General features: G+C 51.3%; 2 non-coding genes across 2 annotated transcripts; both read right to left on the reverse strand.

The window, feature by feature from the left end:
• Positions 1 to 2,054: 2,054 nt before the first annotated feature.
• On the reverse strand, positions 2,055 to 2,126 carry TRNAA-UGC (transfer RNA alanine (anticodon UGC)). The gene has a single exon. It is a non-coding gene; the product is annotated as a tRNA-Ala (tRNA).
• Positions 2,127 to 20,944: 18,818 nt separating this feature from the next.
• Positions 20,945 to 21,016, reverse strand: TRNAA-UGC (transfer RNA alanine (anticodon UGC)). Its single transcript has one exon. It is a non-coding gene; the product is annotated as a tRNA-Ala (tRNA).
• Between the last annotated feature and the right edge of the window lie 51,073 nt (positions 21,017 to 72,089).

Genomic DNA, 72,089 nt, shown 5'->3' on the forward strand with positions numbered 1-72,089 from the left:
TGGGATTGGCACTCAAAAACATGAAAAATGTACAGTAACTGCATCCGTGCCAAACATGATACGTGGACACATGCTGCATATTATGCAACACATGCCCTTACCAGCAGCACCATGCACAAAATCTCAATTACACAACCGAAGTAGACAGCAATCCGTCCATGGAGACGTGATCAACGTCAATACATAATAATGGTAATAAGCCAGATAAACCGAAAAGTACCCATTGTACCCATCAAACAGTCAGCTCGGTTGCCCCATGGGGGTATTGACCCATGAGCGGAACTCCCGAAACTGTAGGGGGCGCTACGCAACTGGCCGTGGTCCCGGCAGGTGAAGCTGCCAGCTCAGTCCGCGAAGACTCACTGGAAAGCGACCCCTGCCTACTCGTAAGGTAAAGTTGTTTGGGGACTCCACTAATCGCAGCACGCAGCACCCATTTTTTACATAAATATACGTAATATTACCGTAACTACCATTCGCACACTTGCATACACACCACACTCACACAGCGCAGGGTCTGCGCCCACAGTGCACTGCACCACTGCGGCGCAGACCTTGCCAGACCTATGCTATCACACAGCGCTTACCTTCTGTGTGCTTCTGCTTGTGTTCGGCGGGTGAAACTGCAACACTGTACCTACTGTAGATTTTCCGTTGCGACCATCACTCTGATTATGGTGTTGCGTGAAATTAGTGGAAATGTTGACCGAATAGACGCTCTCTTCCGGCCGTTTATTTATTTTTTTTATCGAATCAAAGTGAGCTTTCGCTCTCTTCCAGCTGTTTTATTTATTTTCATCGAATCAAAGTGAGCTGTGTGGGTTTTGTCCAATCATGGGCCCGTATTTGCATTACACTTTTGGAAAACGTCCAGACACGCACGCAGAAGACCAAATCAGCCTAGTTGTTTAAGAAGATTATGTGAACTCTTATCGACTACAACTTTGATTGTAGTGCTGTTCATTGCTGACCCTATGACATGTTGGTCTTCTGGATCTGTGCTCAGCAACCATAACGAATGAAATCAAGCCACGCATATTCCTTCGAGTAAAATTGTCCACTGACAAAATATCACCTCGTGGAGATGCCGGGGATTGAACCCGAGGCCTCGCACATGCGAAGCGTGCACTCTACCACTGATCTACATCCCTTTGGTGGTTCTATCTGGGCGCAGTTCCACCTTGGTACGGGGTGAAACTTCGTCATCAGCTTCTTCCTCTCCCTTGTCACCCCACTCACTCTCCTGTTGGCCCTGGGCCCTGAACCCATCGATTCTGCACAGAGTCTAAGCAAAATTTATTTTTTTGAAACAAAAAAAAAATAACAAGAAAACATGTGGATGGATCCTATAATGCTTTCCCAATTTATTTATTCTGGGAAATATTACTGGTAGGAACCTCCTGGTTGCACCAGCCCACAGGGGATTATTGTGTCCGTCCGTTCGTCGTGCATCCAAAAATGGGAGGGGTGGGGCTGGGTGGAGAGGGGAGGGTGGGGAGGGGCTGGGTGGGGAGGGTGGGGAGGGGAGGGTGGGCAGGGGCTGGGTGGGGAGGGGCTGGGTGGGGAGGGTGGGGCTAGATGGGGGGTGGGAGGGGTGGGGCTGGGTGGGGAGGGACTGGTCACCCCGTGGTGCACTGATAAAACTCAACGTTTAACCTACTCACGCCGGCTTGTGCCCGCCTTCACAGTCGGCCATATTTGCAGAATACACCACGCCGCTGTTGACCCTGGCCATTGACCGAGCAACCTAACGTTCCAACAGCTCCCTCCGCAGGAATGTGTTAAATTCGGAAATAAAAAAAAGTGTTTTGGATACTTTTAAGCACTTATTTTCATCTCCAATTTTGTTAATAAACCATTTGATAACTGTGTGCATCGCTAGTTATACAAATAGCAAGTTCCTGAAATCACCAGAAATTCATCCGAAGGTATCGTTCATTTAGGGTGATATTAACGAAAGTTAATGTGCACCCCTATTACAGGGACATTGACACAGCCAATTAATTTTGGAAATTAACCTTTGTTGGAAACAAATTAACTAAAAGGTTCCAACATGGAGATGCCAGGGATTGAACCCAGGGCCTCACACATGCAAAGCATGCGCTCTACCACTGAGCTACATCCCCACCACACTGGGTCAGTCTGAACCCAGTAACGTGACCTCGTTGTGTAAGGGGGCTATCGGGGTCATGGCCTGAGTTGAAGACTCTACTCGGGAATCTCGCAGATCTGTTCCTTTTCCCGGTTGTTAGATAGCGGCACTTGGAAGCAAGCATTACCTGGGCTACTTCCGAGGACCATGAAAGTTCAAGTTCAAGTTAATTTATTAGGTATAGCCCTGTGAGCCATTCGGCTCTTGAATCGGGTGCAACCGCAACAAAAAACAAAAACATGAACAAGAATACATTTTATAGTGACTATGTGCAAACAGAAAATCCGAGAAAAGACAGAAAAATATTGCAGAAAAAGCACCGTCCATCAACACTGTGCAAAATACTCTTAGTTCTTTCGGTAAAGTCACGTACTTAAATAAAAATTAATAAAAATAAAGTAATACAATCATGACGTGATTTTATTACTTTATTTTTGTTCATGTTTTTGTTTTTTGTTGCGGTTGCACCCGATTCAAGAGCCGAATGGCTCACAGGGCTATACCTAATACGTGACTTTACCGAAAGAACTAAGAGTATGAATCCTTGCAGTCACGAAAGCTTCAAATCTAGAACTGTGTGCAAAAATCCCAGTGGGATGCAAGTCAAACAACAACAACCACAAGACAACGTAGATTACGGCCATCAGTCTAACTCTGTACTACAACAAAAAACATGGACAAACCAAAAAACGTTTCGAAAATCACCAAAATAAAGCCATGAAAGCAATGAAACAGTGGTCATTGGAACTTTGACCGAATTTTCACAATAAACGACGTCAACAACATGTTCTACCAAACTCTGCAAGCCATATCTGTGTAATGTAGTAACTCCGCGGGAGACGACTTCACGGGTAGCACACTCTTTTATTTCACCAACTATAGTTACACGGGTGACTAACACCAGCTATAGTTACTCGGGTGACCAACACCCACTTAGTTACTCGGGTGACCAACACCCACTTAGTTACTCGGGTGACCAACACCCACTTAGTTACTCGGGTGACCAACACCCACTTAGTTACACGGTCGGCTAACACCAGCCTAACCCACACGGTTCACCTGGCTACACCAACACGGGCTCTTACGCCCCGTAGCCTCTCGGAACACACCCAGCCGGGGTGTCCGTCTCGACTCTGGGTCCCACAGTCCCGACCCACAAGGGCGTCGGACCACGGGTCCCACAGTCTCGCCTCCGAGCCACACAGGGCCCCGGTCCCGACAAGGACAGCGGGACTAGGGGTCTCAGGGCACTACTTCTTCAACTCCATCTTCAGTCTTCAACTGGTTAACCACCCCGAGTGCTCCCGCGCTTCCTCTTTTATATCCACCCTGCGGACGTCGCTGAGAGCACCCATCCCATTTGACCAATCACTGCGCGCTGCCTACGATCCCCTTTTCTCACCCTCGTGTCAGCGCGCACCCATCCCCCACGCTGCGCCGCCCCGTACTCCCTTACTCCCGGCGCGCGCGTGCACACCACGCCCACATGCGTGCCCAACCCCGCACCTCGCGCCGCCCCGTAATCCATCACTGTCGGCGCATGTCAACACCACCACTACATCACCCCCTACCACATAGCTCGCAGCCGACCCGGCTGCTATAAAAATGTATCACTCCCCTTTCCCCCATGTGTGCCCCGTAACACAACAACAAGAACAACAACACAACAAGAACACCCCCATTCGCAAAAATCAGCACATGCCACTGCAACAACAAAAACAATGTGTACAATCCGGCGAGTGACAAGAATAAATGTGTATGCAAGAAAACAAAAATTTCCGATTCGTGCAGCGTCCTCTTCTTTCCGAGCGCCCCTTGAACGGGACATTACCCCGGCAGAGGGGGAGCGCGGCGGCGAGCTCGGGTGTGAATTTTTTTTTTATGTTTTTCACGAAAAGTGTTGTGTCCTAGCACGAGTCCGCCTTGCCGGCCCGTCGTACGGCAACCGACGCGGTTGCCCGTCCGGTGGTGCCGGCAGTCCAGGAAGGCACGGGCCAGGCATCGGAGATCCGTGCGTGCCGCAGGATTCCAGTTCCCGACGGTCAACAGCCGTCAGGTCCGAGATACCTGGGGGTGAGTCAGGTGGAGACACGTGAGGATCAGCCTGCGACACATCCCTCCCCGAGTCGACGGTCACATCACACGCCCGGTCGTCACGGCACAAAGTGGGGTCACGCGGTGCCGCGAAGGGTTTCAGTCGGGAGGGGTACACGTACCAACGGCGTTTTTCCCATTTAATCTGTATACTCTGGGGTCGTGCAACACGCACAATATCCACTGGCCCCCTCCATGGTCTCAACAATTTAGGGGACGTAGCCAATGGTGTATGTGGACAATGCAGCCAGGCCTTATCGCCTGGTTTCCAATCGTGCGTATGCACCCTTCGCCCATGTAATCTTTCGTTCGCAATCTGCCGAGACCGCGAATTCAATCTCGCAGCCTCTCGCGCTTCAGCCAGTTTGGCGATATTAAATTTGATGTGGTCTGCCAATTTAGATTTATCGCGTGGCTGGGAAATCCCCAGTTGGACGTCCATGGCCGGATCGGCCTCCCGCCCATACATGAGAAAAAATGGGGAAAACCCCGTCGCCGCATGAGGGGCCATTCGATAGGCCGCGAGTACCCCAGGTACCTGTAAGTCCCAGTCAACCTGATCGTCGCAGACCTGTTGGCACAGCATAGAGGTAATCGTCCTGTTCAGACGTTCAACCATTCCGTCAGTCTGCAGATGGTACGGGGAGGTCCGCACTTTCTTTGTACCCAACAGGTCGCACACCTCGCGCAACAAAACGCTCGAAAAATTATTTCCCTGGTCCGTCAGCAAGCGCTCGGGGGCGCCTTTGTCCAAAACATAGCCCTGGACAAAGGTGTCCACCACTGCCGCAGCCGACTGGTTGGCGAGTGGCCATGCCATGGGCCAACGGGTGAAGTACTCTACGCCAACCAGCAGGTACTTATTACCCCTAGGTGTAGCGGGAAAAGGCCCCAGGATGTCGAGCGCAACCAATTCGTTTGTGCGTGAAACCTGAATGGATTGCAGCGGTGGATTAGCCGCTATTGGCGGCGGTTTTCTTTGGGCGCACCCTACACATCCCTTACGGATGTTCGCCACGTCATTGCCCATCCCCGGCCAATAATAGTCTCGCTGGATTAGGGCGAGTGTTTTGTGAAAACCCAGATGCATGAGTCGTTCATGAGCAGCCAGAACGACCCTACCCCGCATAGCAAATGGCACAACGAGCGCGTGACGCCGAGACATGTTGTCCCACTTCATCAAGAGGCCCTGTCTGCACACCCAGGAACCGACCCGCGTTTCCCCCCTTTCGGGAGCGTCAACCTTCCGACGTAGCGTGAGTAGGGAGCTGTCGGCCATTTGGAGACGGCCCCACTCGATGAGAGGCAACGCTAGTAACGAGTCCGTCCCCGTAGGAACGTCGACTCCCGTAGTGTCAGAGGCGGCGAGCAAAACTTCCGCGGGGGCGGCGCCAAGGGGTTTACACCGCGCCGATCCCAGCAGACATGTGCATTCCGTGCGCGGCGGCAATCGCGACAAGGCATCCGCATTCGAGTGCCGCAATCCTTTACGGTAAATCGTCGTGAATTGGTAGTCCTGAAGGACCTCCAACCATCGGGACAATTGGCCGGAGGGTTGCGCCACCCGCATAGCGTATTGGAGAGCCGCATGGTCCGTACGAACCACAAAAGGACGGCCGTAAAGATACGGCCTAAATTGCTGTATAAAGAACACAATCGCCAGCAATTCACGACGTGTTACGCAGTAGCGTTGTTCCGCAGGTGACAGGACTCTGCTACCGTAGGCGACCACCCGTTCGACCCCCCCGACCACCTGTGAGAGCACTCCCCCGATACCCGTGTTACTGGCATCCGTGTCAAGCAAAAACGGTTGCGTGAAATCGGGGTAACACAAGGGGGGAGCCCGCACCAAGGCGTCACGAAGGGAGCAGAACGCCACCTCCTCTTCCGGCCCCCAGTGAAACCTCACACCTTTAGCCGTCAGAGCGTGCAGGGGCCTGGCTATGGTGGCAAATTGCTTGACAAAACGACGGTAGTAGGAGGCAAATCCTATGAAGCTGCGGACTTCAGTGACCGAGGTTGGCGTTAGCCATGAGCTGATGCAGTGCGTCTTAGCAGGGTCCGTCGAGATCCCTGAACGGCTAACGATATGGCCCAAGTACCTGACCGATTCCCGAAGCAGGTAACATTTTGCCGGTTTAAATTTAAGTTTAGCGGAACGCATCCTGAGGAACACCGCTCTCAGTCGCTGGAGGTGCTCCTCAAAAGTCCGAGGTAAATCAAACAGGTGTCCCACTGGAGTCCTGACAAAACCAATTCCATGAGTCTCTGGAACGTGGCGGGAGCGGAATGTAAGCCCATGGGCAATCGGTTGAATTCAAATAGGCCTCCCGGTGTCCTGAAAGCGGTTTTTGGTTTCGATTCGTCATCGAGAGGCAATTGCCAAAATCCCGAAAGCAGACCAAGCGTCGAAAAAAACTGTGCTCCCGCCAAGGCGTCCAGTGACTCATCCATCCTGGGGAGCGGATACGCGTCGGCCATTGAGATTTTGTTTAGGCGGCGGAAATCGACACAGAACCGCAAGGACCCGTCCTGTTTTTTAACAAGGACGATGGGAGCACCCCACGGACTGGAAGATGGCGAAATAATGTCGGCCGCCAACATGTCATTAACCGCCGACTGCACATGCTCCTTCTCGGCTGGGCTGAGCCGGAAGGGATTCTGTCGAATAGGGGCCGCGTCCCCCGTCGCTATGTGGTGGCGCAACAGGTCTGTGCAGCCAATATCATACTTGTGTCTACTAAACACGTCAGCGAATTCGAGTAGCAAGCCCCTTCAATGCTCCCAACTGCACACTAGACAAGTTACCAGACCCAGCACACAACGATTCCAACCACTCTGTCCCTTCCTCAATTTGAGGATGTGTATCAACTCTGGAATCCGCGTGAGCAACGAGTTGTTCCTCGACGGGTAGCGGCGCCGCGTGAGCCAGCACCGTTCCCTGTGTAATTCCGGCTGGCCGCGACCCCGTATTCAGGACCATAACGAACGGCTCACTGTCCGCCCGCACCATGGTCTGAGCCACCGCTAAACCGAGGCCCCCAACAGCTTTGTTTGACGGTCCCAACAGAACTCCCTGTCCCCCCGCATCCACCCGAGGGGTTTCCTCAATCGAAGGGGTACCAACATTTGCGATCCCGGGGGTACCCGTACAGTCTGAGTTGCCAGCGCCTGCACCGTTGCACAAACCGTGCGTATTTTAGTAGAATTCGTCAAAAATGCAACCCGCCGTCCCGATGGAAGCTCAATGCAGGCCTGATCTATGAGAATTTTGATGGGCATTTTAGCCAGAAAGTCCGTACCTAGTAAATAAGGAACTGCCAGCGATGATGAGACAAAAATAGGACCCGCCAATTTGATATCGCCAATAGAAATAGTCGCCCGAATCTGGCCGATGATCCCCAAGGATCCCCCGTTCGCCGCGTAAAATGGTACGTCCACCGGCAAAAGGGGTCGACATTGGACGGGAAGGATGTTATAAATAAGGTCCGAAATGATAGTGGCTGACGCACCCGTGTCCACAAGCACCCGGACCTCAACCCCGTCAATAAACCCCGTTACCACGGACGACCCGGCCGACGCGGCCACCATCCTGTGGGCCAGTTCGGACCATTCGACTGCTTTCGGGCCGTGTACGAACCCCCCTCGCCGAACCGAATCCCCGGTACCCATACGCGGTCCCCCCACCGCGAAGCGGCGACCCGAGTGTGCCGTGTATGTAGACCGAGCGTGTGAGGTGCCGCGACTTGCCGGGTTTAGCTGGGACGACTTGTGGCCCAGGTCATCGTCCGGACGTGGTCCCGTGGTGCGCTGACGCGGAGCCCGGCACCCGGACGTGACGTGACCCCGAAGGCCGCAGTTATAGCAGACGACGAGGGACGTCGTAGGTTTCGGTTGCTCCAGCTTGCGGGATGAACGTGTGGGCGAACGACCTCCCGTTCTCCACTCCCCCAGTCTTGATACGGTGAAGGCCTCCTCCCGCACCGCAGCAGGCTGAGGCTAGGCGACCGTGGCGGCAGGTGCCGCGATCCCCGTCGATGCGCAGATGACCGTCCGCTTGCGCTTGAGGACTTCGTATGCGTGAATACTCGTGGCAATCCCCAGGGAGCAGATATCCATTTCGTCCGCCGTATTAATGGGGACTCCCAGGTCGTGAGCCAACGCCAGCAGCTGCTCCGTCACCATGGCGTCCTTCCCCTCCTTATCCATGCGGGGAAAAGCTGCGTCCGCCAGGGCAAGCAGTGCCGTGCGATAGGCGAGCGTCGTTTCTCCAACCACCTTGCGCCGTTCGTAGAAATGGTGGCGACAGGTGGAGGGCGGACCGAACACCTTAGCCATTAGATGTAGCGCGGCCTGGAGCGTTGAGCGAGACGACCTCGGAGCAGATATGAAGGCTGCAAGCGCGTCGTCGTCGAGCGTCGCTGGCAGCGCGCGTAGGGCAGTGGCGTCGGACCACCCCGACATTTCTTGATGTGCGAGGAACCTCCGTTGGAAGGCTCCCCAGTCGCCCCCGTCCGCCTTGAACGCCGTCAGCGCGGGCAATCGTTGCTGGAAGACCCGGTCGTCGTCGTCTGAGGAACGATTTTCCCGCGCGCCGCTGTGGTTATAGAAAATGTCGGCTCCGTCTGCAGGCGCATGATGGAGAGTCCCGGCGCGCGCCGATGACGTGGGCAGCGCTGAGTGGAGATCTCCCCCCACGTGGTGTCCGCGCTTCCCGCCAACCGATGGCGGACCCTCAAAAAAGGCGCCAACTTCCAAACTTTTGGCGCGAAGTGCCTTCTGGCGGGATCCCTCCATCCGCGCTCCCTCCTCCAACCCCGCAGCCGTCCTTCCGCCCGCCAAAACGGTGATGTCCGCCAAGATCGCAGCGGCGGCGAGCAACAACTCCGCCAGGCGGGAGTGTGCGTCCTGTAGGCTGGTGTCGGAGGCGAGCGGAGCGTCGGCCATTTTCGCGAAGTGTGGCATCGGCGGCAACTCCTCGTCCTCTCCTTCCGAGGTTTGTGTCCCCGGTACGCCGTCGTCTTCCCGATCTCGCTCGTGGGTACGGGTAGTCTTCCTAGTATCCATTCTTTTCTTGGAAGACAGGTTTACTTCTGACGCCAGTTGTAATGTAGTAACTCCGCGGGAGACGACTTCACGGGTAGCACACTCTTTTATTTCACCAACTATAGTTACACGGGTGACTAACACCAGCTATAGTTACTCGGGTGACCAACACCCACTTAGTTACTCGGGTGACCAACACCCACTTAGTTACTCGGGTGACCAACACCCACTTAGTTACTCGGGTGACCAACACCCACTTAGTTACACGGTCGGCTAACACCAGCCTAACCCACACGGTTCACCTGGCTACACCAACACGGGCTCTTACGCCCCGTAGCCTCTCGGAACACACCCAGCCGGGGTGTCCGTCTCGACTCTGGGTCCCACAGTCCCGACCCACAAGGGCGTCGGACCACGGGTCCCACAGTCTCGCCTCCGAGCCACACAGGAACCCGGTCCCGACAAGGACAGCGGGACTAGGGGTCTCAGGGCACTACTTCTTCAACTCCGTCTTCAGTCTTCAACTGAAGACGTGCGTCCTCTTTTATATCCACCCTGCGGACGTCGCTGAGAGCACCCATCCCATTTGACCAATCACTGTGCGCTGCCTACGATCCCCTTTTCTCACCCTCGTGTCAGCGCGCACCCATCCCCCACGCTGCGCCGCCCCGTACTCCCTTACTCCCGGCGCGCGCGTGCACACCACGCCCACATGCGTGCCCAACCCCGCACCTCGCGCCGCCCCGTAATCCATCACTGTCGGCGCATGTCAACACCACCACTACATCTGCATGGCTGCATGAGTCACTCCACAACAGTAGGAGCATCAGTCGGAGTATCAACATTTTTCAATGCACCTTTAAGAGCAGCACACTAAATCAAAACACATATCATACTTTGCAGCGATCATCCGGATCAAAACATTGTATTTTAGGCCACTAAATTGCAGTGGCAGCTAGGGGTGTACAACTCCTCTAGAGCAGTTTTGAGTGAAGATCTCATAGGTAGTGATTCAAGTTGCAGTTTATTGGCAACAGCATTCCAGACCCTGGGGGCATCAATAGCAAAGGCCCTTCCTCCAGTATTTGTACAATAGGGAATGTGAAGTAGGTAAATGAGCGAAGACCTTAGGTCAAATTTGTTCTTTGAAACAGGAAGTGACATCTCATCCACATTAGGGGTCATCACAAATAACACACGGCTAGATGAATATGGCCCAGTGGCCTAATGGATAAGTCACCAGCTTCTGGTAGTTGGGGGATTGTGGGTTTGAGTCCCATCTGGGTCTTTAGTGTTTTGTTAAAAATTCAACGATCATATTTCTTCTTCAAATCACAATTTGATTTCCCATTCAATTACCTAGGCATAATTTACCTCGACTCTTTTCAAGAAAATTTCCCAAGTATCCTGATATAATTCAACTCGTTGAGTTCTCCTTCAGCGATGAAGACTCCAGACTGATTTTCGTCTCACCCACTCCGTTCGACCACCACTCGGCAGGTCACAACACTTTTCTATCGGCTTCTTCCACGCACTGCTCGAATTTGGAAGTCCATGCGACGATTTCAAGTCTAATAATCTTTCTAATTTCCATAAATATGTCAACTGTTATCGACTACAACTTTGGTTGTAGTGCTGTTCATTGCTGACCGTATGACATGTTGGTCTTCTGGATCTGTGCTTAGCAACCATAACGAATGAAAACAAGCAGGCGTTTTTTGTCCAGGCCACGCATATTCCTTTGAGTAAAATTGGCCACTGACAAAACATCACCTCGTGGAGATTCCGGGGATTGCAACGGGGGCCTCACACATGCGAAGCGCGCACGCTACCACTGAGCTACATCCCCATTCTGGTTCTACCTGGGTGCAGTTCCACCTCGGTACGGGGTGAAACTTCGTCATCAGCTTCTTCCTCTCCCTTGTCACCCCACTCACTCTGCTGTTGGCCCTGGGCCCTGTACACATCGTGTTTGCACAGAGTCCAAGCAAAATGTATTTCTTTGAAACAAAAAGAACAAGAATACATGTGGATGGATACTATAATGCTTTCCCAATTTATTTATTCTTGGAATTTTTTTATTCGGAAATAAAAAAGTGTATTGGATGTTTCGAAGCACTTGTTTTCATCTCCAAATGTTTAAGTAAACAATTTGATTACTGTGTGCATCGGTAGTTATATAAACAGCAAGTTCCGGAAATCAAGACAAATTCATCCGAAGGTATCGTTCATATCTGGTAATATTACAGGTAGGAACAATGTTCCACACTGCCCACCAGGGATTTATTGTCTGTCTGTCTGTCTGACTGTCTGTCTGTCTGTCGTGCATAAATAAATATATAACATAAACAGCTCTTTGATTGGTGGAGACCTACTGCCGGGTACGGAGAGGGGAGTTGCCTAAGGGAGGAGGGTCAAGGGAGGGGCCTGAGGGGTGGGGGGGGTCAGCGGAGGGGCCTGAGGGAGGGGGGGTCAGGGGAGGGGCCTAAGGATATGGGGGGGGGGTGTTCATGGGAGGGGCCTAAGGGAAGGGGGGTCAGGGGAGGGGCCTAAATATATGGGGGAGGGGTGTTCAGGGGAGGGGCCTAAGGGAGGGGGGGCGATAGTTAAGGGGGCTGTCTGCCTGGCTACCTAAAGTCAAGTTACTTTTTATACATACAGGTAGGAACAACAGGTCCCTCACTGCCCACCAGGGATTATTTGTCTGTCTCTTTGTCGTGCATCTTATTCGCTGCGTTAACTCTCCCATGCACTCGAGGCCATGTTGGTGCCAGTCCTTTCCCACCCCACCACCTCTGTGCTCTCTCCCTCCCCCACCGATGGTGCTTCAAACAATGGCGAATAGGCTTCAACGTAAATATTAATAGTCTTCTATTAAGAGTCTTCAAGGCGGTACATGACTCCACAGATATTTGCTTTATCACTAAAAGCACCATGATTATATTGATAAGCTTTTTTCTCGTATCTCTTGACGCAGAATAAGCTGCATATGCACATATAATATCTTATTGTAAGTTAGAGTACTGGCGAAGCATACTCAGTGTTTTGTATCTCCTGCACTTTTATTATCGATTTGTACCGTTTGCTTATGGAATATTGTATTGATTCCTAAGTCATGGAATCTATAATCTTCTACTTTTTGAGTACTTGATCAAACTGCTTGGCGCATGGCACGCATTTTTACAGACGCATGTTGCAATGTCATTGTTCTGATCATTATAGATACAATATAAACAATATAATAAACGTACACCACTTGGTCAAGCCACTGCTAGATGAAGGCCTAACCACGCCATGTCAGTCATTGAGCTTGTTTTGACCATACTTCACTCCGGTCATTGTGGGTGTGCTGAAGATTGGTAATGGTTTTTTTAATAGGCTTTTGTGCATGCAATTATCGCAACACCCTTAAAAATTCAATGAACATCCCTAACTGGACATGTGTGCATTGTGGCAATGGCTGCCTGTGACCATGTTTACGATTCAACTGGAGTCCCCCCCCACTCCCAGCACACTTTCCAGTTTTTCAATTAATTATGATAGATTTAGTCATTATTTCATTATTTTTATTTCATTTTGACCATCTCTATTTTAATTCATACAGTTATTTTTTGGTTACTTCACTTTCTCCTCAATGCAACATTGCAAAAAATGCAAGTAGAGTTTTAATTAGGCTTGGCCAAGACACATCGTGGCTAAAAGGGATAATAGCAAGTGGACAGAACTTGGGATGGAATGTCAACCGATGGAGAAAACACGTGTGAGAAAATAACCACCACAGAGATGAAGCAATGAGATCATCTCATGCGCATGAGCTGGGTGGATCACAAGATCATGAGGGATGGTGACAATATCGGGGAAAATATTGGGGAACCTTTTCTCCCAGCAGTAGATTGAGCATGGCTGATGATGATGAACATTGGCATGTAATGTACATGCATTGTAAATAATCTAATCTCACGTGACTTGTTTATTTGTCAGGAGCATAATCAATTTCAGTTGATGAATTTATTTTACGTGCCTACTCAACGCTTTGGGTAGTTGCTACATTTGTGGGTAAGACACGAGGTTGCCATTTCTTTATTTGAAAAAAAGAGGTTTGGCATTTCTTATTTATAAATTATTCTGACATGATAGATACATCGTGAGTGTGAAAAAAGATAATTGACAGTATTTTATTATTATACAGCTATTATTGACAGTATTTGAATCTTATACAGGGAGGAACAACAGGTTCCACACTGCCCACCAGGGATTATTTGGTTGTCTGTCGTGCATATTTGTCTGTCGTGCACTCTGCGCAGTTCAGTGACTGTGACTGTCTTGGCATATTGCAGTTTGCTTAACTGCAAAAGTTTTCTGGCGTGATCGCCGACGTTCAGTGAAACCATCGGCAGTGTGGAGAAAGTGGGGACGTTCGCAACCATCGGCGACGTCTGGCCACAGTACGGCGGCGGGCGCACAATAAAGGACGAGATGCCCGAAGAGCGTGCTGCCCGACTGGAGCGCGCGCGTGTCTCGTTGGCTGCCCGACGTGCCGCGCCCCAGATGCCCGAAGAGCGTGCTGCCCGACTGGAGCGCGCGTGCGTCTCGTTGGCTGCCCGACGTGCCGTGCCCCAGACGCCCGAAGAGCGTGCTGCCCGACTGGAGCGCGCGTGCGTCGCGTTGGCTGTCCGACGTGCCGTGCCCCAGACGCCCGAAGAGCGTGCTGCCCGACTGGAGCGCACGCGCGTCGCGAAGGCCGAGAAGCGACGCGTCAGTGTCGATACTGAGGACGCCATGCTGGCGTCTCTGGCCGAGACCGCTCTCGCTGAGCAGGACCCTAGTGAGGAGACCGTCAGGTTCCTGGCGAAGTCGCAAAATTTCGCGAAGGATCCGCGTCTGGCGCTGCTGTATTTCCACCTGTGCGCAAACCATCCCGACGCCTTTGTTTTCAATGATGAGAGCCTGCATGGGCCTAACGGACCCGCGGTCTGCGAGTGGATCCTGCGAGCCATTGGCGGTGCGGTAGGCCACGACGACGCTGTGCACTGTCAGCGCAGTGCGGCTGCCCATGACCCCGGCACGGGGCACATCACGGCGTGCGCATCGTGCAATGAGTTTCTCTTTGAGGCCAATAAGACCATCGTCGACGCCGGCCCCGTCGAACAGCTTCCCATTGTGTTCCGCCTCACCAATGAGCAAGTCGCCGAGCAGTGCACCCTGCCGGAGCATCTCGTTGAACGGCACGTCTCCGTGCTGCGCGTGAACGACGTCCGGTACCATCTCAATCCGGATCTCGTGCCCGACATCAACAACGTCGTCCTGTGCTCGACCTGTGCGAAAAATCCGGCCAATCACGACTTCAGCCTCTACAACGGGCACGACTATGGTCGGCGGGGGTCGCTGCCCAAAGTGAACAGCACGACGCTCAACGCGATTTTACCTGCCCGAGCCTTCAATATTGACATCTTGATAAGGGCCAGCCACTCCACGGGGAACGCCATTTGTTTCATGCAAGACGGTCCTGTCGAGGTGGCCAACGTGCTGCCCCGGGTTTCCCCGGTGCAACACCCGCAGGTGACCTTTCTCGGGCCGCGCGACGCCTGGCGGAAGGTGCAGGCTCGTTTCCGCGACATGTACAACATCGACGTCACCGGAGCGTACCAGTGGCTCGAGTTCTGGACCGGGGTCAAACATCCGCGATTCGACGGCATTACCATCGACAATTCCTCTAAAATGCGCCGACGCCTGGACAAGGAGGGTGCCGCCATCGAGAACGACGCCATCTGCAATGACGATGTTGACGTCGCTGCAATGAATGCGCACGTCGACGATGACGACGTCAACAACGACGTGCCAGAGTCGCCGGCCAGCAACACGGGCTGTGATCTTGTTCACGCGGCGGTCTTGCCCAAACAATCTCTCCTCAGTGGCGGCGTCAACCTGGCGCTGCAGGCGCTGAACTACATCATTCACCCCGACGACAAGAATGCCGGAGATCGTGTTCCCCCTCCTACCGCGGTGGTTTCACGCGGCGAAGACCCAATCGTCGAGTGGGACGAGAACGACGTCCTCATGTCGGCGGTTGTCGCGTCTTTGTTCCTTCTGGGCAAGGGATTGTCTAAGGGCTCTCTCAACAAAAAGTTCCTGCGCCATCTCTTTCTCTACTATGATGGCCGGTTCGAGGACCCGCTCTTCATTGCGACCGCGTTCAATCAGCTGCAGCGGCATACATGCGTCCGGCAGACGGCGCGCATAGGCGCCAAACGGGCTTCGCAACTTCAGAAACTCGGCGAGCTGGCCAATTCGTCGGCGTTCCGACAACGCCTGCTCTGGGCGCACGACAACCTGCTGTCAGATGAGGCCAAGAAGCTGAACGCCAAGGTGTGCCGCATCATGTCCATGGTCGGATCGACTGTCCCGTTTAGCCCGTTTGAGCGCGAGGCCACGCGCCCCAAACTGGCTGCGATGCGTCTCAGGTACGGGATCGGGAGTCATTTTCTGACGGGGTCGCCGCCCGAGTTTGAGGACTTATCCGTCCTGCGCCTGGCCATCATGCGCGATACTCGCCAATGGAAAAATGTCAACTGCCCGCTGCAGCGGACAGGTTTCACGCGCGCCGACCTGCCCGACGATTTCGTTTCCAATGCCGGCGCGAGGATGGCGGTGACGAGTCCCCATCCTGCTCTGGCCACAATGTCTTTCGCCAACCACATGCGCATCCTGCTCGATGACGTCGTACGGTGTCCGATGGCTGCGCATACTCGCGTCTCGTGGGACTACTTGCAGCGGGAGCGCGGCGCGTATCTCAATATTGCCGCCGTCAGCGGCGTGATTGAGTCGCAGAAGGGCGGACGGCTGCATTGGCATCTGAATACATACAGCTCGGTCCTGACGCCATCGCTACTGACGCGGTTGGCTGCCGCGCCAACCGACGTTCAGATCGTCATCGGCAACATTCTCGACAGTACGGCTTGTACACACCTGGCTCCTGCTGTGCGCGAGTGGTGCGACGGGATTGTCGTGCAAGACAGCAACGCCGCGCACCCGCGCGCTGCCGACCTGAATGTGCCGGATGCGATGGCCCACTATGGCGAGTTCGTCGCCGTGGGGCAACGCAAGTCCGCCCTGTCGCAGCACCACAAACATGGATTTTCCTGCGAAAAGCCACCGAAGGGCCTGTATATGTGCCGCTTGTGCATGCCACGTGGCGTTCATGAGGAGCATACCTGTCCTCTCATGATCGCTATGCACAAGCGCCCGGAGCACAAGGACAATCAGCGTGCCATTCTGGTCGGCCTGCCCGTCGATCAAGCAACGCTGGACATGATTGACGGCCCGTACGACCCGTTGGGTGGCCAACTCATCCGCCTGCATCCTGTTGGCCCGATCGTATGGGAAATGCGGCGCCATGCGACCGATGCGATGCTTGTAGAATCGAACCTGATCACGACCAATCTGGTCGGTTGCCACAACAACTCATCCGTCATTAGCGGGCAGGATGCCGGCGATGCCGTCGAGGAGTACGAGGCAGCGTATATGACGAAAGAGGGCGCTCCTTTGCGCCAGGCCGCTGCTGTGCTCCTGTCTGCCCTGGACGACATTGCGCAACACCCAAGCGTGGCCGACGACACAGGCACGGCACACCGCACGGGGAAGCACTTGGCGTCGCGGACGGTCAACGCGTTCACCGGCGCCCACCAATGGTCCATGCCCTTGATGGTACATGCCCTGCTGGGCGCCACGTCAGAAGTCCAGACTGAAACATTCCGCTACGTCTTCCCACACGCAGCTGTCGCCTACGTCGATCGGCAATTGGATCGCGCCATCGACAAGGACGGCAAAAACGATGATCCTCCGGCGCCTGACGTTGACCCGCCTGTCGATGACGACCAGTTCGTCGACGAGGCCCTGGACGCCCTGGTGTTCGTTGTCGATCCTGACGATAAGGGCGATGGCAGCGTCGGCGGCGCGACGTCGTACAAGCTGCCGTCCGGCAAAGTCGTCCTCATGTCGCAGACCGAATCGTATGACAACCGCGGGATTCACTTTGTCGAATACTCGGCGCTCGAGTTCGAGAGCATCGTCGAGCTGGTCCCTAACAAGCAGCGCGTTGCTGCGGCTCAGCCTGCCGGGGCGGGTCAACCTGGTCGGCACGTGTTTGATCTGGGGCTCAAACATCCTCTGTTCGCTGAGTATAATGGTGTCATTTGCCTCAAGATGCGTACCGCTGTACTCGCCGGCCGACTGCCGCCGTCGTTTCCGGGGAACAAACCCGACGATCCCGCTCGAGTCTCTGCATGGAAGCGCGATCTCGAACCGTTCGCCAAATACGTCCTGGATCTGCTCGTACCATGGCAGAGTGCGGACGAGCCACGGTTCGCCCGCAATGGCGACGGTCTCGCCGAGATGATTCATGCATGGAATCGGCGCTCGGAGTCCGTCGTCAATCGACAGCGCTTCCGATCTCTTTTCCACCTGATGTTGAAGTGGCATCGGAGCAGTCGCAACGAGCTGATCACCAGTCTCTGGAGGCAGCGCAATACCGACTACTGGGCCACCGTCCGCATTGGCAAGTCCAGGGGCCCTGGCCTGCGACTTGACAACGCCGACGGGGATGGGGATGCCGAGCACGCGGGTCGTCTCTGTCCGTCGGAGATGTACGAGCTAACCGCAGCAGCAGCCAGCCCCGATGTTCAGCGACGAGCGTCCCATGTGGAGCTGACGGCTTCATGCGATGAGCTCTTCAACGATGCCGTTCTCGTGAGTGCCCACCAACTCGCGGCTAGCCACGGACCAGCGCCATTGGTGCCGGTGTACGCCCCGCCCGACAACTACGATTTGCTGCACGGCGAGGGGGCCGCTGATGATGTCCGACTGTCGCTGAGCGACATGCGCAAACAGATCCATGCCCTCGAACCGCACCAAACCGATCACGGCGACGTTGGCGCCGCCATTGGCCGTGGAAGAAATGGCGGCCCTGTAGATCCGATGTTCCATGACGAGGCCATGGTCAAAATCGGGCCGTGCTTTCTGACCGATGGCCAGTACTGTGTCGCATCGGAAATCGTCGACGTGCCCGGACAGAAGTTGCTCATGATGCACGGCGGTGGTGGCGTCGGGAAGAGCGTCTGCATCCACAAAACCGCCAATGAAATCGCCTCGCGGCGGCACAACGGCCTGCTGCTGCTACACCGGCGTCGGCGCCTGCCCGCTGCCCCAGGGGCAGACTTTTGCTGCCATGTGGAAGTCGTTCGTCAAGGACCTGAACGCCGGCCTGGTGGACTTGATTTTCAACGTCATCGGCGGCGACAGTTTGCGCCTCGTCGTCACCGACAAGGTCAGCATGCTGCCGGCTGCCTTCCTCGAACTGTTGGACCAGCGCCTGCGCTCAATGTACAATCCGCACGTGGTTTTCGGGGGCATCTCCATCCTCCTGGAGGGCGACTTCATACAGCTGCCGGTTACATGCGGCCGTGATTTATATTGCGTCATGTACGGCGCCGTGTCGTCGGAAGACCTGATGGCGCGCTCCCTATTCGAGCGATTCCATGTATTCGAGATGACTGAGCAGCTCCGGGCCGCTGGCTGTCCGGATCATTGCCGGCGCCTCCAGGGGATGTGGGCGCTACCGCGGCGTTACCCGACGGAGACCCGCTGGACGGATGCCGACTGCGCCTTCCGCCCCATCACCGATGACATAATCGATGGCCTGACGGCACCGATTACCAAGACCGAGATCGCCGCAGATCCGGCCTGGCTCACGGAATCCACGTGCCTGACGACAAGCAATCGCGATCATCAATGCTGCACGTGCTGTACACGTCGCGGTCACCACGGGTCGACACGTTCTGCGGTGGCTTCGGCGCCTGAAGCGCGACGTTCCTGTCTCGCTGCAGTCACTGCTCTACGAGGAGAAAGACAATCCCGAGCTGTTCGGGTACTTCGTCGCTGGCTGCCCTGCCCAGATCCTCAACAATGGCAACGGCAACGTCGTCTACAATGTCGCGAATGGCACGCCCTGCACGCTGGTATCCGTCGCGTGGGACAATGCGGACGAACGCCACGCCACCATCGCAGCCATACGTGCTCAAAGCGACAGCGGCGACGATGGCATCCACCGTGTCATTGACGTGCCGATGCCGCCTGACCATATCATCGTCTCCGTGCATGGGGTCGATGTGGCCGCATGGCCGCGTCATCTCAACGTCGCCCCGCGCGATGCTGATGGTGGTGTCGACGCGGTCCACATCCCGATCGGACTGATCAAACGCAAGCCGAAGACAATCCGGATCGGCAAGGTCATGGTCGCCTATGAGATGCACGCGGTCGACCTGTCGTTCGCAATCACCACATGGAAATGCCAGGGCGCGACGTTCGCGTACATCATCGCCCTGCTGGAGCCAAGTCGCGCCAGCCCGAATCTGTCATTCGAGTTGCTGTATGTGATGTTCAGCCGCGTACGGCAGGCGTGTCGATTCCGTTGTTTAACTTTGGCGCTCTCGTTCCGGAAGGTGCACCTCAAGACGTTGCGGCCAAATATACATTCGACGAAATGGCGAATGGACATTGGCAAAAACGGCATGTGGCAACCACGCGCGGGACCACAGGCTCGCAAGCCACTCGTCCCGCGCGGGAAACGGTCGCGGCCGGAGGAGCCAACGCCGCAAGAGTCTGCTGTGGCGGTGAAGCGGCGGAGGTCCAAACCAAGCCCGCCTCCGCCCGATCCGCTCATCCTGCGCGGAAAACGGTCGCGGCCAGAGGTGAAGCGGCGACCAAGCCCGCCTCCGCCCGGCGTCACTCCACGTTGTCCGCCCCCTGTCTCGGTCGAACACGTGGTCTTCGTTCCGGGGTACGGAAGGCTGTTCCCGAACGACTTCCGCTGCTTACAACCTGGCCAGTGGTTGAACGACACCATCATCAACCTGTTCAGGAAGTTCTACGGCCAGCCGCGAGCGGCATACGTCCACCTGTTCAACACGTTCCTGTACACAAAGTTCTTGGCGGGCCATCTCGATGACTTGAATTGCGTCTTCGATGGCGTGTCTTCCAGGCCGGTGTGGATCATACCGATCCACGACTGCCATGCTGTTAGACTCAATGGCTGTGTGCGGGCAGTCGCGCAACACCAAAAACATCGCGGCCTTCGCCAGCACGGTGGTGGACCGGGTCGTGCGCGCCAAATCGGTGAGCACGCCGGTGGCGATCACCACCGTGGCAATCACCACGGTGCTTGTGCCGCAGCAACCGAACGGCTACGACTGCGGTGTCTACGCCCTGCTCAACATCATGCACCTGGTGCGCCATTACGACAACATCGTGGCCGTTCAAGGACCAGGTCAGGTGGATTGGCGTGCGTGGTACACGCAGGAGGCGGCGTCACAGCACAGGCGCGACCTGCTGCAACAGCTACATGAACTTAAAGACTTACACCAATAAATCAACAACCATCATCTGATGCAATAGTAACAGCTACAACTTCCAACACGACTACGGTATCCAACACGGATCGCACGAATGCGCTGTCCAACCAAGTTCCTACCTGCCCACTCCGAAGGAATGTGGTTAAGAGAGTTCACGTGCACCCCGATTACAGGGACATGGACACAGCCAATTAATTTTGAAAATCAACCTTTGTTGAAAACATAAATTAAATAAAAGCTTCCAACATGGAGATGCCAGGGATTGAACCCGGGCCCTCACACATGCAAAGCGTGCGCTCTCCCACTGAGCTACATCCCCACCATGCTGGCAGCCAGGCAGGTAGCCAACCCCCTTAACTATCGGACCCTCCCCTTACCCCCCTCCCTTAGGCCCCTCCCCCCACCCCCATTCTCTTAGGCCCCTCCCCCCCTCCCTTAGGCCCCTCCCCTGACCCCCCCCCCCCATATCCATAGGCCCCTCCCCTGACCCTCCTCCCTTAGGCACCTCCCCTCTCCGTACCCGGCAGTAGGTTTCCACCAATCAAAGAGCTATGTATATTATATATTTATTTATGCACGACAGACAGTCAGACAGACAAAAAATCCCTGGTGGGCAGTGTGGAACATTGTTCCTACCTGTATAATGAGACTAGTGGTGGAGAAGCTACCCTAGTGTATAGTAGTAGATTAGCAGTGGAGAGGCTAGCAGAACGAGAGAGAGCAAGCCAGCAGTGGAGAAGCTAGCGGAGCAAGAGAGAGCAATCCAGCAGTGGAGAGTCCGAGAGCGAGAGAGCAGAGTGAGGGAGCGTGGCGGGCGAGCGTCGCAGAGCTACGTGGTGTTGAACTTAGAGATTTTGATTTAAAGCTTTCGTGACTGCAGGGATTCATCTTCTTGGTTCTGTCGGTAAAGTCACGTAGAAGGGAAATAATAAAATAATACAAATTAAAACATAATAAAATAATTATCACAACGTTTCGGCCACAACACAAGTAGCCGTACTCAGGTGAAGACAGGTCTGTCGAGGTGACAGCGTCTAAAAGAAAACACCACCACGCTTGGAGCGTCTATTTAAGCTGGGTTGGAAGGGGGGGGGGGGGGAAATGCGCATTGACAAAATAATCTGCATATCAAGAGGAATTTAGCATATTTATGGGAAATGCAGGAATGCGATTAGTGCTATTTGTGAAATGCTAATGCTGCATAATGCCCATGCATTATGCAGGATTAGCAGCATCAAAGGGAGGGGGATAGGGGTAGCATTAATAAAGGGAAGGAATGTTAATAGTATGTAGCTGCAGTAACTAAACAACAACGTAAAACGCTAAAGTATAAACTACATAGTATTAAATTGTATTGTATTGTATTACTATACACTACCCTATGTCTTAGAATAATACATAGTGTACTATATATTACCTTATACATTGTATTAAACATTACACTTTAATACTATTTATTATTATACAATATGCTATACACTATACCATTGACCGTCGCGTGAACGGAGCAAAGAATCCATTCCCTGCGGAGAATACAAGATATATAGTCAATGTCAGTGAGTGGAACGCGGTCTGAGAAGTCACCGTAAACGTGGACACAATCAGTTAAGATCCGAAATGGTTAATTACGTCCTTCCAATGATTGCTAAGCCAGAATCCATCTTCTCGGTTGAAATTGTCTCTGTATTTGTTTATATGGATCGCCTCATGAACGAATCTCTCATGGTAGCCAGATGGCTTGCAGAGAACCTCTGTCTTGGAGAAGTCAATATCATGTGAGCCCACTGAATTGTAACAGTGATCTGCCACGGCTGAGGTGTTTGTCCTACCGTGTTTCAAGTCTGCTTTATGTTCACGGATGCGGTCTGAGACGTCGTTTGGTTTCTCCAATGTAACTGCTACCACAGAGGCAACTTAGTTTGTAGACGCCATGGTACTGTATGTCTGGAACCACATATTTTACAGATGGGACCAGATCACGGATTTTATGTACTGTGTTGAATCGGACCTGGATCTTGTGTTTTATCAGGATTTTGGAGATCTTTTTTGTGACCCCAGCAATGTAGGGTAAGGTGATGGTCTTGAAAGGCTCCTCAACAGGGTCCTTCTTGAAGGTTGGAGTGATGGCTTTGCGGATTGTGTAGTCGGAGTAACCATTAGCCTTAATTGTTTGGCGTACGTGTTTGAGTTCACTTGCAATGTGTTCCTGGTCGGAGATGCATTTGGCTCTATGGTATAGAGTCTTGATGAGGGAATTCTTCTGGGATAGATGGTGGTGGGAATCCGGTTTTAGGTAAGCATCCGTATGGGTGGCTTTCCTGTAGACAGAGTGGCTCATTGAACCATCAGGTCTCCTTTTAATTAGGACATCCAAAAAGGGTAGCTTGCCATATTTTTCGACTTCCATGGTGAATCTGATGGCTGGGTGTATGGAATTGATGTGGTCGAGAAATTGGTCTAGAGCAGGCAGGCCATGTGGCCAGATGACAAAAGTGTCATCTACGTACCTCTTCCATAAGGTCGGGCGTAGAGTGGCAGTCTGGATGGCGTCAGTCTCAAATTTCTCCATGAAAACGTTGGCTACAACCGGAGATAGGGGGGAGCCCATTGGAATGCCCTCAGTTTGTTTGTAGAAAGTTCCATTCCAGGTGAAGTATGTGTTGGTTAAGCAGTGTCTCACCAGTGGGGGGTACCCCAGTATTCAGTCCTTGATGAACCAAGTCCTCAATGATTGCGATGGTGTCAGGTACAGGAACTTTGGTGAATAAGGAAACCACATCAAAACTGACAAGCAGGTCGTCTGGGGACAGGGAAATCCCCTTGATTGTCGATACCAGGTCAGTAGAGTTTAGTACCGCAGAGGTGTTTTTTTCAGTGAAAGGCCGTAGGATTTCAGACAAAAAACGAGCCAGTTTGTAGGTGAGGGAGTTGATAGTAGAGACAATGGGACGAAGAGGTGTATCTTCTTTATGTATCTTTGGCAAGCCGTATAATCTTGGTGGCCTGGCTGCAGAAGGTTTCAACGAGAACTGTTTGGTCTGATCAATTAATGCGGTTGAATCAGAAATGATTTTGTTGGTTTTTTCGGCCGTTGCCGATCATTGCTGCAACTCTGTGGGCTCTCATGAAATTGTCTTTTCCGAGACCAAGGTGCTCTGCAAACCTCCTGGCTACCATCAAAGGTTTGTACACGAAGCCATACAAACATACAAACACAGACATAATTTCAACCGTGATGATGGTTACAAACTGAGTAATCATTGGAAAGATGTAATTAACCATGCAAAAAAGATTTAACTACACTTATTTGGACCATCTTATTTGACAGACAACTATTACAGGTTATTGATAGACAGCCAGGGTTGTTTTACCATGTTTAGTTGTTTATTTTTTCACACTATTGTTATGTAGGCCAGGCTTAGTCACAAACCGTACCTCTCCATAACAAAGGCTTAGCCTTTTGTTATGCAGTCTATTCTTAGTCTTAAGCCTCACCTTACCATATTAATAAAAAGTGTGCCGTACTTGGCCCTGCCCCTCTCCAACCATTATATATACGGAGTGGTAGCTCTTGTAATCTCTCATTTACTTGATACAGCTGTCGTGGCTGTGACGGTTCCACCTGAAGACGGAAGCTTGTGTTGCCTCCGAAACGTTGTGATTTTTATTTTATTTTACTTTTATTAATTGTAATGTTTTACCTACGTGACTTTACCGAAAAAACCTAAGAATATGAATCCTTGCAGTCACGAAAGCTTCGAATCTAGAATTGTTGGTTTTAGTGATGAGGCTGTTGGTGGGGTCTCTTTTTATTTTTGTATAGCTGCCATCGTTGAGTAGTTCTTGAATTTTGTTGTTGTATTCTATTTTGTCCATGATGACAGTGGCATTGCCTTTGTCGGCTGAGAGGATGACAATGTCATCCCTCTTTTTTAATTGAGCTAATTCAAAACGCTCATCTTTGCTGATGTTGCTAGCTGGCATCTTAGCGTTTTTGAGGGTTGCAGAGATTTCAGATCTTGCTACGTCTGCAGCGATGTGACTCAGGCCCTTGAGAGCCACATCTACTCGGGCAATTATATCATTAACTCATATGTGTCTAGGTGTGACTGCAACGTTTAGTCCTTTAGCTAAAACGGATTTCAGATCTTCAGAAATAGAAATGTTACTGCGATTAATTACGACTTTGTTAACGTCTAGCTTTTCAATGTATGGGTCCGGTCTCTTATTTGAGAGGCGGTTGAATTTGGAAATCAAGTTGTCCTTACATTTGGTCAACATAGCGGCAGCTGAAGAGGCAGTCATTTTGTCTACCGAAAGAATTAAGAAGATGAATCCCTGCAGTCACGAAAGCTTTACATCGAAATTTAACCACCACTGCGGGGTGGGATTCCATAAAACTTTAAGATCTTTCAACAAGCTCCGGGATAAGAAGGCTCAGCTAATCGAGTCTCTCACCTTTCTGAAGAGATGCTGCGACTTTAAGGTAATATATAGCAGTGTGATATACATTAGGGTGGGTAGAATAATACATAGTGTAATATTACAATGTATAGGGTTTAGGGTGGTTTATAGCAATACAGTATATAATTTAATGTTGGGTTTGTCTATGGCAGTATATCGTACGATGTAGACTCGTGTGATGTAAGAGAATAAGGTTTAGATGGAAGCATATTATATTTTTACGACGTATAATTGTAATGTATTACTTACTGTTAGTAACTCAGCTTATTGTAGAGTATATTTAGTATACTGATAATACTATGTAGTTTATACTTTAGTTGTTTACGTGGTGGTTTTAGTTACTGCAGCTACATACTATTAACACTCCTTCCCTATCCCCTCCCTTTGATGCTGCTAATCCTGCATAATGCACGGGCATAAGTAGTACTAATCACATACCTGCATTTCCCATATCCCCTCCCTTTGATGCTGCTAATCCTGCATAATGCACGGTCAAAAGTAGTTCGAATCACATACCTGCATTTCCCATATCCCCTCCCTTTGATGCTGCTCATCCTGCATAATGCACGGGCATAAGTAGTGTAATAAAGGACTCGACCACTGTGTCTGTCTCCGTGTCCTTTATTCGGGTTCGTATACTTTTCCCACACGGCTCTCCTCCAGTGACTCTCCGCTTGGCAGCCCTAGGCTGCCGTCGCTCCCGTAGCCTCTCTCTGTTCCGTAGCAGTCCCGCTGCTGATATCCTCGTGCAGACCCCCGGCTGCCCTCACTGCAGCCTCACCGCTGCTCCCCGCTTCTCCGGGGTCGGTCACCGCTGGCCGACGGTGCCGAGCCTTACTCCGTGTGTGTGGCGATCTCGCCACCCCTCCAACCTCCGCCCTGCGTGGCCTTACTCTATCCCAATCTCCAACAACTCTCTCCTCTCTTCCGGTTTCTCCCCATTAAGACTTGAACCCTCTCCCCCACGTGACGTAACTCCTCCCCCCGTGACGTCACATCCGGGAGGTCGTTTACGCCCGCATTACACCACCCTCCCCCGTAGAGAAAAATCCAGCCGACCTCGGCTGAACAACAACTCCAACAAGTAATGCGAGCGAACACGACCAAGACACGTTAAAGGACACGAAGCATACAATAAATATAAGAGTAAAGAACAAGAACACAACACTAACAGTCAACGAAATGTAAGGGATTTTGAGCGTGTGTGGGTCGCCGGCCCGTCCCGGACGGTCGGCGGCCCTCCCGCAGAGCGGGAACGTGACGGGGTTTTAGGAGCGACAGGGTGAGGTCCTCCTGTCGCTATTGGAGGCCCACCAACGTCCCGGTCCCGTATCCCCGAAGGCTCAGCCTCGGAGGTGTCCCGCGATTGTGCTCGCAGCGGGGTCGGAAGGGCTGCGGGGCTCGGAGTTCCCGCAGCCCCGGCAGGCACCCCCCGAGCAGAGCCCCTTGTCCCCTGCGGTGTCACGGCCGGTCTGTCTGTAACAGGCACGACAGGCGCTCTTGCACGATCAACGGACACAGGCAAGTGTGAGTCGGCAGCAACAGACCCCGGCAAGGCAACATCAGGAGATGACGCATCAGGTAGAGGGGCAACATATGGCTTTAAGCGCGACGTGTGAACGAACCAACGACGAGATCCAATCCGAACACATGCCGACTGCGGGTTGGGAAACCTCGATGAGGCGAACCAGCCCTTGCCATGGTTTATGTAATTTAGGAGAGGTACCCGGCCGCACCTGCGGGCAATGGAGCCAGGCCAGGTCCCCAACCTTCCAGGGACACTCCCCCTTGGAGCGTCAAGCATACCGCTCGTTCCGGGCCTGGGCTTTGGCCGTAGCCATGCGGGCCCCCTCCCGCGCCTCAGTAACCCGGCGAACGGTGTCCCGAATGTAATCCGGAAGTGGCTTAACAGGTCTCCTCATTCCAGTTCCCAACTGCACATCCATCGGCGGCACGTTTTCACGACCGTACATAAGGAAAAACGGCGAATATCCTGTAGCCGCATGCGGCGTCATCCGGTACGCCGAAAGTACCCCAGGGATGTGCAAATCCCAATCTGATTGTTGTTCACTCACCGTGTGACACAACATGGCGGACAAGGTCCGATTTAGCCGTTCGACCATACCATCCGTTTGCGGGTGGTATGGAGATGTCCGTATTTTCTTAGTCCCAAGAGCCGCGCACACTTCCCCCAACAATTTAAAAGAAAAATTCCGGCCTTGGTCTGTGAGGAGCCTCTCCGGCGCACCCTTGTCCAAAACGTACCCAAATAGAAAGGCATCTGTAATGGACGCGGCCGATTGGTCGGGCAATGGCCAGGCCATCGGCCAGCGGGAGAGGTACTCCACCCCAACCAGCAAGTATTTATTACCCCTCGCAGATGGTGGGAAGGGTCCCAAAATGTCCAGTGCCACCAATTCATTAACTCGAGACACCTGAATAGACTGTATCGGCGGCACATAGGGATGTTTAGGTGGCTTTCGCCGGGCACAATCGGGACACGCGCGAACGTGCCCGACGACATCTGTCGCCATGCCGTGCCAAAAGTAATGTCGCTGCAACGTCAATAGGGTCTTCTGCACCCCCAGATGTAAGAGCGTGTCGCAATGCAGAGTCCTGATCAACTCGTACCGCAAGGATGCCGGCACAACCAGACGCCAGCGTTCCTGTAAACCTTCCCTCCACATGAACAGACCATCCCGGAGAGTGGTTTCCGGCACACCGCCCGTACCCGGACCCCCACTCTCCTTCGCAGACCGCTTTCGTAGAGACAACAATGACTCATCCAACATTTGTTCCCGAATCCACACAGACCTTGGAAGATTCAAAACCCCATCAGCCGGTCCCATCTCCATTGGAGCATCAGGCACCTCGACGGCCAACGCAACCGGCTGAGGGGGAGACTGAATCGGCCCACACCTATGCGTCCCCGACGCGCACGCGCAAGGGGATCGCTGCGGCAATCTAGAAAGCGCGTCTGCATTCGCATGACGCACCCCCTTCCGGTGGTGAATTTGGAAGGAAAATTCTTGCAGCGTGTCCAACCAACGCGCCAACTGGCCGGATGGTTGGTCCATCTTGAGAGCATACTGCAAGGCCGCATGATCCGTGCGCACAATAAACGAACGACCGTAGAGGTACGGTCGAAATTGGCGTAGAAAAAAAACAACAGCCAAAAGTTCCCTGCGAGTGACGCAGTAGCGGGTTTCTGCAGGAGACAAAACCCGGCTACCGTACGCCACCACGCGCTCCACACCCCCTTTGGACTGAGACAACACCGCGCCAATGCCCGTGTCACTCGCGTCCGTATCCAGAATGAAGGGGTGATCGAAATCCGGATAATCCAACGTCGGCGCCGTAGCCAATAGATCGCGCAGGCCCTGAAAAGCCACCTCTTCTGGCGGTCCCCAACCAAATTTTCGTCCTTTACCCGTAAGGAGGTGCAAGGGCCTCGCGATCGTCGCAAAATTCGGAACAAATCTCCGATAATATGAGGCAAACCCCAAAAAACGACGCACATCCCCCACGGTGGCCGGGGTTGGCCAATCCCGGACGCACGCTGTTTTGTCCGGATCCGTGGCCACCCCGTCAGCACTCACGATATGCCCCAAGTAACGGAAGGACCGTTGCAGTAGGTGACATTTCTTAGGCTTAAATTTCAAATTCGCGGAACGCATCCTCGTGAACACAGCCTCCAACCGCCGTAAATGTTCATCAAATGTGCGGCTGAAGACGATAATATCGTCAAAATATATCAGACATGTCTCCCACTGCAACCCCGTTAATACCAGCTCCATCAACCTTTGAAATGTGGCAGGGGCAGCATTCAACCCCATCGGAAGACAATTGAATTGAAATAACCCCTGCGGCGTACGAAATGCAGTTTTCTCCCGCGAGGGCTCGTCAAGGGGAAGCTGCCAGAATCCCGAAGAGAGATCTAGCGTAGAAAAGAATTTGGCCCCCGACAAGGCATCGAGGGAGTCGTCCATACGCGGCAGGGGATGCGCATCTGCCACAGATATTTTATTTAATTTCCGGAAATCTACACAAAATCGCAATTTGCCGTCCTTCTTCTTGACCAAAACAACAGGCGCGCCCCATGGGCTGTTAGATGGGGATATTATGTCCGCAGCCAACATGTCATCCACTGCCCCTCGAACGTGTTCTCGCTCGGCTGGACTCATCCGATGTGAATTTAACCGAATAGGGGCAGCGTCCCCTGTGTGAATATGATGGTAAAGCAACGAGGTGCGTCCCAAATCCAAATCGTCGGAGCTAAACACATCCAAATAACTCAATAACAATTTACGAATTGCACAACGTTGTTCCCCGGACAGGAAAGGATTTTCCCCACATAAATCGGCAATCCAGCGATTATCCGAAGCTCCCGGCCCTGAAACCCCAGCAACCACGCCCTGGCTGTCCAGATAATCCTGTGCCGTAAACGCCGTAGTGGCATGTGCCACAACCGTACCAGCCGGAACACATACATTCTCGGTACTCGCATTAAGCACCTGCAAAAATGGCTGCTGGTCCGGCCGGACAATAGTCTGCGCCCCAACCAGCGTCGATCCGGCCGTTATGGTGGCGGACGGTGACAACAAAACCCCAATTGCACCTTGCCGACCAGGCAGAGGCTTCCGATACCGTAAAGGGATAAGCATCTGTGAGCCAGGTGGAATGTCAACAGATACCTCGGACAGCGCCTGCACCTGGGCGGCAGGAGCAGGTCGCCCCCAGGGCGACGGCAGAAACGAGATCTTACGGCCACCCGGCAATTCAATACAGTTTTCATTAATTTTAATCAAAATGGGCATCTTGGCCAGAAAATCAGTTCCCAACAAACAAGGGACTGCCAGAGATCTTGAAATTAACACAATACCCGAGGCCGACACTTCCCCGATTGATATTTTAGCGTCCACCTGGCCCACAATGCCCATGCTACCCCCGTTCGCAGCGACGCACCTGTAAACCGGACGCACGGCCTCTGGTGGGATGCCCAACAGATGGAAAATTACATCCGATACAATGGTCGCGGACGCTCCGGAATCAACCAAAATACGCACGTCCACCCCTTGTATAGAACCAGGTACAGTGGACGAACCAGTAGCGGCCGCGACGACCCGCCGTGCCAATTTACGCCACTGCGTTACCGAGCGACAGGGCCCAGTCGATGGCCTCCCGTTGTTAACAACACCCTGATCGCACGACAACGGTGATGGGTGAGGTGTAAAGCCTTGCAGGGTGTCTGGTGCGCACCGACTTGCCTGTCTTGGAGGTTCCTTCTTCGGCGCGTCCGTTGACGAGGCCTCCTGCTGGGGCGGACCCGGGACGCGGGCCCAGCAGTCCCTGGCGTAATGGCCCTTACGCCCGCAGCGGAAGCAGTCGACGTCGTTGCGCCGCGCCGCAGGCCCCCCGTCCCGACGCGCCCGCGTCGGCGGCGCAGCTCGTGGGCCCAGCCCACCGCGGCCCGACCACGGACCAGAGGCGGCTGACAGCTCCTGCGGGCCCCCCCCCCATCAGGCACGTACACCGCCCTTTTGGGATCCCAACCCACGGCACCTCCTTCGACGATGGGCCCCCCCGTCCATGCCGTGACTTGCTTCCACCGGCGCAGGTTAAACTGGGCATCCAGACATTTGGCCGCCGCCCGGTATGTCAGCTTTTCGTGGCCACACACCGGCATAGAAATCCCCAAATCCCGGGACAGCTCGAGCATCTTACCCAAGATGAGAGGTTCAAGCAGGTCAGGCTCCGTCTCCGGGTATGCGGCCATAGCCAACTCCAGTATCGCACCCCTGTATGCCACCGGCGACTCCTCGGGTGCTCGCTGTCGTTGAACAAACCGGCGATGAGCATCATCCGGTGGCTCGTAAGCATCTGCCATCTCGTCGAAAACTCCTCTTAATGTTTTCTTCTTCTCGGCCTTTATAGAATGAAAGAATCTGACCGACTCGTCATCGAGAAGAGTCGGCAGAACCTCCAATGCCTCAGCGTCAGTCCACCTTGCAGAGCGTACCGCCGCCAAAAATCTGCAGGCGAAAGCACTCCAATCGCCCCCGATGGAGAATTCTTTAACAGTGGTAAGATGACGACTGCGACTCCTTGGCGCGCCGTCCTCAGCCGATGACTCATCCGGTGGCATGTTCAAAATGGCGTCCCATCGCGGCGTGGTCAAGATGGCGGCCTCCCGCCGCGGAGAGCGCAAAATGGCGGCTTCCCGCCGTTCTTCTCCTGCCACGCCCAAGATGGCGTCTTCGTGCCGCGTGACCGATGGCGTCGACAGCGAAGGCAAGGCAGCGACCTGCGGACCACCATCGGCTCTCCCCGACGCCGTCCTCGGCGTGACGAGCTCACATAACTGCGCCAGTACGTTTTTCAGTGTCTCCAGCTGCTCCACCATCTGTCCCCATCGCAAGTCCGCGTCCCTTGGTGCAGACGGGTCCGCCGACGCGGCGACATCTTGGACTCCCGGACCCACACTCGTCCCAGCACGGATCTCCTCCTCTATCGTAGTCAGGTCCACCGCTGGAGGAAGGTCGTCGTCGTCGGATGATGAAGCAGATGCTGGCGTCGGAATATTCTTTTTTCTTAGTTGTTTTGACATGCTGTTTCACTTCTGACACCAGTGTAATAAAGGACTCGACCACTGTGTCTGTCTCCGTGTCCTTTATTCGGGTTCGTATACTTTTCCCACACGGCTCTCCTCCAGTGACTCTCCGCTTGGCAGCCCTAGGCTGCCGTCGCTCCCGTAGCCTCTCTCTGTTCGGAAGCAGTCCCGCTGCTGATATCCTCGTGCAGACCCCCGGCTGCCCTCACTGCAGCCTCACCGCTGCTCCCCGCTTCTCCGGGGTCGGTCACCACTGGCCGACGGTGCCGAGCCTTACTCCGTGTGTGTGGCGATCTCGCCACCCCTCCAACCTCTGCCCTGCGTGGCCTTACTCTATCCCAGTCTCCAACAACTCTCTCCTCTCTTCCGGTTGCTCCCCATTAAGACTTGAACCCTCTCCCCCACGTGACGTAACTCCTCCCCCCGTGACGTCACATCCGGGAGGTCGTTTACGCCCGCATTACAGTAGTACTAATCACATACCTGCATTTCCCATATATATGCGAAATTACTCTTGATATGCAAATAATTTTGTCAAGCCGCTCTTCCCCCTCCAACCCAGCTTAAAAATACGCTGCCAAGCCTGGTGGTGTTCATTCAGACGCTGTCTTTCTGACAGACCTGTTCTTCACCTGAGGACGGCTGCTTGCGTTGTGGCCGAAATGTCGTGAGATTTATTTTATTATGTTTTATTTTTATTATTTTATTATTTCCATTTCACGTGACTTTACTGGAAGAACCAATAAGATTACTCCCTGCAGTCACGAAAGCTTTAAATCGAAATTTATTATTTTATTTTTATTATTATTTCTATTATTTATTATTTATTTTATTTTTTACCTGCGTGACTTTACCGAAAAAACCTAAGAGTATGAATGCTTGCAGTCACGAAAGCTTCAAATCTAGAATCTTTATACATCCTGTGTTATTGCCAGAAAGGGTGAAAAAAATTATTTCTTGTGTCATAAGTGCGTGTAGCCATTCGCTGTTCGACCAGTGTAGAGTTTGCACGCAAGTAACAGAAGCTGACATTCATCACGGACAATCAGTATTCTGTTCAAGACGTCAAAGTCCTTCCATCTTTCAGCCACTAAGACCTGGTACACAATCTGTGCTAATGTTGCATGACCGAGTAACAGCATGCATAGAGAATATACGAGGAACATCGAAATAAAAAAACTTGTTTACCGGATAACCGCACGCAGGGCCCTCCATAAGGTGGTGCGGGGCCCAGAGAAAATTCCAATGTGGCCCCCCCAATGCCATCAAACCAAACCCTGAAAGTTTGACATCTGACACCGTGACGTCGAAGCGTGCACCCCCCCATTCTTCAACGTAAATGTGGTGTATTTCACTGGTGTGTTGCAGAGAGCAGTTTTGTGGTGTAGTGGTATTGAGGGTGTAGTCTCAAACGAGAGACAAGACAGAAAGAGAGAGAGACAGACAGAAAGACAGAAAGAAAAAGAGACACCGAGAGAGAGAGACAGAAGCCTACTCCCATGCCTGCCGAAACATGCATAAACACTCTCAAATGCACACAGTGACACAGATGCTATGATAACAATCTCAGGCACGCCATGTAAGGTGTAGCCCCTGTCTAAAATGTCACCAAGCTTTTCAGTTCCAATCATCAAATCTGTCAATGATGAGCAAAAAAAAAATGCAACAAGACGCACACATTATTTTCTTTAAAAGCAATCGGCCATTTGTGGATACGCAGCATTACCTGAATATGTGCATTGCGGTCCTCTTGCGTGAGGTAATTTTCAACCCAACATTGAGTAAATGTTACCGATGGACAGCAGCAGCAGTAATAGACAATCTGAGGACTGGTTCTGTCCTAATTCACGAGAGGTCTCAACGCACATGCAAAGTAACTTTTACTTCTCTTTCAGATCCCCATCATCTACTGAGCAGTAACGATGGGTCTGACCAAAGTCCTGCATTATACCAACCTGTCTACTAATTATTCTCCCAATCGTTCATCACCAATGCCCTCTGTTCTTCATCTTGCTCTACTTTCTCAATCTAACACATTTTCTGTGCCTCTATTTCTCAATCATGGTATTTTAATCCCCATATCTGGTACTCTGTCTATCTCCATTATTGAGACATGTCCAAACTACTGCAGCCTTTTAGCCTGTTGGTTTGTTAATACATTAAAATGTCCTCGTCTTCATTTGCTCATATTTTATTTATTACTGCCTCAAAACTCCAAATTATTCCCTAATGCCATCAATTTCTTTCGCATCTATCATTCATCTGTTTAGTTAAAAATCAAAAATTGTGATGAACTTAAAAGTACGGCATTCGCACAACCTGTTTTGTAATTATAATTTTCGTTTTGATCTTAATGTCTTTGGATCTTCAACTTTGATGACCTTTTCAAATGCATTTGTTATCCACCTCCTTTTTATACGTTCATCATAGTTTCCAGTGTGTAACTACTGGGAACACCAAATAGTTTTCTTCTCATTTTGTTATTCTTCCCTGTTTACCAGTAAAACATCATTGAGTCTAAAGTCTGTTTTCTGGAAGGTTGTGATAGGTATTCACAATAGACAGGTAGTGTTACTGCTGTTATGCAACACTAATTGAGTGATGTGCAGTTAAGTTTTTAACATTGCCATGTTTGTCAAACACCATTTAAATTTTCTGGGGCTTGTCGCTTTGGGAGAAAACCGGAGAATCTGGAGGAAACCCATGGCGAGCTGGGAGATAGAAGACAAGCTCCAAACAGTCATGCTCACTCACCCTCATACACCCAAAAAGTTACCCGAGTCTGCAATCGGTCCCAGATACTTTCTTGTGTGTCACACTCCCTCCCAAAAATGTGATTTAATAATTTCTGCCAATGTGGTGTCAGCTTCCGATGCATCTCATGCAATTCAGGCAACTCCTGTACCTCGTCAATCCGGCTGCGTTGGATTGTTGAGCCCGATTATCTGGAATCCAGTTCCTTAAACAAAGTTCGGATTGCATGCAGCGCACTGAGAGTCCGGAAACTGGGCATGGACAGAGGCTGTCGCAAGACTGCGATGCCTGTGTGGTGACACAGCAACGGACCAACTCTACCGGCGCTGCTATCCCCTCGGACCCCTCCACACAAATGCACGCAAAGCCCCACTAAACACACACATGCACCCACATAGGGTCTCGTGGGGGGGTCACCTGGTACCATGGGTCAATCTTAATTTTGGAGCTTTCGTGACTGCAGGAATTATTCTTTGGTTCTTTCGGTTAAGTCACGTCTAAAGATGAAATAATAAATTAAATAATAGCATATTACGACGTTTCGATTGCAACACAAGCAATCATGATCAGGCATAAAAGAAATAGCAACAAAAATCTAACTAGAAAACTATAGACAGACATACAAGCAGACAGACATCACAAGGACACACAGAGAGAGGACACATATCGGCACAAAGAGAGAGGTCGTTTCTGTGACGGTCCCTTAAATATAGAGAGGGGGGGCGGGGACGGAGAGAGAAAGGGGGCAAATAAAAAATTAGCATATCAATAAGTGGACGGCAACGTGATGCTGCTGCAAGTATGATGACGACGTGGCACGGCACGCAAGCTTGAAAATTAGGAGAAAGGCACACTAAAATTAAATAACCTAGCAAAATATCGAAATGTGATGTAATGCAACACAGAGAGTCGGTCAACACACAATTAACGCATAGCCCGGTTGATTACGTATTTCAAAGATTGCTCTCTTTGAAATTTTCACACTTAAATTCTAACTTAGCAATCTTTGAAATATGTAATCAACCGGGCTATGCGTTAATTGTGTGTTGACCGACTCTCTGTGTTGCATTACATCACATTTCGATATTTTGCTAGGTTATTTAATTTTAGTGTGCCTTTCTCCTAATTTTCAAGCTTGCGTGCCGTGCCACGTCGTCATCTTACTTGCAGCAGCATCACGTTGCCGTCCACTCATTAAATATGCTATTCTTTTCTCTGCCCCCTCCCTCTCTTCGTCCGCGCCCCCCCTCTCTATATTTAAGGGACCGTCACAGAAGCGACCTCTCTCTTTGTGCCGATATGTGTCCTCTCTCTGTGTGTCCTTGTGATGTCTGTCTGCTTGTATGTCTGTCTATAGTTTTCTAGTTAGATTTTTTTTGCTATTTCTTTTATGCCTAATGATGATTGCTTGTGTTGCAATCGAAACGTCGTAATATGCTATTATTTAATTTATTATTTTATCTTTAGACGTGACTTAACCGAAAGAACCAAAGAATAATGGTACCATGGGTTTTTACCTGAGGGGCCCCTAGCGGGGCTGTCCCAAGGTTTCCCAGTGACAGGAGATTGGCTGACCCCCCCCCCCCCCCCAGTCCAAATTGCATTGTGGCCCCCGTGTATTAGCTTAAATGGTATGGGCACGACGAAGCTCACCGAGCGAACCGAAAATTGGAGCACAGGTAATCAAGTCGCTAAAAGTTAATACCTATATCTAAAGTACAGAAGTACAAGTTGCATGTAAGTATATACATTCCTGCCGATTTGTTAACACCAAATACAAGCTTGGCAAGGCAGCAAAACAACAAAAACAGTCCCAGACCACAACAAGTCAAAGCACAGTCCCTCGATCACATTGCACTTAAAAATGTAACTATTGATACACTGGTATGGTTCGAAGGTACAAATCACATTGGCAAATGTTGCTGTATCTGGCACTAATCTAATGCTTTATAATAGTCTTTGAAGTAAAATATGCATGAGATTAAGCAAGGAGATGGCATTGGGTTTGTCACACATAGAAGAGCGGGGTGGACACTTGTACACAGCTCACAGCCCACGCGCACATAGATACACACCATCACCAATACGGTACTGCAAGATCCGAAAATGTCCCTCAGGTGCTCACTGAGCTGCATTGGCTTCCCGTTCCTGAACGAACACATTATTAGGTCAGACTCATTACATACAAAAGAGCTAGTCATAAATGAACCGTAAAACCTTGCTGATCTCATCAAGGAGCATAATGTATCATGCAAACTCCAGTCATTGTCGCAGTAGCTTTTGGCTAGCTATTGAGCAAAGAGATAGACAGCCCCACAGACTTAGACAGAGACTCACACGGAGACCTACAATCTCCCACTAATAATACAATAATGATAATATTCATAACAAAGATATACGTTGTTGCGTTGTGACTGTGAAATGTAGTGATGACGGAGTCGAGTGTGGGAATTGCTTCGGTGAGGCGGTTACAGAGGTTGTGTATCGCTGAAAACGCTTCAGAACGTTCCGGTAAGTTTCTGTTTAAGTGTTGTTTTTACCATGTTCTGAAATGTTTTACATGACAATAAATTATCATCCACCACAGTCTGCTGGGTTCTATAAAATTACAGAAGACCTATAATTTCACGATTTGAGACGAGTAAATTTGACTTGTGATTAATTATACCATTGCAGACTTTTTATGCGGGAAAACTTTATTGAGTCTAATGGCTCATTATCCGAAATTCTGATTCATGCCGATATTTAATTGAGGCCATGACTGGAGTTAACTGTATAATCCACACTCGTAGATAGGAAGGTGGTTGAATGAAGATCCGCACAGACGGATCTGCAAACCGTCGAGTTGTCTGCATTCCCCGTTGTGATTTTCACAAATCTCTGAATGATCCACCAACCCTTGCCTCCCATAAACAGTGGATCATAGGCACTGTCCGTATGGACGAGAAGGAAATTAAATGGAAAAAATGGATAGAATGAAATCAAAAGAATTAAATAAATAGAATGACATGACTGTAATGGCATTCATAGATTGGAATCCAGGTGGAGTTGCTGAAACAACGTGATTAATTTGGCTCGTGGATAAATCAGCCAATGCAAAACATTTCCACAGACTACCCAACCCCCAACACCTGGTGACCAAATGCACTACCTCCTCTCTCTCTAAATACTACTCAAAATACAACATGATTCATATTACAGGAACATATTTCATTATACCGCAGCTGTACGTTTTTTATGGGGGGATTTAGGTCTTAGGGTTAGGGTAGTTGAATGGGATTACCGTATTTTCCCACATGTCGCCCGCATACGCATATAACTCATAGCCGCATATACCCCGCAAAAAATGCGTTTTGTGTTAAGCAAATTTCAGATAGCCCGCACCTCCATATACCCCGTATTCATTCATATCTTTAATGTCATTACCACAGCTTATCTTCATCATATTAATACAAAGTTTACATTTGTAATACATTCCACTATCAATTGTTAACTTTAAAATCATAACGTGCACGAAGAAAACAAACTAACAGGAAAAGAGTGAACTTAAAACAGTAAATAAGTAACAAAAGTAAATATCCAATAAATAAGTAACACATAACCGGTAAATAAGTAAATAAGCATACTGTTAGGCTTACCAGCATTTGACCTCATCATATTACATCTACTGATAGTTACCCCTGTACAGTTTTAGCACTGGTAGATTGCGCACTGCACAGACAATAGCGGCAAGACGGTAACGCAATGCAATTGCCTCCTGGCAACAACGCCATTGGAAGTTTGAAACAAAGCTCATGGTTGCGACTGCATACCGGAAGTGCTCAGCCAAAGCAGCGGCCTAAGGGACTCAGCAATTATGATTCCACGTTTGGTAGATGCTTGTTAAGGCCATTCCCATTGTGTAATCCATAGCCTCAGCTGAAACTTTCGCACCCCCCTACAGCCACTGAAAGTATTACGGTAAACAAAGGGCGCCCACATTAAACATTGTCGTTAAATTGTACAAACAATTCGAATAATTTTAAACGTGATAACACGTGCATTTTAGTGTGAGTGGTTTATTCAGAAGTGCTTAAGTCAAAGGTAAATATTGCATAGTGGATAGTCCTACCATAAAAACAATTTAACGAGTCATGACATGTCACACGTGTAAAATATTTGCGGGATAGCCCGCAACTCCATAAACCCCAGAGTCTTGTTTTGTTTGTAAAAATTGGTATACCCCGCGGGTTATATGCGGGGAAATACGGTAGTTCATCCAACTTCATTGTGAAATCAAATAAAAGTAAATGTGTAGTGGAACAACGTGCATGGGAGTTTGCAAGCGGGGTGCACGCGGGAATGTGCGAGCTGCAGACAGTGAGGTCGCATTGGGACGAACACATGCGGAGGAAGAGAGCAACGGAAAGGAGACAGCTATTAAGGTCATAATCAACGATTTTTGGGTTTAGATCGCGTTATTTATAAATGTGTCGTAACCCTCCACCACCCGACACGGCCAATCAGTAAAAAAAAGTGTCACGTTGACAAAAGACAAATAGTTCACTGCTTTAGCCCACCGGTGTGTTGAAGCGTGAAACCACAACATTTACAATTTGAGTACGACGTTTCGCTGGTAATTGCATCCAGCATCATCGGGCAATTCGCCAGAATGGTGAGGCTCTGCTGTGTCTCCCGTTCTTATATAGAGCAGCAGCAGGGTGACGTCATCATTAACTCATTAACTCATCCGGTGCAAAGATTAGAGGGGGGGGGGGTTATTGTAATTATATACTTGATTAGTAATAAGGCTATTGTTACGATGCGAGTTGTAGATTAGTAATCATTTGGAATGTGTTCTATTGTGATTATGCTACATTAATAATCAGTTAGTGCTTGTTTCCCTTATAAGGAATTGTAATGCATCTTATTTAATAATACGCTTCCAGGCCGCACTAAGCCTGTAGCTGTCTGAGCGATTAAAGTTATTTCTGTTTCTCTCAATCTCAATGGATTCTCTAATTAGTCTTTGCCAGTAGTAACTAGTTTTACACAACACTTCAACGTTGTCAAAATCAATTGAGTGTCCCTGTTGGCAAGCATGTTCTGCCACTGCCGACAGTTGTGTTTGCGATAAACTATCGCGATAAACTATCGCAAACACAACTGTCGGCAGTGGCAGAACATGCTTGCCAACAGGGACACTCAATTGATTTTGACAACGTTGAAGTGTTGTGTAAAACTAGTTACTACTGGCAAAGACTAATTAGAGAATCCATTGAGATTGAGAGAAACAGAAATAGCTTTAATCGCTCAGACAGCTACAGGCTTAGTGCGGCCTGGAAGCGTATTATTAAATAAGATGCATTACAATTCCTTATAAGGGAAACAAGCACTAACTGATTATTAATGTAGCATAATCACAATAGAACACATTCCAAATGATTACTAATCTACAACTCGCATCGTAACAATAGCCTTATTACTAATCAAGTATATAATTACAATAACCCCCCCCCTCTAATCTTTGCACCGGATGAGTTAATGAGTTAATGATGACGTCACCCTGCTGCTGCTCTATATAAGAACGGGAGACACAGCAGAGCCTCACCATTCTGGCGAATTGCCCGATGATGCTGGATGCAATTACCAGCGAAACGTCGTACTCAAATTGTAAATGTTGTGGTTTCACGCTTCAACACACCGGTGGGCTAAAGCAGTGAACTATTTGTCTTTTGTCAACGTGACACTTTTTTTTTTACTGATTGGCCGTGTCGGGTGGTGGAGGGTTACGACACATTTATAAATAACGCGATCTAAACCCAAAAATCGTTGATTATGAACAATATTGGTCGCGAAAGCCTACGTGTTAAACAGCTATTAAGGTGTTTAGCAGTGATTGGCTGGCTGCAAATGCAGACGCCGAACAGGCACCAGGCTGACGGCAGATTAGGGCGATAACAGCTGAAGCCACGGGCATGGGGCGACGGGTGGGGCGCCAGCTTAATTAATGAGAAGTTAATAGGGAGGAGGATGAATACGGGAGCGTGTGAGAGGGATTTCAGTTGGTTGGAGCGAAAACACGGGGAGAGACAAGAGAAGTCCAAGGCACCACTCTCCACACCCCGCCCTCTCCAGCGGTGATGGCTTAACCCCCACAGGGGGCAAGGGCGAGGTTGGAGAGACGAGGGTAGAATAGGCTAGCAGTGGAAAAGCTAGCGCAATCCTAAGTGTGAGCGTGAGAAGAATAGCAGTGGAGAAGCTAGCAGAGGATATATCGAGAGGCTAAACAGTGGAGAAGCTAGTGGAATATATAATGAGACTAGTGGTAGAGAAGCTACCCGAGTGTATAGCAATAGGCTGGCAGTCGAGAGGCTCGCAGAGGGTAAGGTGCGAGCTACCAGAATGTATGGTAGTAGACTAGCAGTGGAGAGGCTAGCGGAGCAAGAGAGAGCAAGCCAGCCGTGGAGCGGCTGGGGGAGTGAGAGAGAGAAAGTCAGGAGTGGAGAGTCCGAGAAAGAGAGAGAGTGGAGTGAGGGAGCGGAGCGTGGCGGGCGAGCGTCGCAGAGCTACGTGGTTTTGAACTTAGAGATTGTTCAAATAAAGTGACACATAAGAAAAATAAGTTGTCCGCGTGAAAACAGGACCCTGCGGGGTGGGCTGGTAGGAACGAATAACCAAAGAATATAAACATAATGTATTATTACACTTGTTTAGCCAGGAAAGCCCCACTGAGTCTAAAGGTTTTTGTAGGGTCCTGCCAAGATTTTGCAGTAGGGGGCGATGTTGCTACACCTAATCGGACGATACGAAGGGAGACTTTGAGGCCTAGTTCTAGGCTTTAGGCCAAGCTGTAGGCTTTAGGTCGCTGTGAGTTAATTTTTAATTAAAATGTTTTAATTATTAATGTAAAAGCTTGAAATTTAAATGTTTCTATTTTAAAACATCAGGGAATGTAACATTGTTAAACATTAACTCCCTTTCACACACGCAGGGGTATGATACGAAGGGAGACTGTGAGGCCTAGTTCTAGGCTTTAGGCCTAGCTGTAGGCTTTAGGGCGCTGTGAGTTTTTTTTATTTAATTTCAAAGTTTTAATTATAATTATTAATGTATAATTTAAATGTTTTAATTATGAATGTAAAAGCTTTAAATGTAAATGTTTCTATTTTAAAACATCAGGGAATGTTACATTGTTAAACATTAACTCCCTTGCACACACGCGGGGGTACGATACGAAGGGAGACTGTGAGGCCTAGTTCTAGGCTTTAGGGCGCTGTGAGTTTTTTATTTAATTTCAAAGTTTTAATTAAACGCTATCTCAGGGAATTATAAGGGAATGTTACACGTGTTTAGCCAGGAAAGCCTCATTAATTTAAATGTTTTAATTAAAAGCTATCTGAGGGAATTATAAAGGAATGTTACACTTGTTTAGCCAGTAAAGCCTCACAGAGTCTAAAGGTTTTTGTAGGGTCATGCCAAGTGTTTTCAGTAGGGGGCAATGTTGCTACACGTAATCAGACATCGGACGGACGGACGGACGAAATAATCTATTGTAGGCTGGTCCACTTCGTTCCTACCAGTATAACAATTCTACATTAGCATCGGCACGCTGACAAACTGGAGGACTGTCGAAGACCACCGTCGTTCACCAATAAGTGCACCTAGCATGGCACAAGCACCGTGGTCACTTCAAGGCCACAGTACCCTGGGTCACATAGCCTAATGCACGCTGCTGAGGCATCAAGTGAGCATGCCTTGCAATAGGTGTGTCTACTTGGAGTTTAAACGTCTTTATACCTCCTGTGTTATTTCCAGAAAGGGTAAAAAAAAAATGTCTTGTGTCATAAGTGCGTGTAGCCATTCGCTGTTCGACCAGTGTAGAGTTTGCACGCAAGTAACAAACTGACATCACGGACAATCACTATTCTGTTCAAGACGTCAAAGTCCTTCCATCTTTCAGCCACTAAGACCTGGTACACAATCTGTGCTAATGTTGCATGACCGAGTAACAGCATGCATAGAGAATATATGAGTAACATAGAAATAAAAAAACTTGTTTACCGGATAACCGCACGCAGGGCCCTCCATAAGGTGGTGCGGGGCCCGGGGCAAATTCCACTGTGGACCCCCCAATGCCATCAAACTAAACCCTGAAATTTCGATTTAAAGTTTTCGTGACTGCAGGGATACATCTTCTTGGTTCTTTCGGTAAAGTTACGTGACTTTACCGAAAGAACCAAGAAGATAAACCCTGAAAGTTTGACATCTGACACCTTGACGTCGAAGCGTGCACCCCCCATGCTTCAGCGTAAAGGTGGTGTAGTTCAGTGGTGTGTGGCAGAGAGCATTTTTGTGGTGTAGTTGTAATTGAGGGTGTATTCTCAAAGGAGAGACAAGACAAAAAGAGAGAGACAGACTGAGACAGACAGAGAGACAGAAGGAGAAAGAAACACAGAGAGAGAAAGACAGAAGCCTACTCCCATGACTGCCGAAACACGCATAAACACTCTCAAATGCACACAGTGACACACATGCTATGATAGCAATCTCAGGCACGCCATGTAGGGTGTAGCCCCTGTCTAAAATTTCACCAAGCTTTTCAGTTCCAATCATCGAATCTGTCAATGATGAGCAAAAAAAATGCAACAAGACGCACACATTATTTTCTTTAAAAGCAATCGGCCATTTGTGGATACGCAGCATTACCTGAATGTGTATTGCGGTCCTCTTGCCTAAGGTAATTTTCAACCCAACATTGAGTAAATGTGACCAACTGACTGCAGCAGCAGTAATAGACAATCTGTGGACTGGTTCTGTACTATTTCACGAGAGGTCTCAACGTACAAGCAAAGTAACTTTTACTTCTCTTTCAGATCCTCATCATCTACTGAGCAGTGACGATGGGTCTGACCTGTGGTCTACCAACCTGTCTACTAATTATTCTCCCAATCGTTCATCACCAATGCCCTCTGTTCTTCATCTTGCTCTACTTTCTCAATCTAACACATTTTCTTTGCCTCTTTCTCAATCATGGTATTTTAATCCCCATATCTGGTACTCTGTCTATCTCCATTATTAAGACATGTCCAAACTACTTCATCCTTTTAGCCTGTTGGTTTGTTAATACATTACAATGTCCTCGTCTATATTTGCTTATATTTGATTTATTACTGCCTCTCTCTCTTTAGTGCTGCCTAACGGCGTGTGCGACTTCACGATGATATTGGTCCCGGTCTAGTACGGCGTGTAGAGTTTGTACTGTTGTTAATTGTAGCCATGTTTTGATGTTACTGAGCCATGTCGTTTTTGGCCGTCCTGGTCGTTTTATCCCTTCGATTTTTCCTTCCAGGATTTGCTTTAATAGCTGGTATTTGTGGTCGTTTCGGGCAATGTGGCCTAGGTAGTAACACTTCCTGCTAATGATGGTCTTCAGCAGTTGCCTGTCAGTGCCCATATCTTGCAGAACTTGTGTATTGGTTGTTTTGGCTGTCCATGGGATTTTCAGCATTCTTCGATACAGCCACATCTCGAAAGCTTCGAGCCTTTTTGTTGCTGTTGTTGTCAGTGTCCACGTCTCTACTCCGTACAGCAAAATTAACCAGATGTAGCATTTCAGTGTGTGCAGTTTCAGTGATGTACTCAAGTTGCGGTCTGCAAGGTGTGTTTTCCATTTAATAAATGCTTGCCTTGCTTGTTCAATTCTGCTCTTGATTTCGACTTCATGGTTCAACTGATCGTCAATGATTACACCAAAGGTATTTAAATCGGTGTACTTGTTCCAATTTTTCGCTGCCCAGCTTGATTGTTGTTTCGCTTGTAGTTCGGCTGACCTTCATAACCTTTGTTTTCTTTTTGTTAATTCGTAAGCCCCATATTTGACTCTCTGTGGCAACCGCATCCAAGATTTGTTGTAGGTCTTGTTCCGAATCGGCCAGCAGTGCAGTGTCGTCGGCATACCTGATGTTGTTGATGTATTGTGGTCTACTGAGTAAAATGCTTTCTCGTATTCTATGAAGGAGATGTACACTTCTTTCTGATGTTCGTAGCATCGCTGTAGTATTATCTGTAGACAGAAGATTGCTTCTCTTGTGCCTAGTCCTTTGCAGAAGCCAAACTGTGTGTTCATCAATGCATTTTCACATGTGGAGCGTATGCGCTGTTGGATCACCTTCAGGAAGACTTTCAGCACGTGGCTCATCAAGCTTATCAGTCTGTAGTCTTCACATTTCCGGCTTTTTGCTTTCTTTGGTATGGCCACAAAGATGGATTGTAGCCAGTCGGATGGAATTTTATTGCCGGTGTATATTTGATTGTACCAATTAGTCAGTTGTCGTATGTTGTTGCTGTCTAATAGTTTGAGCAATTCTACATGGATTGTGTCGGGCCCGCATGCTTTGCCTGGCTTAGCTGGTTTGATTGCATGTTCTACTTCTGATGTTAAAATGTGTAGAGCGTCTTTCGACTTCTGTTGGTCTTTTTCTGTAGGTGTTCTCGCGGCGCCAAAGAGCTTGTGTATATAGTTTGTCCAGGTGTCCATTTTTTCTTGTTTATTTAGGATTGGTTGGTTGTTGTCCGCATACAAGGTAGCTGTTGGGGTTGGTCTGTAGATGTTACCAGCTTCTTTGAGCTTCCTGTGCAGATTAAAATTGTCATGTTTTTTAATTAGTTCTTCAATCTCGGCGCATTGTTCTTCCATCCACTTTTCTATTGCCTGTCGGATTGCTTCTCTGATCTTCTGTTGCATTTGTTTGTACTTCTCCAAGTTGTTATTTTTGTACATTCTTCGTTTGCTCATTAGATCGAGAATATATTGTGTCATCCATCGTTGTTTCTTTTTCAGTGACTGGTGTCCCAGCATGACTTCTGTTGTTTCTGTGATGCATTGTTTGAGCGAGCGCCAGTACTCCTGAACATCTGCTGTTTCTGTTGTTATTGAGCGGATGCTATCGTTGAGATCTTGCTGTACTTGTCTTTTATCGGCGCTGTTCTTCAGTTTCTGTTCTTCAGTTTCTCCAGATCTCCTCGTCTCGTCTTTGTACATTGTATTGATCGCAATTTGAGTCTTATTGTAGCTGTTACTGGGTTATGATCTGACGATATATCGGCTCCAGGGTAGGTTTTTGCTGTAATCACACTGGACTTAAACCTGATGTTAATTAGGATATAATCGATTTGGTTCCTGAGGATGTTGTTGTCGGAGTCTTGCGGCGAGGTCCACGTGTACAGTCGTCGAGGTGGTAATTTGAACCACGTGTTAGCAATACTGAAACGTTCTTCTTGGCAGAATTGAACCAGTCTGTCGCCTCGTCCATTCCTTGTTCCTAGTCCGTGTTCTCCGACAATGTTCTGCATTCGACCGTAGACAACCTTGGCGTTGAAGTCGCCGAGGATTATAGTGATGTCTTGTTTCTTCAGCGGCTTCAGCGTGTTGGTTAGTTGCTCATAGAACGATTCAATTTCATGATCTTGTTTGTCTGCTGTTGGAGCATAAACCTGTAGAATGTTCACGTTGACTTTGTTGCCTGCTAATTGTAGTAGTGCTATTCGTTCTGATACTGGGGTAAAGTTGATTACTTTATTCGCTAATTTCTTGTGTACGAAAAGGCGACACCGTATGTTTGTTTGGTGTTTTCTTCTCCTCCGGAGCAGAAGATGTGGTGTTCGCTCGATATAGCCTTTTTTGTTCCAGGCCATTTAGTTTCGCTTAGACCGATTATGTTGATTTTAAGTCGATCCATTTCTTGTATGGCATTGGCTAGTTTTCCTGCTTGAAGTAAACTTCTAACGTTCCAAGTTGCTACTTTGAAAGGGTTCTTTGACACAAGCTCGGAGATTATTAGCACCCCTGTCCTATTTAAAGAACGCTGATACTCAGGGCCTTTGTTGATTTTGCTTGTCATCATTGAAGTTTTCAAGGGAGGAATAATCCAAGTAGTTTCCCGTTGCTTTCTTGGATCACAATTTATTTGAAAAGGTCATGTGGGGACCCTTCGAAACGGGTTTTGTCTGACGTCTCCACTGAAGTCTTCCCGCCTTGCGTGACCCTTCTGAGAGCACTAGGCTCTCGACGGTATAGCGATCAGCTTCTCAGACGTACACAAACTCTCTCGCCGCGTTAAGGCACCGTTTCTCGAGAGAGATTACTGCCTCGAAACTACAAATTATTCCCTAATGCCATCCATTTCTTTCGCATCTATCATTAATTTGTTTAGTTAAAACTCTAAAATTGTGATTAACTTAACAGTAAGGGCATTCGCACAACCTGTTTTGTAATTATAATTTTCGTGTTGATGCTAATGTCTTTGGATCTTCAACTTTGACGACCTTTTCAATTGCATTTGTTATCCACCTCCTTTTCATACGTTCATCATAGTTTCTAGTGTGTAACTACTGGGATCGCCACATTTTTTCTTCTCATTTTGTTATTCTTCCCGTTTACCAGTAAAACATCATTGAGGCTAAAGTCTGTTTTCTGGAAGGTTCTGCTGGGTATTCACAATAGTCAGGTACAGTGTTGCTGCTGTTATGCAACACTAATTGAGTGATGTGCAGTTAAGTTTTTAACATTGCCATTTTTGTCAAACACCATTTAAATTTTCTGGAGCTTTTCGCTGTGGGAGAAAACCGGAGAATCTGGGGGAAACCCATGGCGAGCTGGGAGAGAGAAGACAATCTCCAAACAGTCAGGCCCACTCACCCTCATACAGAACAAGCAGAGACTATACCAACTCCACCCAAAAAGTCACCCGAGTCTGGAATCGGTCTCAGACACGTCCTTGTGTGTCACACTGCCTCCCAAATATAAGGTGATTTCATAATTTTTGCCAATGTCGTGTCAGCTTCCGATGCATCTCATTCAACTCCTGCACCCCGTCAATCCGTCTGCGTTGGATTGTTGAGCCCAATTGTCTGGAATCCAGTTCCTTCAACAAAGTTCAGATTACATGCAGCGCACTTAGAGTCAGGAAACTGGGCATGGACAGAGGATTTTGCAAGACTGCGATGCCTTTCTGGTGACAGCAATGGAGCAACTCCGCCGGCGCTGCTATCCCCTCGCACCCCTCCACACGAACGCACACACACCCCCATTAAACACAAATGCACCCACGTAAGATCTCGTGAGGGGGTCATCTGGTACCATGGGTTTTTACCCTAGGGGCCCCTAACGGGGATGTCCATGGTTTCACATTCCCAGGAGATTGGCCGACCCCCCTCAGGCCGAATTGCATTGCGGCCCCCGTGAAATAGCTTAAAATGGTATGGGCACGACAAAGCTCACCGAGCGAACCGCAATGAGAAGCACATAGAGATAGGGCCTCGGGGGCAAGCACCCAGTGAGCAGCGCATAAGAGGAGGTGGGAGAGAAATTCCTGGACCGACTGAAGCTAGACGGCCGCCCCGATCAAACTGGTTGAGTCCGGGTTGGGGAGGATGGGCGCGTAGACAATGGATCAAAGAATAATAGAAAGCAACGCTCCAGGTTGGGGCGGGGCATTGGTTTAAAATTGAAAGGTAGGCACCCGATTGGCCGCGCAGGATAACACCACGTGACCCTGGATCTTTGGATTGCAAAGCCGTTCAGCTCCCCGGTCCGACTCCCAGCCGCTCGCAGCGTCCGAGCGGCGCTGGCGAGTGCTGCTACAACTCGACCCCAGGCAGAGACCTCTCGTACCCTCGTCTCTCTCACTCCCACTGCGTCCGTACGACACCGTGAGTGCGTCTGCGAGGTGAGAAGTAGAGTAAGGTTACACCCAGGGATTTAATAGGGATAGGCTAGGCGCTGCTCGTTGAGTATTTACCCTGGGCCGTACAGGGCTTGCTATAGACGTGCCATGAATAAACTTTAGCACAGAGCACCAATGCCGCGTGATTTCTGTGTGTGTGCGGAGAGCGTAGGTGTGGTGTGAGTATGTGCGTGAGTGTGAAGCGCGCGTGTATTCAATCATAAACGATCGCTCACGCTCGCATGCATGTTCATGTAGTGGCGGTACGCGCTGACAACGGGGGCGCGTGTGTGAGCGCGCCGGGTGTGGTCACATCGCATGGTATAGCGGTGACGCGCGCTGACAGTGATGGATCACGGGGCAGCGCGTGGTGCGCGGTTGTGTGCGCTGACACAAGATGGGAAACAGGATCATGGGACAGCGCGTGGTGATTGGGCAACTGGGGTGGGTGCTCTCAGCGACGTCCGCATGGGCTCCGCCTCCCCCGGGAGCGGAGGACTATAAAGGGGGACGCGCGGGAGCACTCGGAGAGTTGTTAACCAGTGAAGATCGAAGACGGAGTTGAAGAGATAGGGCCCTGGGACCCCTAGTCCCACTGTCCTTGTAAGGGCCGGGGCCCTGTGCGGCTCAGAGGCGAGACTGTGGGACCCGCGGTCTGACGTCCATGTGGGGCAAGACTGTGGGACCCAGGGGTCGAGACTGATACCCCAGTTGGGGTGGTTTCCCGAGAAGCTACGGGGCGGAAGAGCCCGTGGGTGTGTAGCCGGGGAACCCGCGCAGCTTAGGCTACAGTGGCCATACGTGTAACTAAGTTTGGTGTTAATAAAAGTGTGCTACCCGTGAAGTCGTCTCCCGCCAAGTTACTACATTACATTTACACAATGCGTTTTACATAGTGGGTTTACGTAGCGACGATCGCATTAACGGTGGGGTGCGCGTATATTATCATCAATACGGCCGTCGTTCTGCCCGTGTGCTTGCGCTAGCATGCATGTTTGTGTAGTGGTGGTGTTGACGCGCGCCGACTGTGACAGTGATGGATCACGGGGCGGCACGGGGTGTGGGGTTGGGCACGCGTTGTGGGCGTGGTATGGACGCGCGCGCCGGGAGTGACGGATGACGGGGCGGCGCGGCGTGGGTGGTGAGGCACGCTGAGATGTGGGAAAACAGGATCGTAGCCAGCGCCCAGTGATTGGTCAAATAGGATGGGTGCTCTCAGCGACGTCCGCAGGTGGGGTATAAAGGGGGACGCGCGAGAGCACTCGGGGTTGTTAACCAGTTGAAGATCGAAGACGGAGTTGAAGACATAGTGCCCCGAGACCCCTAGTCCCGCTGTCCTTGTAGGGACCGGGGCCCTGTGTGGCTCGGAGGCGAGACTGTGGGACCCGTGGTTCGACGCCCACGTGGGTCGGGACTGGGGGACCCACAGTCGAGACGGACACCCCGGCAGGGTGTGTCCCGAGTAGCTCAGTGGGCGTTAGTCGCCAGAGTAGCTCAGTGGGCGTTAGTCGCCAGAGTAGCTCAGTGGGTGTTTGTCACCCGAGTAGCCCAGTGGGCGTTAGTTGCCAGAGTAGCTCAGTGGGCGTTAGTCGCCAGAGTAGCTAAGTGGGTGTTGGTCACCCGAGTAACCAAGTGGGTGTTAGTCACCCGAGTAGCTAAGTGGGTGTTAGTCACCCGGGTAACCAAGTGGGTGTTAGTCACCCGAGTAACCCAGTGGGTGTTAGTCACCCGAGTAGCTAAGTGGGTGTTAGTCACCCGAGTAACCAAGTGGGTGTTAGTCACCCGAGTAGCTAAGTGGGTGTTAGTCACCCGGGTAACCAAGTGGGTGTTAGTCACCCGAGTAACCAAGTGGGTGTTAGTCACCCGAGATACTACAGTGGGTGTTAGTCGCCTGTGAACCGAAGTTGGTGAAATAAAGAGTGTGCTACCCGTGAAGTCGTCTCCCGCCGAGTTACTACATTACAACTGGCGTTAGAAGTAAACCTGTCTTCAAGAAGAATGGATACTAGGAAGACTACCCGTACCCACGAGCGAGATCGGGAAGACGACGGCGTACCGGAGACACCAACCTCGGGAGGAGAGGACGAGGAGTTGCCGCCGATGCAGCACTTCGCGGCGATGGCCGACGCTCAGCTCGCCTCCGACACCAGCCTACAGGACGCGCACTCCCGCCTGGCGGAGTTGCTGCTCGCCGCCGCTGCAGTTTTGGCGGAGATCTCCGTTCCAGCGGGCGGAGGGACGGCTGCGAGGTTGGAGGGTTCCCGCCAGAAGGCGCTTCTCGCCAAAAGTTTTGAGGTTGGCGCCGTTTTTGAGGGACCGCCATTGTTTGGCGGGAAGCGGGGACACCACGTGGCCGGAGATCTCCACTCAGCGCGGCCCGCGTCATCGGCGCGCGCCGGAGCTCTCCAGGGTGCGACTGCTGACAGAGCCGACATTTTGTACAACCACAGTGGCGCGGGGGAAAATCGTTCCGACGACGACGACGACCGAGTCCTCCAGCAACGATTGCCCGCGCTGTCGGCGTTCAAGGCAGACGGAGGCGACTGGGGAGCCTTCCACCGAAGGTTCCTCGCACATCAAGAAATGTCGGGGTGGTCCGACACCACTGCCCTGCGCGCTCTGCCAGCGATGCTCGACGACGACGCGCTTGCAGCCTTCACATCGGCCCCAAGGTCGTCTCGCTAAACGCTCCAGGCCGCGCTACACCTGATGGCTAGGGTGTTCGGCCCGCCCTCGACCTGCCGCCACCAATTCTACGATTGGCGGAAGGTGGTTGGGGAAACAACGCTCGCCTATCGCACGGCGCTGCTCGCCTTGGCGGACGCAGCTTTTCCCCGCATGGACAAGGAGGGGAAGGACGCCATGGTGACGGAGCAGCTGCTGGCGTTGGCCCACGAGTTGGGAGTCCCCATCAATGTGGCAGACGAAATGGATATCTGCTCCCTGGCGATCGCCACGAGTATTCACGCGTACGAGGTCCTCAAGCGCAAGCCGACGGTCGTCTGCAAATTGGCGGAGAACACGGCACTGGCCGCCACGATCGCCGAGCCTCAGCCAGCTGCGGATCGGGAGCAGGCCTTCGCTGTATCACGTCCGGGGGAGTGGAGAACGGGAGGTCGTTCACCCACACATTCATCCCGCAAGCTGGAGCAACCGAAACCTACGACGTCCCTCGTCCTCTGCTACAACTGCGGCCTTCGGGGTCACGTCGCAGCCGGGTGCCGGGCCCCGCGTCAGCGCGCCACGGGACCACGTCGGGACGACGACCAGGCCCACAAGTCATCCCAACTAAACCCGGCAAGTCGCGGCACCTCACATGCCCGGTCCACATACGCGGCACGTTCGGGTCGCCGCTTGGCGGTGGAGGGTCCGCGGCTGGGTGCCGGGGGTTCACTTCGGCGGGGGGGGTCCGTACACTGCCCGCAAGCAGTCGAATGGTCCGAATTGGCCCACAGGATAGTGGCTGCGTCGGCCGGGTCGTCCATGGTAACGGGGTTTATTGACGGGGTTGAGGTCCGGGTGCTTGTGGACACGGGTGCGTCGGCCACTATCATTTCGGACCTTATTTATAACATTCTTCCCGTCCAAAGTCGACCCCTTCTGCCTGTGGATGTGCCATTTTATGCGGCGAATGGGGGATCCCTGGGGATCATCGGCCAGATTCGGGCGACTATTTGCATTGGTGACATCAAATTGGCGGGCCCTATTTTTGTATCATCATCGCTGGCCGTTCCTTGTTTGCTAGGTACGGACTTTTTGTCCAAAATGCCCATCAAAATTCTCATAGATCAGGCCTGCATTGAGCTTCCGTCGGGACGGCGGGTTGCGTTCTTGACAAGCCCTACCAAAATACGCACGGTTTGTGCGACGGTGCAGGCGCTGGCAACTCAGACTGTACGGGTGCCCCCGGGATCGCAAATGTTGGTACCCCTTCGGTTGAGGAAACCACTCGGGGTGGGTGCGGGGGCACAGGGAGTACTGTTGGGGCCGTCTAACAGGGCTAAAAGGGGCCTCGACATGGCGGTAGCTCAAACCATGGTGAGAGGGGACAGTGAGCCGTTCGTAATGGTCCTGAATACGGGGTCGCGGCCGGCCATAATTACCAGGGAACGGTGCTGGCTCACGCCGCGCCGCTACCCGTTGAGGAACAGCTCGTTGCTCACGCCGATTTCAGTGTCGAGTCGCATCCTCCAAGTGATGAGGGGACAGAGTGGTTGGACTCGTTGTGTGCCGGGTCTGCTAACTTGTCCAAGGTGCAATTGGGAGCATTGAGGGGTTTGCTACTCGAGTTTGCTGACGTGTTCAGCAGACATAAGTACGATATCGGCTGCACAGACCTGTTGCGCCACCACATAGCTACGGGGGACGCGGCCCCTATTCGACAGAATCCCTTCCGGCTCAGCCCAGCCGAGAAGGAGCATGTGCAGTCGGCGGTTAATGATATGTTGGCGGCCGACATCATTTCGCCCTCTTCTAGTCCGTGGGGTGCTCCTATTGTCCTAGTTAAAAAACAGGACGGGTCTTTGCGGTTCTGTGTCGATTTCCGCCGCTTAAACAAAATCTCGATGGCGGATGCGTATCCGCTCCCCAGAATGGATGAGTCGCTGGATGCCTTGGCGGGAGCACAGTTTTTTTCCACACTCGATCTCCTTTCCGGATTTTGGCAATTGCCCCTCGATAACGAATCTAAACCTAAAACCGCTTTCCGGACACCTGGTGGCCTATTTAAATTCAACCGTTTGCCCATGGGCTTACATTCCGCTCCCGCCACGTTCCAGAGGCTCATGGAATTGGTTTTGTCGGGCCTCCAATGGGACACCTGTTTGATTTATCTCGACGATATCATCGTTTTCAGCCGGACTTTTGAGGAGCACCTCCAGCGACTGAGAGCGGTGTTCCTCAGGATGCGTTCCGCTAAGCTTAAATTTAAACCGGCTAAATGTTTTCTGCTTCGGGAATCGGTCAGGTATTTGGGCCATATCGTGAGTCGTTCAGGGATCTCGACAGACCCTGCTAAGACGCACTGCGTCAGCTCATGGCCAACGCCAACCTCGGTCACGGAGGTTCGCAGCTTTATTGGATTCGCCTCCTATTACCGTCGGTTTGTCAAGCAGTTTGCCACCATAGCCAGGCCCCTGCACGCTTTGACGGCTAAGGGTGTGCGGTTTCACTGGGGGGCGGAAGAGGAGGCTGCGTTCTGCTCCCTTCGTGACGCCTTGGTGCAGGCTCCCCCCTTGTGTTACCCCGATTTCACACAACCGTTTTTGCTTGACACGGATGCCAGCAACACGGGTATCGGGGGAGTGCTCTCACAGGTGGTCGGGGGGGTTGAACGGGTGGTCGCCTACGGTAGTAGAGTTCTTTCCCCCGCCGAACAACGCTATTGCGTGACTCGCCGTGAATTGTTAGCGATTGTGTTTTTTACACAGCAATTCAGGCCGTACCTTTACGGCCGTCATTTTACGGTTCGTACGGACCATGCGGCTCTCCAATACGCTATGCGGGTGGCGCAGCCATCGGGCCAATTGTCCCGATGGTTGGAGGTCCTTCAGGACTACCAATTCACGACGATTTACCGCAAGGGATTACGACACTCAAATGCGGACGCCTTGTCGCGGTTGCCACCGCGCACGGACTGCGCATGTTTGCTGGGATCGGCGCGGTGTAAACCCCCGGTCGCCGACACCGCGGGAGTTGCGCTCGCCGCCACTGACACCCTGGGTGTCAACGCTCCCACGGGGAGGGACTCGCTGTTATCGTTGCCCCTCATTGAGTGGGGCCGTCTCCAAATGTCCGACAGCTCCCTGCTTACGCTACGTCGGAAAGTTGACGCTCCCGAGGTAGGGGATGCGCGGGTCGGTTCCTGGGTGTGCAGACAGGGCCTCTTGATGAAGTGGGACAACATGTCCCGGCGTCACGTGCTTGTTGTGCCTTTTGCTATGCGGGGTAGGGTCGTTCTGGCTGCTCATGAACGACTCATGCATCTGGGTTTTCACAAAACGCTCGCCCTAATCCAGCGAGACTATTATTGGCCGGGGATGGGTAACGACGTGGCGAACATTCTTAAGGGATGCGTAGGGTGCGCCCGAAGAAAACCGCCACCATTGGCGGCTAATCCACCGCTGCAATCCATTCAAGTTTCGCGCACAAACGAATTGGTTGCGTTAGACATCTTGGGGCCCTTTCCTGCTATGCCGAGGGGAAATAGGTTCCTGCTGGTTGGCGTAGAGTACTTCACCCGATGGCCCATGGCATGGCCTCTCGCCAACCAGTCGGCTGCAGCGGTTGCGGACGCCTTCGTCCAGGGTTATGTTTTGGACAAGGGCGCCCCCGAACGCTTGCTGACGGATCAAGGAAAGAATTTTTCGAGCGTTTTGTTGCGCGAGGTGTGCGACCTGTTGGGTACAAAGAAAGTGCGGACCTCCCCGTACCATCTGCAGACTGACGGAATGGTTGAACGTCTGAACAGGACGATTACCTCTATGCTGTGCCAACAGGTCTGCGACGATCAGGTTGATTGGGACTTACAGGTGCCGGGGGTACTCGCGGCCTATCGAATGGCCCCTCATGCGGCGACGGGGTTTTCCCCATTTTTTCTTATGTATGGGCGGGAGGCCGATCCGGCCATGGACGTCCAACTGGGGATTTCCCAGCCACGTGCAAAATCAAAATTGGCAGACCACATCAAATTTAATATCGCCAAATTGGCTGAAGCGCGGGAGGCGGCGAGATTGAATTCGCGGTCTCGGCAAATCGTGTAAAAATTGGTATACCCCGCGGGTTATATGCGGGAAAATACGGAAGTTTATCCAACTTCATTATGAAATCAAGTAAAATTTAAATGTGTGTTAAAGTCTGAAACAAAAGGTCTAAACATTGTTATTATTTGTGTAGTGAAACAACGTGCATGGGGGTTTGCAAGCGGGGTGCACGCGGGAATGTGCGAGCTGCAGACAGTGAGGTCGCATTGGGAAGAACACCTACGGAGGAAGAGACCAACGGAAAGGAGACAGCTGTTAAGGTGTTTAGCAGTGATTGTCTGGCTGCAAATGCAGACGTCGAACAGGTGCCAGGCTGACGGCAGATTGGGGCGATAACAGCTGAAGCCACGGGCATGGGGTGACGGGGGGGTCGGCAGCTTAATTAATGAGAAGTTAATAAGGAGGAGGATAAATACGGGAGCGTGTGATAGGGAATTCATTTGGTCGCGGTGAAGACACGAGGAGAGACAAGAGAAGTCCAAGTCACCGCTCTCAACACCTCGCCCTCTCCAGCGGCAATGGCTTAACCCCCACTGGGGGCAAGGGCGAGGTTGGAGAGACGAGGGTAGATTAGGCTAGCAGTGGAAAGGCTAGTGGAATCCTAAATGTGAGCGTTGAAAGGCTGGCAGTGGAGAAGCTAGCAGAGGATATATCGAGAGGCTAACGGTGGAGAAGCTAGTGGAATATATAATGAGACGAGTGGTGGAGAAGCTACCCGAGTGTATAGTAGTAGACTAGCAGTGGAGAGGCTAGCAGAGCGAGAGAGAGCAAGCCAGCAGTGGAGAGGCTAGCGGAGCGAGAGAGAGCAAGCCAGCAGTGGAGAGGCTAGGGGAGCTAGAGAAAGCAAGCCAGGAGTGGAGAGTCCGAGAGCGAGAGAGCAGAGTGAGGGAGCGTGGCGGGCGAGCGTCGCAGAGCTACGTGGTGTTGAGCTTAGAGATTGTTCAAATAAAGTGACACATAAGAAAAATAAGTTGTCCGCGTGAAATAACAATTCTACATTAGCATCGGCACGCTGACAAACTGGAGGACTGTCGAGGACCACCGTCGTTCACCAATAAGTGCACCTCGCATGGCACAAGCACCGTGGTCACTTCAAGGCCACAGTACCCTGAGTCACATAGCCTCATGCACCCTGCTGAGGCATCAAGTGCGCATGCCTTGCAATAGGTGTGTCTACTTGGTGTTTAAACATCTTTATACCTACGGCAAAATTGAGTCTTCCGCCGTTGCCGACCATTGCTACAAAGCTGTGGGCTCTAATGATAGTCTTTTCCGAGACCAAGGTGCTCTGCAAACCTTCTGGCTAGCATCAGATGATTGTGCACGAAGCCATCCAGATATACAAACACAGACATAACTTCAACCGTGATGATAGGTACAAACTGAGTAATCATTGGAAAGATGTTATTAACCATATAAAAAAGATTTAACCACGTATTTGTACCATCTTATTTGACAGGTACTATTCTACTTTACCGATTGTTGATATCCCCAGCGTTTACCAGTATTGATTACTTTTATTCTTATTATCAGCTAACACCGGCCACAACCATGAGCCGATGTGTACCATTGTTCTCTTTTAGCCCTGCTCCCGACGCCCATCAGGCCATCCCCTGGCTACCACATTCAGACAAGGCCCCCGCCTCCCACTTAACTTGTATTTAAGGGCTTGTCTCTTGGATTTTTCCTCACTTGATACAGTAAATTCAGATGTGACGGTCCCACCTGATGACAGAGACTCGTGTTGCCTCCGATTTATTATTTTATTTCTATTATTTCTATTATTATTTTTTAATTTTAGTTTTTACCTACGTGACTTTACCGAAAAAACCTAAGAGTATGAATGCTTGCAGTCACGAAAGCTTCAAATCTAGAATCTTTATACATCCTGTGTTATTGCCAGAAAGGGTAAAAAAAATCCTTTCTTGTGTCATAAGTGCGTGGAGCCATTCGCTGTTCGACCAGTGTAGAGTATGCACGCAAATAACAGAAGCTGACATTCATCACGGACAATTAGTATTCTGTTCAAGACGTCAAAGTCCTTCCATCTTTCAGCCACTAAGACCTGGTACACAATCTGTGCTAATGTTGCATGGCCGAGAAACAGCATGCATAGATAATATACGAGTAACATCGAGATAAAAAACACTTGTTTACCGGATAACCGCATGCAGGGCCCTCCATAAGGTGGTGCGGGGCCCAGGGAAAATTCTACTGTGGCCCCCCCAATGCCATCAAACTAAACCCTGAAAGTTTGACATCTGACACCGTGACGTCGAAGCGTGCACCCCCCCATTCTTCAACGTAAATGTTGTGTAGTTCAGTGGTGTGTTGCAGAGCAGTTTTATGGTGTGGTAATTGAGGGTGTAGTCTCAAACGAGAGACAAGAGAGAAAGAGAGAGAAAGACTGAGACAGACAGAGAGACATAAAGAAAAAGAGACACCGAGAACGAGAGACAGAAGCCTACTACCATGACTGCCGAAACATGCATAAACACTCTCAAATGCACACAGTGACACATGCTATGATAACAATCTCAGGCACGCCATGTAGGGTGTAGCCCCTGTCTAAAATGTCACCAAGCTTTTCAGTTCCACTCATCAAATCTGTCAATGATGAGCAAAAAAAATTCAACAAGACGCACACATTATTTTCTTTAAAAGCAATCGGCCATTTGTGGATACGCAGCATTACCTGAATATGTGCATTGCGGTCCTCTTGTCTGAGGTAATATTCAACCGAACATTGAGCAAATGTGACCGACTGACTGCAGCAGCAGTAATAGACAATCTGAGGACTGGTTCTGTCCTAATTCACGAGAGGTCTCAACGTACAAGCAAAGTAACTTTTACTTCTCTTTCAGATCCCCATCATCTACTGAGCGGTGACGATGGGTTTGACCTGTGGTCTACCAACCTGCCTACTAATTATTCTCCCAATCGTTCATCACCAATGCCCTCTGTTCTTCATCTTGCTCTACTTTCTCAATCTAACACATTTTCTGTGCCTCTATTTCTCAATCATGGTATTTTAATCCCCATATCTGGTACTCTGTCTATGTCCATTATTGAGACATGTCCAAACTACTGCAGCCTTTTAGCCTGTTGGTTTGTTAATACATTAAAATGTCCTCGTCTTCATTTGCTCATATTTTATTTATTACTGCCTCAAAACTCCAAATTATTCCCTAATGCCATCCATTTCTTTCGCATCTATCATTCATCTGTTTAGTTAAAAATCCAAAATTGCGATGAACTTAAAAGTACGGCATTCGCACAACCTGTTTTGTAATTATAATTTTTGTTTTGATCTTAATGTCTTTGGATCTTCACGTATAAAAGGAGGTGGATAACAAATGCATTTGTTATCCACCTCCTTTTATACGTTCATCATAGTTTCGAGTGTGTAACTACTGGGATCGCCAAATAGTTTTCTTCTAATTTTGTTATTCTTCCCGTTTACCAGTAAAACATCATTGAGTCTAAAGTCTGTTTTCTGGAAGGTTCTGATAGGTATTCACAATAGTCAGGTAGTGGTACTGCTGTTATGCAACACTAATTGAGTGATGTGCAGTTAAGTTTTTAACATTGCCATGTTTGACAAACACCATTTCAATTTTCTGGGGCTTTTCGCTGTGGGAGAAAACCGGAGAATCTGGAGGAAACCCATGGCGAGCTGGGAGAGAGAAGACAAGCTCCAAACAGTCATGCTCAATCACCCTCATACAGAACAAGCAGAGACTATACCAACTCCACCCAAAAAGTTACCCGAGTCTGGAATTCGTCCCAGACACTTCCTTGTGTGTCACACTCCCTCCCAAATATAAAGTGATTTCATAATTTCTGCCAATGTGGTGTCAGCTTCCGATGCATCTCATGCAACTAGGACAACTCCTGTACTTCGTAAATCCGGCTGCGTTGGATTGTTGAGCCCAATTATCTGGGATCCAGTTCCTTCAACAAATTTCGGATTGCATGCAGCGCACTGAGATTCCGGAAACTGGGCATGGACAACTGTCGCAAGACTGCGATGCATGTGTGGTGACACAGCAACGGAGCAACTCTGCCGGCGCTGCTATCACCTCGGACTCCTCCACACAAACGCACGCAAACCCCCACTAAACACACACATGCACCCACATAGAGTCTCGTGGGGGGGTCATCTGGTACCTGCCAAGAGATTGTCTGACCCCCCCCCCCCCCCAGTCCAAATTGCATTGTGGCCCCCGTGTATTAGCTTACATGGTATGGGCACGACGAAGCTCACCGAGCGAACCAAAAATTGGAGCACAGGTAATCAAGTCGCTAAAAGTTAATACCTATATCTAAAGTACAGAAGTACAAGTTGCATGTAAGTATATACATTCCTGCCGATTTGTTAACACCAAATACAAGCTTGGCAAGGCAGCAAAACAACAAAAACAGTCCCAGACCACAACAAGTCAAAGCACAGTCCCTCGATCACATTGCACTTAAAAATGTAACTATTGATACACTGGTATGGTTCGAAGGTACAAATCACATTGGCAAATGTTGCTGTATCTGGCACTAATCTAATGCTTTATAATAGTCTTTGAAGTAAAATATGCATGAGATTAAGCAAGGAGATGGCATTGGTTTTGTCACACATAGAAGAGCGGGGTGGACACTTGTACACAGCTCACAGCCCACACGCACATAGATACACACCATCACCAATACGGTACTGCAAGATCCGAAAATGTCCCTCAGGTGAACACTGAGCTGCATTGGCTTCCCGTTCCCGAACGAACACATTTATTAGGTCAGACTCATTACATACAAAAGAGCTAGTCATAAATGAACCGTAAAACCTTGCTGATCTCATCCAGGAGCATAATGTATCATGCAAACTCCATTCATTGTCGCAGTGGCTTTTGGCTAGCTATTGAGCAAAGAGATAGACAGCCCCACAGACTTAGACAGAGATTCACACGGAGACCTACAATCTCCCACTAATAATACAATAATGATAATATTAATAACAAAGATATATGTTGTTGCGTTGTGACTGTGAAATGTAGTGATGACTGAGTCGAGTGTGGGAATTGCTTCGGTGAGGCGGTTACAGAGGTTGTATTGCTAGAAACGCTTCAGAACGTTCCGGTAAGTTTTTGTTTAAGTGTTGTTTTTACCATGTTCTGAATTTTTTTACATGACAATAAATAATCATCCACCACAGTCTGCTGGGTTCTATAAAATTACAGAAGACCTATGATTTCACAATTTGAGACGAGTAAATTTGACTTGTGATTAATTATACCATTACAGATAAGCTTGATGAGCCACGTGCTGAAAGTCTTCCTGAAGATGATCCAACAGCGCATACGCTCCACATGCGAAAATGCATTGAAGAACACACAGTTTGGCTTCTGCAAAGGACTAGGCACAAGAGAAGCAATCTTCTGTCTACAGATACTACTCCAGCGATGCTACGAACATCAGAAAGAAGTGTAGATCTGCTTCATAGATTACGAGAAAGCCTTTGACTCAGTAGACCACGACCGACTAGCAGCTCTATTAAAACAACTGGGACTAGATAAAAACGACATCAACTTCATCATTGCTCTTTATTGGAAGCAAACAGCCCAAATCCGATATGACAACGAATTGACAGACCCAACACCAATACAAAAAGGTGTACGACAAGGCTGCCCACTGTCACCGAGTCTTTTCAACATCTACTCGGAGCAGATTTTTGATCGAACACTAGCAGATAAAAACATTGGTATTAAAGTCAATGGACAATACATCAACAACATCAGGTATGCCGACGACACTGCACTGCTGGCCGATTCGGAACAAGACCTACAACAAATCTTGGACGAGGTTGCCGCAGAGAGTCAAATATGGGGCTTACGAATTAACAAAAATAAAACAAAGGTTATGAAGGTCAGCCGAACTACAAGCGAAATAACATTCAAGCTGAGCAGCGAAAAATTGGAACATGTACACCGATTTAAATACCTTGGTGTAATCATTGACGATCAGTTGAACCATGAAGTCGAAATCAAGAGCAGAATTGAACAAGCAAGGCAAGCATTTATTAAATGGAAAACACTCCTTGCAGACCGCAACTTGAGTACATCACTGAAACTGCGCACACTGAAATGCTACATCTGGTCAATTTTGCTGTACGGAGTAGAGACGTGGACACTGACAACAGCAACAAAAAGGCTCGAAGCTTTCGAAATGTGGCTGTATCGAAGAATGCTGAAAATCCCATGGACAACCAAAACCACCAATACACAAGTTCTGCAAGATATGGGCACTGACAGGCAACTGCTGAAGACCATCATTAGCAGGAAGTGTTACTACCTAGGCCACATTGCCCGAAACGACCACAAATACCAGCTATTAAAGCAAATCCTGGAAGAAAAAATCGAAGGGAAAAAACGACCAGGACGGCCAAAAACGACATGGCTCAGTAACGTCAAAACATGGCTACAATTAACAACAGCACAAACTCTACACACCGTGCTAGACCGGGACCAATATCATCGTGAAGTCGCACACGCCGTTAGGCTGCACTAAAGAAGAGAAGATTTTTTATGCAGGAAAACTTTATTGAGTCTAATGGCTCATTATTCGAAATTCTGATTCATGCCGATATTTAATTGAGGCCATGACTAGAGTTAACTGTATAATCCACACTCGTAGATAAGAAGGTGGTTGAATGAAGATCCGCACAGACGGATCTGCAAACCGTCAAGTTGTATGCATTCCCCGTTGTAATTTCCACAAATCTGAATAATCCAACAACCCTTGACTCCCAAAACAGTAGATCATAGGTACAGTCCGTATGGACGAGTAGGAAATGAATGGAAAAAAATGAATAGAATGAAATCAAAATAATTAAATAAATAGAATGGCATGACTATAATGGAATTCATAGATTGGAATCCAGGTGGGGTTGCTGAAACAACGTGGTTATTTTGGCTCGTGGATAAATCAGCCGATGCAAAACATTTCCACAGACTACCCAGCCCCCAACACCTGGTGACAAAACGCACTACCTTCTCTCTCTAAATACCACTCAAAATACAACATGATTCGTCTTACATGAACATATTTCATTATACCGCAGCTATACGTTGTTTTTATGGGGGGAATTTAGATCTTAGGGTTAGGGTAGTTGATTGAGATTACCGTATTTTCTCGCATATAGCCCGCATACGCATATAACCCACAGCCGCATATACCCCGCAAAAATTGCGTTTTGTGTTAAACAAATTTCAGATAGCCCTCACCTCCATATACCCCGTATGCATTCATATCTTTAACGTCGTTACCACAGCTTAATTTCATCATATTAATACAAGTTTACATTTGTAATACATTCCACTATCAATTGTTAACTTTAAAATCATAACGTGCACGAAGAAAACAAACTAACAGGAAAAGTGAACTTAAAACAGTAAATAAGTAACAAAAGTAAATATCCAATAATTAAGAAACACATAACCGGTAAATAAATAAATAAGCATACTGTTAGGCTTACCAGCATTCGACCTCATCATATTACATCTACTGGTAGTTATGTGGTGCCACAGCGACGGGGCCGCTCTGCCGAGCCAGGGAGCCGCCCGGCTTCCCCCACCGCACTGCCCCCCATCACCCCCCCCACATAAGCACACACCCGCACGCATTCCCCCCCCACCCCATAGAGCTGGAAGGGGTGGTCACCTGATCGACCGGTTTTTATCCGAGAAACCCTTATCGGGAATAACTCTCACGGTTTCCGGCGATCAGGGAATTGGATGACCTCCCCCGTGCTACGTGGCACCGCGGCGCTGCGGCCGGCCTTAATATGGTGTGGTCGCGGCGTGGGGCATTCGGCCACCGCGGTTGAGGCGCATTTCCCCCCACACACGCGAGTATCGACGGGGCAGGCAGAGGGAATAAGTATTGTGATGGAGGAGCATCATTAGAAAACACGCAGCGCATCTGAACTGCATAATCAGGCACCCCCGCACAGGCAGCGGAGGGACGGCATAATTACGCCCGGGCACGCAAGCACCATTATTAGGGGAGTTAAAGGATAAGGCTATTAGTAGAAATAACCTGGAGAGTGGGGTCACGCGGGCAGCCGTGCACAAATTCCCACGGCGCACCTTTGTAATGGACGCCGCCGCATGAACCTCGATGATGGGGGCCTGCGTGAGAAAGGGATTAATTAGGATTTACGAGCCCATTGTTCAGCGCAGCATCCCTTTGAGGTAGGGAGAATAAATAGGGGGGCGCAAGGGGGAAGGGGCTCTCTTCTCTCCAGGCCAGCGGACCAGCAGCAGCTCCAGCCAGCAACCCGGGCGTCCGTGCGACGTATCGAGGTACGCTGTTAGCGCAGAGAGCCGCGAACCTCCGCGGGCGCCAAACAGTGAGTGGGGAGGTGAAGTAGGATAATAGCCGATAAATAGGGAATAGGTACCGGTTTAGTGGAATAGGCCAGCCTCGTCGACTCACTGATTCAACATTAGTTACCAGGTAATAAATTATTAATAGCTAAGCGTGGTCTCGCGTGATCTTGTCGTGCAGTGTGAGCGTGTGGGTGCGCGTGTGTACGCAGTGGTTCTGTAGTGCTGCGGCTCGCCTCGGGGGAGCGCTGCGCAGAGCGGTGCGCGTGTGGGTGCGCGTGTGTTCGCTACGTGTATGATACAGGTGTGCGATCACAACGTGAGTGCTCCGTGGTGAGTGGGTGCCGCGGGGAGCTGTGTGCGTGAGTGCGCGTACGTTCGCTACGTGTATGATACAGGTGTGCGATCACAACGTGAGTGCTCCGTGGTGAGTGGGTGCCGCACAGGGCTGTAGACGGGCGCACGCTCGCAGCGTGCGAGAGCTGTACGTAGCGGCGTAAAGAGGGGGAGTATGGCGTTTGATTGATGATGCCGTGCGCACGTATGCTTGCAGTGTGGGAGCGCTGCGTGAAGCCGTATGGGTAGGGGCGTCGCGTTCGAAGGCCGGCGAAACCCTAGCGGGTATTAGGGAGGTGGGGTAACATAAACGGAATAGGGGATGATGGCGGGAGAGACCCCGGGGGCCAACGGCCCCCACAAATTGGTGTCAGAAGCGGTACGGACCCCCGCGTTACCTCACGCTAAAATAAGACTAATATTTACCGGCCGGGGGGCCCCTTCGTGGAAGGCATTCGCCCGCAATCTCTTAGGGGCCAAGGACATTAATGCATGGACGGACGCGCAGACAGTACGTCAACTTAATATGAATCTTGATGGGCGGGCAGCCGATTTTGTAGAAGCGTTACCCGCGAGCGCACAGACACAGCTAGAGGAGCTGATGCGCCGACTCGATCAGCGTTTTGGCACGCGTGACGAGGAGGAAGCAAAATCGGCCTTAGAGGCGTGCCATCGCCAACCTGGCGAAGATCTACGTGATTACGCCGAGGATGTGCGCGAGTTAACAAAGATCGCACGCCCGGGGTACGCAACTGATGTTATTGAGGAACTGGCCGCCGAGAAAATCCAGCGGTACCTGTCTCGCACGGCGTGGTGGCAGCCAGACATGAGCTGCCCACGTCTTCCCTTTAACGCCCTTGTCGAGCGCGCACGTAAGTGTGAAAGAATTCACAGCGAACGCGCGCAGCTCCGGGGGCTGGGACGAGAGCGCGCCATTGCGAGCCTGCTCTCGGAAGACGAGGAGGAGGAACAGGAGCTCGCGAGGACGGTAAGGGGCCGGGAAAGAGAGCCTCCAGTGTCCCGCGAGACAACCCCGGGATGGGTTGCCGGTATACAAACGGGTATAAAGGATGTCTCCGGCCAGGTAACCCAGGTAGGTGACAGGGTAACCCAAGTAGACAACAAGGTAACCCAAGTACGGGCACACATGACTGCGCTGGAGACAATGGTAGAGACGGTCCAGGCCGAGGTAGGAGGATTAACTGGGAGAGTGGCGCGACTAGAGGCAGAGTATGAGCAACAGCGCACGGGGGGAGGAGGGAGTGGGCAGAAAGTTTGCCACAGAGCCGCCAACCTTCCCCCTCCATGCCATATATGCGACCAACGGGGACACCGAATGAGGGACTGCCCTCAGCTCGCCCGTGCGAGGCAGATGCATAGGTCAAACACTAAGGCCCCCCTAGAGAGGGGACCACCGGGGGATGAAATCGACGTAGACCCGACCCAAACCAGCTGTAATAATAATGGCGAGCGAGTGATCCATAAACAGGTTACAACGACAACACCCAAGGGCGCGGGGACCTCGGGCGATTGGCTGCGGGAGCTGGTGGCAGGGATAACGGGAGCCACGTCGCTGGTGGAAGGCCAGGTGAACGGGCAGCGCACCCGGATCCTGCTGGACACGGGCGCCGTGGCCTCTCTCATGAGCGCCGCGCACTGCAGCATGCTCGGGGTGGACGTGGGCCGCCTGCAGGCCCCGGATCGCGCGCTGCACACGGCAAGCGGAGCCGGGATGGGGTTGCTGGGGAAGGTCTCCCTCGAGGTCCGTCTAGGAAACCAGGTGTGCACACAGGAATTCTACGTTTCGAGTGTGTTGTGCCACGAGTGCATTGCAGGAACGGACCTCCTGGAAAAGTTGGGACTTAACGTACAGCCCCGGCAACGATGCGCTACGGTGGAGGGCAGCGGGGAGCGGATTCCGTTCCTAGGACAGGAGCCGAATCGCCCACGCTTCACACCCGTGGCCGCTACGCTGGTGTCGGCCGTCACCATCGGGCCTCTCGCCGAGATGCTGGTGCCAGTGGCAACCCTCTCCACCGACCCAACCCACCGACCATCGGGCGAGGTAATGCTGACTCCTCACCCGGAGTTGGCATCGCGATACGGGGTGGTAGGGTCAGCCACACTGGTAAACGCAGATGGGGGCCGGCTGTTTATACGTGTGTTTAACCCACACAGTACCCCGGCAATGATACGACGACGCACCCCGATAGCCACCGTACACCCCCTGCACGCACGCCACTCTAACGACTCGGTGTTCGCACTCTGGGCTGAGGACCCCGGGCGTCCTGAGGGTGACCAGGACCTGGCCTGGCGAGTCGGCCCGACTCCCCGAGCCGAGGTCGTTCCCCTGCTCGACGCGTTACATGTACCATGGGCGGATTTACCTAAGGGAGAGGCCGATCGGCTGCGCGAGTTACTGCGGGAGTATGCCGACGTATTCAGTGAACACGACTCGGACGTGGGTCGGACCGATCTTGTTAAGCACCAAATTGACACCGGTGCAGCCCGACCCATCAAACTCCCTGCGTACCGAGTGGGCGCACCCGAACGCGCCCAAATCAAAGAGGCAGTTGGGGACATGCTTCGCGATAACATAATTCAGCCCTCGGCGAGCCCCTGGTCAGCCCCAGTGGTACTAGTAACGAAAAAGGATGGGTCAACCCGGTTCTGCGTCGATTACCGTAAACTAAATGCAGTCACGCTCGGCGATGCCTTCCCCATACCCCGCATCGACGATACCTTCGACAGTCTCGCAGGAGCGCGGTATTTTTCCACCCTCGATCTGGCGTCCGGTTACTGGCAGGTGGAGATGACGGAGGAGGATCGGCCAAAAACAGCATTCACCACCCCGATGGGCCTGTTTGAGTTTCGAGTGTTGCCGTTCGGACTCACTAACGCGCCCGCGACGTTCCAGCGGTTGATGGAGTTGGTGATGCGGGGCTTGCAGTGGGAACAGTGCCTGATTTACTTGGACGATGTGATAGTGTTCAGTAGATCTTTGTCTGAGCATTGGTCCAGGCTTCGAGAGGTGTTCCAGCGACTGCGAGCGGCTCATCTCAAGCTCAAGCCGCGTAAGTGTTACATTGCGCAGCGCGAGGTGGGGTACCTCGGACACCGAGTCAGCGAGGCAGGGGTGAGCACCGATCCCGAGAAGGTGCGTGCCGTAGTGGATTGGCTGCGGCCGAGGAACCTGACGGAGATCAGGTCATTCTTGGGACTCGCCACTTATTACCGTCGATTTGTAAAGGGATTCAGTGAGATTGCACGCCCCCTCACCCAACTCACCTCCCCTAAGAACCCCTATCAGTGGTCGGAGGCCTGTCAGACGGCTTTCACCACACTCAAAGACCACCTCACCCACACCCCCACCTTGGCTTTCCCAGATTTCACCACCGATTTTATTTTGGACACTGACGCCTGCAGCAGTGGGCTGGGCACGGTGCTGTCGCAAGTGCAGGGTGGGACGGAGCGGGTCATCGCGTACGCCAGTCGGACCCTGAGCGGGGCCGAGCTGAACTATTGCGTAACCCGTCAGGAACTGTATGCCGTGATTTTCGCGTGTAAACAGTTCCGACCGTACTTGTACGGCAGGAGATGTCGTGTGCGCACCGATCATTATGCACTGCAGTTCCTCCTTACATTCAAGGAACCGCGAAGGCAGATGGCTCGATGGCTGACGCAGCTGCAGGAGTACAACCTGCAGATCGAGTACCGAGCGGGGCAGACACACGCGAACGCGGACGCCTTGTCAAGACGGCCCGCGGTGCGCGCTGAGACGAGGGAGGGAGACGTCTGCCCGTGCTTCACGGGGGGACGCTGCCGCCAGGCAGCAGAACCCAAGGAGCGCGCGGAAACTAAACTCCCCCCCCCGAGAGAGAGTGCGGTGTGCGCCGCAGGAACCCCTGCAGAAGGAGCCCGGGGACAGACGGATCATCCCACCCCAACCGGGCGGATCCAAGAGGATGTCGGCTGCGCCTTCCCGGGCTTGGACGACGAGCAGCTGCGACAAACCCAGCAGCGGGATCCGGATCTGGCGGCGGTGGAGGCGGCACTGCGAGAGAAGAAGGATGCACTACCAGGGCCCTGGAGCGGTTTGTATGCCCGGTTGTGTGTGGAAAACGGGGTGGTGAGGGAACTGGCCGACGCGGGGCAGCCGGGGTGCATCTGCGTTCCCGCCCATGTGCGACCCCAACTACTACGACTGGTACACGACCACCCGCTCGGGGGCCATGATGGGGAACGGCGCACCCGGGAGACGCTGCGTCGCCAGTATCTCTGGCCTAAATTGGCGCAAGATGTGGCCGCCTGGGTGCAGGGCTGCCGGGCCTGTCAGCAGTGTGGGCAAAAGCCGGCGAGGTACCAGGTACCCCTGAGGCCGTTCCGAGTCAGTCGGACGAATCAGTTGGTCGGAATCGACCTGCAGGGGCCCTTTCCACGATCCCACCGGGGCAACCGATATATTCTCGTAGCGGTGGAGTACTTCACCCGCTACCCCGTGGCGGTGGCTATCCCGGATAAAACAGCCCTCGTAGTGGCCCGGGCCTTCGTGGAAAACTACGTACTTAAGTGCGGGATCCCCGAACGAGTCATTACCGACCAGGGTAGTGAATTCGAGGCCGAACTATTCCAGGCGCTGTGCCGAGAGTTCGGGATCCAGAAGGACCGAACCACGGCGTATCACCCCCAGGCGAACGGGATGGTAGAGAGGATGAACCAGACTCTTGCCGGGAAGCTTAAACGCATGGCGGCCGCGAATCAACAGGACTGGGACAAACACCTCCCCTATGCCCTGTTCGCCTACACCACCGCCATTCACACATCTACAGGACAGACCCCGTTCCTAATGATGTTTGGTCGCGAGTCTCGCCTGCCCGCAGATCTGCTGTTCGGTGTCCCTCCGCCGCAACGGGAGGAAGGGAGCCACCCCGTGGAGCACTTGCTGGAGACCCTGCGAGGGACCAGGGGCCGAGCCTACCCGCACGGAGAGGCCACGCACCAGCGGCAAGAGCAGGGCTCCCGACCCCGTATGGAGCCCCCCTTCTACACTGCGGGCTCCGAGGTGTGGCTGTACACTCCCCGCGTCGGTGCCGGACAGGTGGGGAAACTGACCACCTACTGGCGAGGACCCTGGATTGTGAGACGGCAGATCTCACCATGGACGGTGCTGATTCAGGGAGGAGAGAGGGGCCGGGAGATGGTGGTCAACATCCGCCGACTGAAGCCGTGGCGAGCAGCCCCCGAGGGGGGGAGCACCGCCGTCCAAGTACCCCGAAACCCCGGGGTCCCCCCACCCCCCGTGCCCGGGGGCCTCGCGCAGTATATGGGCCCCACGGAGCCCCGGGCTCCGAGGGGCCCCGGGCGAGGCCGGGGGCGACGAGGACGGCGACCCTTAAACCCCACCGCCTCTGAGTTTGTTCCCCAGCCCGCAGGTGCTAGGGGCCGAGGGGAGCCGTTGGAATGGAGGAGGAGACCACCGCCGGAGCCCCAGGAGACGGAGCCGCCACCCCCGAGGCCAGCCACAAGGGCCGGGCGAATCCCGCGGACCCCGCGGCGATACCTCGTGGGGGCAACCCAGGCGAGGTGCTCCAGTCAACCCGGGACGGGGACTGGCACCCCGGGGGGCTATGTGGTGCCACAGCGACGGGGCCGCTCTGCCGAGCCAGGGAGCCGCCCGGCTTCCCCCACCGCACTGCCCCCCATCACCCCCCCCACATAAGCACACACCCGCACGCATTCCCCCCCCACCCCATAGAGCTGGAAGGGGTGGTCACCTGATCGACCGGTTTTTATCCGAGAAACCCTTATCGGGAATAACTCTCACGGTTTCCGGCGATCAGGGAATTGGATGACCTCCCCCGTGCTACGTGGCACCGCGGCACTGCGGCCGGCCTTAATATGGTGTGGTCGCGGCGTGGGGCATTCGGCCACCGCGGTTGAGGCGCATTTCCCCCCACACACGCGAGTATCGACGGGGCAGGCAGAGGGAATAAGTATTGTGATGGAGGAGCATCATTAGAAAACACGCAGCGCATCTGAACTGCATAATCAGGCACCTGTTGTATGTGTCGGGTTATGAAATTTTGATAAAAATAATAAAAATTAATAATTTTCCGAAAAATGCGCAAATCGCATTAATTATGTTAATGTGTGTATTAATATGCATAAATTATGATGATGCGTGTAATTATATGCATAAATTATGATAATCGCTGAGATAATTGTAGTAATTTATGCGGATGCTTGCGATGATGTTAATGTGTGCAGTTGTGATAATTAGGCTCAGCTTCGTTTATCCAGAGTTGTCAATCAGGATAACACGATTATCATCGATTAAACGTTTACCGATTATCCTAGTGTGTGTTATGATATTTAAGGTCACCAGTTCAGATCTCATCAGGATACAGCTCTTATGAATAAGACAGTTTTGCATGGACTTGGAAAGAAGCACTCGAACAGTTGGTGTTAAGCAATTTTATTCTAACAAGCATGTGACATTCTATCATGCAGGTCAAGCATGCGTCAATAATTCAGGAATAACCAAACTCTTATGCATTTGCGATACTATGCATTCGATTAATATGAATAACTAAAATTCTTATGCAATTACGATATTATGCATTTGACTAAAATGAATGAATAAACACTTATGCATTTGCGATACTATGCAATTACCTAATATGAATGACTAAATATTCCTTATTCATGTAACTCGACGGCAGCACCGCTTTGCACGATCAGTTGATATTGAACGCACCACCTCGAAATGGCAACCCTTTTTGAAACGCAAAGACAATAAAAATTTTTTTAGTCTTATTCGTGTGCGTGCTGTGTGTGCGTTGTCCCCTCGTAATATTAATTGTGTCGTTAGCTTGTGTGGTGTAGGAGGATACAAACAGCGGCCAGAAGTTTTCTCTGGCTTGGGCGTGGCCGCCGCGAGCCCCTGCGTGTCTCTGCTTGTGCGCTCTCTCTCCCTCCACTGCTGGATGACGAGTTGGCACGACGCTCGGTGACGCCCGGTGACGTCCGAGTCGTGCTGCTCTTGCGCTCTCTCTGCCTCTACTGCTAGATGACGAGTTGGCACGACGCTCGGTGACGCCCGGTGACGTCCAAGTCGTGCTGCTCTTGCGCTCTCTCTCTCTCCACTGCTGGATGACGAGTTGGCACGACGCTCGGTGACGCCCGGTGACGTCCGAGTCGTGCTGCTCTTGCTCTCTCTCTCTCCACTGCTGGATGACGAGTTGACACGACGCTCGGTGACGCCCGGTGACGTCCGAGTCGTGCTGCTCTTGCGCTCTCTCTCCCTCTACTGCTAGATGACGAGTTGGCACGACGCTCGGTGACGCCCGGTGACGTCCAAGTCGTGCTGCTCTTGCGCTCTCTCTCTCTCCACTGCTGGATGACGAGTTGGCACGACGCTCGGTGACGCCCGGTGACGTCCGAGTCGTGCTGCTCTTGCTCTCTCTCTCCACTGCTGGATGACGAGTTGGCACGACGCTCGGTGACGCCCGGTGACGTCCGAGTCGTGCTGCTCTTGCGCTCTCTCTCTCTCCACTGCTGGATGACGAGTTGGCACGACGCTCGCTGATGCCCGGTGACGTCCGAGTCGTGCTGCTCTTGCTCTCTCTCTCTCTCCACTGCTGGATGACGAGTTGGCACGACGCTCGGTGACGCCCGGTGACGTCCGAGTCGTGCTGCTCTTGCGCTCTCTCTCTCTCCACTGCTGGATGACGAGTTGGCACGACGCTCGGTGACGCCCGGTGACGTCCGAGTCGTGCTGCTCTTGCGCTCTCGCTCTCTCCACAGCCGTTTGACCAGGCTTTCTCCACTGCTTCGCGCTCTCTGCTTTGCTCGCTTGGTCGACGCTTGGCGATCTCCACCCTTTTACAGGTTGATTGCTTGTGGTCACTCGTCACTCTCTCTGCTCCGTGCTTCCTTTGTTCATGCAGCTGCCAGCTTCACTCGCACTTAACTTCGTTCTGCGAGAAGCGACACCTGCTATCGGCATCGGTGTTTCGTTTCCTCACGACGCTCCGCCAGCCGGAGCACGGCTGAAACCCAGCCCCAACTCAGGTTGAACTCAGACTTCTGCGACTCGAACGACTCCTCCTCGTTCCATCACTTCTCGAGGCACAACCGCCCCAGCTCTCTTGCGAGCCCCTGTCGCAACGCTGCATCGCAAGCCGAGTTGTGAGACCGAGCGCCTCGGACAGACTGCTCTCAGACTGTCACTTTAACGAAGTCTCGTCGTCCCATCTCTTCTCGAGGCATGACTGCCACAGCTCCCTTGCGTGCCCCGTCGCAACGCTGAGCTCGACTCCAACACCCAGACTGCTCTCAGGCTGCCACTTTAACGATGTCTCGTCGTCCCATCTCTTCTCGAGGCACG

This window comes from Lampetra fluviatilis, chromosome 80 (assembly GCF_964198595.1).
Source record: "Lampetra fluviatilis chromosome 80, kcLamFluv1.1, whole genome shotgun sequence".
Lineage (NCBI taxonomy): Eukaryota > Metazoa > Chordata > Hyperoartia > Petromyzontiformes > Petromyzontidae > Lampetra > Lampetra fluviatilis.